This window comes from Ruditapes philippinarum, unplaced genomic scaffold (genome assembly GCF_026571515.1).
Source record: "Ruditapes philippinarum isolate M1 unplaced genomic scaffold, ASM2657151v2 ctg4283_1_1_1_1, whole genome shotgun sequence".
Lineage (NCBI taxonomy): Eukaryota > Metazoa > Mollusca > Bivalvia > Venerida > Veneridae > Ruditapes > Ruditapes philippinarum.
In genome coordinates, this window is record NW_026858032.1 from 6,231 (window position 1) to 78,319 (window position 72,089).

The window sequence follows — 72,089 nt, forward strand, 5'->3', positions numbered from 1 at the left end:
AAGGTCGTGCCATGGCCCGCCAAGCGGTGGCTCTTGTTTTAAATGTTTAACATTTATGATCGCCAGCTTGTCTTCCCAAGTGCACCAAGACAGACATCTTTTGTGTTAAATGTAAGATGTTTTGAAGTGCAAAATTAGACTAAGATAAGGCTGAAAATACTTATCTATAATATCAATTTTGAAGGGTCCATCTAATTTTTGGACGGCTATTAATCAATTACATACATTAAGATACTATTCCATGCGTAATGCCAATAATTGTTTTGTTATTTTTCAGACATAGAACTGATGAAGAAGCAAATTTCAGAGCTACAAGAAACTTTCAAAAATCAGGGAATGTCGACAAAAGTAGTAAACAGTAAGTTGTAGCAATAGTTATAACATTATCAAATGAAACCAATTAACTTCAAAGGGTCAGATCATGTGGTATCAAAAACTATATCATAAGTGGTTCAACTTATATCAATGTAGCCTCGTTTACACCTATTAAGCCAAAAATATCTGTATAAATTGAATATTATATTTGCATTCAATCTAGCTTCGTAATCTTTTCTCAAATCCAAAACAATTTAGATTAGGCTACTATTTATTCAATTTAGTCTCGTTTTCATTTTCAGAGTAAAAAATTCATATCACATCCTTATACTAGGAATAACATAATTTTGTTAAAAAATTGGCTGTGTGATAAAAAAAAGAGCTCTAACTTGTTACATTGTTGACTATAATACTGATTTTATAGATTTTATAATTACTTACCCCGGAATTAAAAATAATTTGTGTTTTCCAAGCTAATCCGGGGGTACATACAAACTGTTACAGTTTAAACTTCGGAAATAAGCGCAGCTTATCCACTGTTATTGGTCATGCAACTAATTTTTTGTGAAAGATAGCGCATTGTGAAACTTTATCGGTAAAATTATATATTTGTTACTCCCGAAAATAAACCTTTAATGATTACTATTAGGCTAAAACAAAGCAATAAACACGACTCGTGCTTCGTTAACTATTGGTTTGATAGTTGTGTATTCGTCCAATGTTGTGCTGACATCATGATATTAGCATTGTGACTATCATTTTGTTTCAATTTACACTTGTATAGAGGCAATCGATATTCCAAAAATTCATTACTGTCCAACAATTGTTTTGGTTGAAAAGGACCTGTTTTTTATGACGGGACTGGATTTTTTTCCCAAGAATTGTGTACTTTTTAATGTAGGTCTGAATCAAAAACATATGTGCATTAATTAAAGTCACGCAAGGTTAATATTTTAAGCGACCGAGAAAATGATAATTGAGTATAAAAAACGATAAAGCTACGTCAACTGCAAACATCAAATTAGTATAAGATAAAGTTTTAACAATTTGCCATACATATTTAACACAATATGCATAGCATTTACAACCCACGTTTATTACAAAAAGAGGCCAAAATATGCACAAAAAACTTCCTTTATGTGTTAGTTACGCAGTAGAAATACAGTTACACATAATGAAAAATTCCCAATTAATCGTTCATATCATGTTAATTATTACTTGAATCTTGAATATTTCTTCTTTGCCTTAAATCTTCTTCACAAGTTTGATGTATTGAAATATGTTCGTTCATCTGGAGGCATTAGAGTTCATTAGATTAACCTTATTTAATAATGACCAGGCTTTGTTTCTACACAATTAAATCACAATACTAATGGTTACAGCTGTATTTGGATCCTTACGATTGAGTGCCTTAGAACAAAGAACAGTTGATCAAGCAGAAAAAGTACTTTTGTCGGTGTCAAAAGAATCGCTAAGTCATTTAGAATCATCACAATCTCACAAGAGTGTTCGGGAGGCGGTAGACAATCTGGTTCAAGATATGAACGATAAAGGTTTGAAGGTTGAAGACGTCAGCGAAGGGTCAATAGTTTTTACGATCAAATGTCAATCATTTGAAGACTTGATTTATTTGATAGACTATTTTGATAGTCCTATGATAAACAACCATTTAGATGCAATATCTCGTGCTCTATCAGAAGAAACTGGAACAAAGGTTGAGATTCATGCAATGATTTTAACTGAACGATTATTGGAGGACTTGAAAAGGCACGAAAGTAAGTATAAACCATTAATCAAATAGATAACTTGTTAGCCCTGTTATTGTGAGGAGGTCGTCTGAAATTATCTCGGACTTTCTGCTCGACAAAAAAAAGGGCAAAGAGTTTGATTCCTTGTGAAAATCTATTTTGCCGTAAAAAAAGATAAAGAAGAATATTTAAAAAAAAACTTGTCTGGTGGACCACTACCAATATTGTTCAAATTATAATACTGCGGTCAAAATTGGTATGTGTTTTCCTTATATGAATATAGTAAAAATATTATTTTTTTTCTCTAAACTTTCCGTGCTACTGGTTTCCTAGACATTTCCAGTCCCTGGCAGTTTTCTGGTCCTTTATCTTTTTTTGTTCAACTGCAGTTTATTGTACTAATATGTTATTTATGTTACTTCATCAAATCAAAGACACTTCTGTTTTCTATGCAACATGGCAGTAAAAATATATAGTAATTTATTCTATTTGAAGTTTTACTTGTTGTTTAAAGATACTTTAGAGGACTTGTGTCATTTAAAAGTAAGCAACATCCGGGTAATTCTAATTTGAATGTCCATGCACAATAATTGAGACCCCTTCCAGGTAAATCAATACTATTGACACGCAAATGGTTGGAAAGTTCAATGTCTTTGATAAAATCATATATACATTGCTTACTGGTACTGAATAATATTCAAAATAATGAAGGTCTGAAAAACTGCTATGAATATTTTGAATTTATGTAAGGAAATGTGTTCAGGCCTATATCTCCATTAAAGTAAGTTAAAAGAGCAAACATGGTAATGCTGGACAGGTGCCAAACTTTGTTCTTTGAACATATTGTACTCATTTGAAAACATGGTTTAGTTCATTTCATTTGTTAAAAAGGGCAATTAGGGGCCGGAAACTGATAGGAAACCAATACAGCTTAGATATTAAGCATGAAACATTGCTAAGGATGCCTATTTAAAAAAATGTTTAAGCTATAGGCGTAGGTTCAAAATTGTCCCACCTCTAGGGCCATTTGTTATCTTTGTATGCATATAATAATTGCCTTAAAATTTCTCCTTTGAAAACTACAATGGTTAGAGCTTAAGCATACGGAATTGTCTAGCAAACTTCTACAAAATTGTACAAACTATCGTCCTGGGGTCAAATTAGGGTTTGGCCTTGGGATTATTTGGTTTCCTTACATACTTTTAGTAAATAATAATAAAAAAAAACTTTTTTCTTTAAATTTTTAAGGTCAAAGTTAAGATTTTTGTCCTGAAAAGAAATGGACAATTACCAAGTTTTTTTTTTCATATAAGGTTGTGCCGTCAAAATTGACATCACCTCAATGGTGTCGGTTATTTATATACGAGGGTTGATCAATATATTCATGGACGCTATTAATAACTTAATAATTAATCAAGATATTATAAAGAATTTTCGCTATTTAGGAGAAGAATTTAATACAATTACAAATATGTCGTGATTTTAAAAAAAATCTCATTTTGTTGATTATATGTATCGCCATAGCAACCCTATGCCGTACGAACGCCGCAGCTTAAAAAAAGTTATACTTACCATTTTAAAATACTTAAAAATCGTCCTTAATTAGGTGCCCTTCTTTATTATACGATAATGACGTCAACGTTCGTTCATAACGTTTAAAGAACATTTGAAAAAAACAAGCGTCGCTTTGATTTTGTTTGTTTGTTGGAGATGTCAATGGAGACAGGGGTGTGTCACCAGAGAGGAGCGCGACGTTGTTGGAGCAGAGGGCAGTAATTAGGTTCTGTGTAAATCTTGGTATGACGGTACAGGAGACTAAAGAAAACATGGAAATTGCATCTGGAACGAAAACGTGTCATATTTGCTAGTTTATAAGTGGCACAAACGCTTCCATGAGGGTAGAGAAGAACTTCAAGATGATAAGAGATGCGGTAGACCAACCAAAACTTGTTGCTATGCGAACGTTATGCAAGTAAAATTGAAGGCAGAGTTAAAGGGACACAAGTTTACCGGGCCCCATGGTTTACAGTCAAGTGCATTGTCTGTGTTGCGTTTATTTGATTTTATATGAACATTTTAAGTCAGTGGGTACACAGGCATGAACGATATGTAGAAGTTGAGGCTGCGTTTTTTTGGAAGATGAACGCCAACATCACGACGTAACGTAAGTTGCCAATGAGCTGCGGCGATCAGCTATACATGTGTTTCTGAAAATTGTCATTTCGGATAAAATATACGGATTATTTATCTGAAACTTACACATCAAATTGATAAATCATTGAATAAATGTCAAATATATTTATATTAACTTTCCTTCCCCGAAAAAATAATTTATGGAGTGTGTCCACGAATATATTGATCAACCCTCGTACATATTGAAAATATATAAAAAATTGTCTAGTGGATTTCTTGAAATTTAGAATTTAAATTTTAATAATAGGGTTGAAATGGCTTCACACCGGAGTAAGGGTTTTCCCTATATACATATATGTATAATATTTTTTTAACTGAACAATGAAAGGCAAGAGCTAAGATATTTTGCAAGAAATATTGTCAAGTAGACAGCAACAAAGTTTGATCAAATTAAAGCACTGCAATCAAAACTTACCTTTCCCTTGGATACGATGGGGAGGGGCTGCCCTCTGTTAGTGTTTCTTAGTAAAAACTTGTTTGCTATTTGACATAAAGTTGTACAATTTGAACCGTAGGCATACATTGAACTCAGTTAATATATATTTTGACATATGGACCTACATTTTTCGTAGATACAGCTACGAAATTTTGACCATTTGCACAGTTTATGATAAACACTCGATCGCTTATAAAAGTCGACCTATAATTTGACATAATGACCTACCGTCGAAATCACTAAATTATATTGCATTAATCACACAGTTTTATTGTTAAGAGAAAAAAGAATTATTTCTACACTAACTACTAGTGCTGTATTTTGACACACTCGACTTCAGAGCTGCATACATGATACAGTCAAGGCCCACCTTTGTGTCCAAATTGTCTCAGGGTAAAAGAATGTGCCTGATATGTACTCGAATTAAGGACCTTTGGAATACCATTTAGCAGCTCTACTGACCAAGTTAATATTCATAAGTTACTGTTTCATATTATGACACTGTCAACATACGTTTTGCACATCATCATAATCATCATCTTTTATAACAACCTAAGAAATTTAACAATTAGTCATCCATCATCTTTGAAGCGAGCGACAACATTCTAGCATTCTACCATCAGTAAATCAATCATCATCATCACAATCAAAGCACTTCTGCTATTCATCGCATACAACAACATAATGATCATCATTGCAATCAACATTCTAGTGGTTCATCATCACCACCATCAGCATAATCATCAACATTATCATCATCAGCAACACAATCAAGATATTTCTGCTGATCATCATAATCATCAGCATAATCATCTATATCAAAATATGTCTGCTCATGATTTCCTTCATCAACATAATCATAAGATACTTCTGCTAATCGATATAATCATCATCATCACAAAACATATCTGCTTATCATCAACTTATTCATTGCATCAAAATTAAAATACTGCTGCCCATCATGACCATAATCAACATAATCACCATCATCATTGTAAAACAACATACTTCTGCACATCATCACCATCATCGGCAAATTATTTAGTTCAATATTTAAGACATTTATTTTCACTATTGTAAGAAAAAGGCAAAACAAATTTTGTTTTACCATCATCATCCTCGTCATCATCATCATCATCATCATCATTGCAATCCTGCAATCTTATTATCATCGCAATCAACATACTCCCGTTAATAAAAATCATAAATTTCATCCTGATCAACAAACTTATGAAAAAGCTCGTTTTACCCCTCAAAACTAGCAAATTGTTACAACCTTCCCTCCCCACTTGATGGTTATCACTTATACAACCTATGAAAGCACTTATCTAAAAAGCAAAACCCACCACCCAGGAATCTTTTTAAAACACCCCATCCCTGGATGGAAACTCTGAACAGATATCCTTTGGATAACCTATTTAAGTACTTTTCCAGACAATTTTCTTTCTCGACAATCATTTTAAACCCCTTAAAGACGGGTACCTATTGGATAAACTATAGAAGGCAATTGTTTATGATATTTTTCTTAAAAGATTGAACATGCTTATATTAAAAAAAATTGTTATTATTCTTTGTCATAGCATCACTTAACAAAAAGACGTACGTGTATTTCAATACGAATATGCATAAAAGCTGTAAGAATAACTGACATTTGTAAGGAGAAATGATAAATTTTCCGAACTTAAACCTATCTAACGAATTTTTGCATAAAATAATAGTTTATATTTCATGCATTTAAATTATTTATATGTCATAATGCATGATCGAGAAGACATGTGCGTAGGTGCTTTATTTTAGATTTTTAACTATCTAAAGCACGTAGTTAGTTAAATTCAATAAATCAAATACCATTAACTTTTGGGTTCTATTGTTGTAAAATACCAAACAATATTTAAAAAAATAAAAATAAAAACAGATTATATGTTTTCATAAAGGAAGAACGCCTGTTTTCATATTAAAAATCCAGTAACATTTGCTTTTTAAGACATTCCCGTGATATGGAAAAACACAGTATTTGCGCAGAAGTGATACCATTAGATGCGGAAATCATTTTTAAAATGGTATATAATTCAAGTTATTTGGAGTGCATAAAAGACAGTTCGTGAAATTATCACGACACTAGCGACAAGTGCGTGATTATTACTCGGCCGCAATACTTCAAACCCTGTCTACTGCATATGAAAAATGTTGGAGCTAATGATAGACCAAATTTTTAAACCAAATCCGCTTAAAAGGTTATATCTTGAAAAAAAGTAAATAAAAATGATAATAATTATTTTGAGATTTTATAATTACTTGTATCATAGTTTGGGGACCTTTCTGTTGAAAATGTGTCAGAGTTAAATCGTATACATATACATGCACCGTGCGTTAACTGGAGTGCAGGTATTAGTTACCCGCACTCCAGAGCACGCCCATTGATTGGCTCATTTTTGCTGAGGTTTACATAGTGTGACGACAGAGAAAGGGAAAGCGACAGAAATATCATATTCTGATGCTCGTTCATTGATTACTTTTTCCCCGAGATTTCATATTGTAACAACAGGGAAAGTGTTTTTATGTTTGACTCAGATACAAAAGAGAAAGAACATCAAAACACTCGGCAATCTGATTAATACTCGGGGGCTACGCCCCCTCGTACAAATCAGATAGCCTCGTGTTTCGATGCTCTTTCTATTACTAACTCTTTTTATGGTACCGTACAAAGTAATTTTTTTGTTCGCTTATGTAGGATTCGATTCCTGCAGTAGTTAAACCTACTTGGGCCACGTAATCATCACAGCCAACCTTGTTAATTGTTGTTGGTAATTATTTTAGGATGTAGCAAAACTGTAAAAGTTACTGTCAGATGTTCCGGGCTAGATAGTTTGAAGGGAGCTTTAGATGTGTTTGGAAGAGACGTCGCAGCAAGAAATTCTTTTTCTGGATTACAAGACGCATTATCGGTAGAAGTTGGCAAGCCACTGAATGTTCAGACAGCCATTGATTTAGATACAATGCAGGCAGCTATTGACAATGCGAAAAAGGAACTTGGTAATACTTGTGTATATTTTAAATAAAAATATCTTCACTTGAGCATTTAACGCTCATGTGACCTTTTTGGATAGTTTGATGTCCGGTGTCTGCCAAAACGTCAGTTTGTCGTCCACAATTTGCTTTTCTGCACAGAAAAGGGTCAATATTTACTCCCCTTTTACGGTTTAACCGGAGGGGACTTTTTAGTTTTATCCTCCGTCAGTCTGTCCGTCATTTGTCCGTCCGCCCGTCAGTTTACAAAACTGGATCCTGTGATAACGTAAAATATTTTTATGAAGTTTGACATATAGTTAGATGGCACTCTAGAGATAATGTATGTTTTATTCTTCCTTTGTTGAAAATATTTGGTTGCTTTGGCAAAAAATATACTTGAAATATTGCAAATTCAATACAAAACTTATCCGATGATAACGCAAAAAGTACTGAAAATATTTTTATGAAACTTGTAATAGGAGTAGGTGACAGTCTGGAAATTCTGCACGTCTGTTTCCTTCTACCTTTGTGAAATATTGGCTTGATACGCCAACAAAGTGATATACAATATGGCAAATTTATGAAACATGACATATTGATAGATGGCAGTATGGATTATACACATCATTTTAAGCTCGACTACAGGGAGTATATTGACAGCTGTCTTACTCACCCAAATCCAGATTTTTGATTAAAGTTTTTACGCGGTAAAATCATTTTCAGTGAAAGTTCTTTATTTCTTAAGGTATTTACTTCAAACTTCAAATATATGTTTCTAATCATCAACCACATCATATGTGACAATGTTTACAACCGTAGCAACAAAATTATAGGAATTATCCCCTTGAACTTAGAATATTCATGAATAAATATTAGTTTTTATTAATAACTTTTTTATTTTTTAACATTTCTACTTCAAACTTCAAATATATATTTCTTCATATCACACAAATCATGTGTGAGAAGGTTAAGACTCAGTACTCTAGCCTGACTATTTTCAAAAACTTTATCCCCCTTGATTTTACATTTTTTTCTAGGAATTATTATTGTTTACTAAACTTCGTAAATTCTGAAATGATTTACTTCAAAATTCAAAATACTATTATTACAAGATTTTCAAATCTAGTCTGAGTTATCAAGTCAAATTTTTAATTTTCTTTATTTATTCTGTAACTTTCTTATTTCTTCATGGATTTACTTCAAATTTAACATATATGCATTAACACCTACATCATACGTGATAAGATTGTAATTCTTACGATTGCGTGATCATGATTATTTTCATTTGAACTTGAAATTTATTTGAAAATTGTTGTATTCTTTTTTCAATTTCTTCTTGTTACTATAAATGGAGTTTACTTTAAACTTAAGATAACGTCCTTCGTAATCACTTACATGTATGACAATGTTCATAAATCTAACATCTATATTTCAGAAGTTATCTTCTCTTTAATTAAAGAATTTTGCTTTTAAAAATGTTATATTCTGGTAACAACCAAGGATGTTTAAAATTTACCTTCAGAGTGTAGGTATGTCAGTCTGTCTGTCTGTGGATCCTTAAAACTGTTTCCCGAGATCATTTATAAAGAACTTGATTATTTTCCAACAAATGTACTTAAAATTGTGAGAAGTTTAAACATAAAATAGATAAATACAGAATCCCTAAAGAAAGCCCAATACGGCAAAATTGAAATGTTGCAGGCTCGGTTTGATTGAGCCTGTTCATGGACGGTACTGGAAAGTGCAAGTTACCGTCCACGCCCCCTAGCACCGGCTTAAGCAGAATTCAACATTTAAACATGAAATAGTAAAATTTAGAATTTAGAAACATCCGCAGATGTGTTCATACGGCGGTTATCATGGAACCTTCAATGTGACTCTTCCGTGCCATTCCATGAAAAGCGGCGTATGGTCCCCAAGTAATAAAAAGCGTGTGCCCTAAACGAGAAAACATTGGGCAGAACTAAATAAAATGGAATTTTTAAAGGGGATCAGAGGTTATGAAGCCTGCATATCACAGATAAGACGTCAAAAGACTAATTTAAAAAGCAGGCAACATATCCTAAGGGTGATTCAACATTATTCAAGTAGGAATACTGGAACCACCCAACTAGAAAATGCCAAAAAATTGAAACTAAAAATACCACAAGCACAACAATAATGTCGTGCTGATATGTTATACATATTCGTCCTGAGAAAATTGGAGCTTTTTATTATATGTTGTATAACTAGGCCGGAAAACATAATACATTACTATGATGCAGACAAATAAGAACTCAAAAGAGTTTTACACAAAGGCCAATAAGAATGTTGCTGAGGTTCTAACCGGTAGGGGGCATTTGTATTGATTGCAATACTATGATAAATAAGTTTGATACCTTCATGTTTGATAAAATTCTGGCCACTTTAATGGTCAAAGTAGACATATTTGGCCTTGTCCGCACGATGACAGCTTCAGTTTAAGTTCACTTTAGTACAAACTTTACCCTGCCACAGGGTCAAAGATTTCCGTTACATGTATATAGTAAAAACTCTTAAGCAATTCTTTAAAACAATAAGATTAATTAATTAATTAATTCAAGTTATTAAATTTAACATGATTTAGTGGACCTTTACCCAATTTGTTCAAATTATATCCGTGAAATCTTAATTGGCCGTGTTCTGAGGGTTATGGACTTTCCTAATACATGTATGTACATAGTAAATAAACTATTAACCGTCATAGCAAGCAGTGATTTCCATAGCAACCTTTGCCTTTACCTAGCATTCTGTGATTTGCACAAGTATTGATTTTCCTAAGCGACCAGTTATTTCAAAGCAACTATTGACCTTCCTTAGTGACCAGTAAATTAATAGTAACCGTTGCTTCTCAAAATAAAAATTAACGTTACATTGCAACCATTGACTTCTTCTCAAGCAAGTGTTTACTTTCCATAGCTATCAGGGACCTTTCAAAGCAACCAATGACCCACCTTTATCTATCTTTCAAATAGATAGTTTAAACATTTTGGCAGAAATACGACGTATAATAAGACAGTATGCCTAACACATATTCAGGCTTCTTAAGATCAACATTGGCACCGCCTCTGGAGTAATTTGATTTATTTAGACTTATATAGGAGTTTTCGAATCAGGTCTCTTTCTTTTCATCTTGTGGAAGATTTGGAAATTGAAACTACTTGGCAGTAATGATTGTCGTATCTAGATGATGTACAGCGCGCAGGTTGACGTTCTCCAGGTGTCAATGTCAAAGTTACAGTTAGTTACACTAAGTCATAATGCACTATTTTAAAAACTATTTGTCCTCACCGAAAGTAGGAACTTAATATATACGTATGTAACTTTCCTTGATTCCCCAAAATCTATTATTTATTAATATTTTTGTATCAAATTTTATCTTAATATTTTCTGTTAAGATTATAATTATGCAGGAGAAATATGGAACATTTAAAAAATCGTCAACATCATCCTTATGAAAAATGTTTTCCCATTAATTTTTCGTAAGAAACAATAAGTTTCATTTAGTTAACAATCCTCATAACCAAAATGATTAATTGTTTATACTAAAGATTTATGAAATTTATGAAATATGTTTAGAAATGTTACCCTACCACACCCATTTTTAACAATTGACCATTGTCCTAGTTAGAAAGCCTAATTAAATAAAAATCCTTAAAAATTTAGCAAAATAATTGCCAGTTTCCCTAAATTTTCTCAAAAGTATATTGTTTCATCTTGTAAAATATTAAATACTTTACCGTCGAGTTTTGATTTTTATTACACCTTGAAAATATCAGGTACAATATTTGTTATCGGATTTAGCATTATTTAGATAATCAATATGTATATTAATAAAATAATTAAAATTTAACACTTTTTTTTCATTCCAAAAGGAATATGAGAGACACATAAATAATGTTAAAAGAATGGAAATAAATAAAAGATGACCCTTCTGGGGTTTGAACCCACAGCCTCTTGTTTCAATGTATTTAACAGTAATTCTATCATATTTGAATACTATTCAAAGCGGAGGTAATGCATTAAGATGGTGATACCTTAATTATTTTTCAAAATAATATAAACTTATTAATTAAAACTTAATACTAAGTATGCTAATTAAAATACTTTAAAACTCTATATAACAACAACTTGTAAATGATACATATAAAATATCAATTTTAAGTTAATATATATATATATATATATTAACTTAAAATTGATATTTTATATGTATCATTTATATATATCTTTTATTAAGTAGTAAGCCATTCATGGCCTATGTACGAGCAGCAATATAACATTCAATGTTGAAAAAAATATAATTAGGTGTTAACAATATTGTACTGGATATAGGTAATCATATATCAATGACATATTTATACCAATCACTTCTATACTAACATACATGTAGGGATAGACAAAGCATCTATTTATATCAAACATGTAAACAAAGTTGTAAAAATAATATAACCACATGTGTGCATTTCTTCATTAACATTCAAACATATATCTAAATTGTTGACAACAGCAATGTTCTTTTTTCAAAAACATAGTAAATATAAGCTGCTAACTTCTTTATGTCGACTACATTGTGGTATTAATCAACTCTACAAATTTAATATAATTTGGACGGACCCAGTAATTTCTATTTATATACTGACGCCTGAGATCAGCGTAAAGTGTACACTCAATAATGAAATGAAATTCATCCTCTAGTACATTGCAAAATTTACATTTTCTTTGTTCAATTGGTGTGCATATAGATTTTATCCATCTACCTGTTTTAATTTCTAACCTATGGGATGACATTCTCAATCTAGACATTGACTTTCTATGTTTTTCTACAATTTAAAACATTAAAGTAATTCTTAAAATTAAAACTGAGAGTGGGTATAGTAATGTCACCACTCATATTACATTTAATGTTTTTGTGTCGCCTCTACGGAGTAGTGGCGACATATAGGGATCACTTCTCCGTCGTCTGTCTGTCCGTCTGTCTGTCTGTCCGCACTAACAGGAGAGTAATTATGTGGCTAGAGGGACAATAGGTAACTGTTCTTTCTCTTTGATGTCATTCATTCCGTAATGCTTTTATGTGGCTATTTTCTTTTATGTGGCTAAAAAGAACAATAGAGAGAACAATAGAGTAGCCACATAATTACTCTCCTGTTAAAACGTCCGTCTGTCCGTCCGTCACAAAACTTGTCCGGACTACTCCTCATAAACTACAGGTGCAATTTCATTCAAACTTCACAGGAATGATCAGTGCCAAGTGTAGTTGTGCATATTGTCAGCATTTTCCGGTTCAATGATTTTTGTCAGAGTTATGGCCCTTTGATAATTTTTATTTTTAAAGTTTGTCAGGACTACTTCTCTTATACCACTAATGCAATTTCAATGAAACTTTACAGGATTGATCTGTAGCTCAAGTCCTTGCGCATATTGCACGGGTTTCGGGTTGAATGATTTTTGGCCGAGTTATGGCCCTTTGATAAAAAGGTGTTTTTTTATGTGTGTTGCCAGATACACAAAAGCTTGTCCGGACTATTCCTCATAAACTACTGGTGCAACTTTATCCAAACTTTACAGGAATGATCAGTACCAAGTCTAGTTGTGTACTGTCCGTCTGTCTGTCTATCTGTCACAAAACTTGTCCCAACATGAAATTGGCCATCATAAGGCGACACATGTGATCACTGATCGCTCTTGTTTTATCTACAATTAATTCATATTTTAAACCTCAATTTTTCTACAATTTATTCAACATAGACACATTAATTAATATATGATAAACTAATTTCCCTAATTCAGAAAACTTTTGCACGGGAAACAAGTACATGTCTTGCATGCAATTCTAACAAAGCTTTTTTACTAACTGTATTGTAAAACATGATACAATGTGGACCCGTAATAAAGTTTGTAGAGCACTTCGTTTTCTCTTAGACAACATTAATGTCAGGAATTCCTATGTGTACTAATTGTGCATCCCTGGTCGCCGATTATTTTTGTACTGCTATGAAAGAGAATTATTGTTGAGTCTCTCTGAAGATACACAACAAGTTGTTATAGTGGCATTTAATAATACTTCCAGATACCTTGATGATATTTTTTCATTTAGATAATCCTTATTATGATCAAATGGTATTAATCATCTTGAACTACAACTTAAAGAAACAAACTACACAAATTTTAGTTCATCATTTTTGGATCATCATATTACTGTCAACAACAATAATTTTATTAACACGAAAATCTATAATTAAAGAGATGACATTGATATCTTTATATTTAATTATCCACATTTAGATGTAAACGTAACCGATGCAACATCTTACAGGGTATATGTTTCTCATTTAATTAGATTTGCAAGAATTTGTAGCAACTTAAAGGATTTCAACAAGAGGTATTTTCATTATTATGAAGCTTCAAGTAGGGTTACCGCTATCATAATTTATTTAATTTTGCAATCGTAATTTTTATTTAATTTGAAAATTCAATAGTGATTTAAAAAACTTCTGCGACAAGGGATTAGCCAGCCTGATTTTTATAGCCATGTGATTTACAAACTTTGTAAGATTTTGGATCATGGTAATCTTTCTGCTGTTTTTACAAAAATCATTTAACGTTTTTTCAAAAAGAGATTATGATCCTACTATTTGAAGACTTACTGCATGCTTAGTGTTCTATTCTTTAACAATTGGACACTAAGCTTTCCTCTTATAATTACCTCTGACTAAGCAAGTGGGAGACTTACGATGGACAGTTATTTAAGCCCTTTGGGACTGAGTTGTCTTAATGTTCGTCTTGTGTCTTGCTTCGTCGGGCTCTGTAGGTGATTTTCATGTTGCTCTGTCTTCTTTTAAATCATTGAATACCTTTGATATGGCCATTTTGTTTACTATATGTTTCTACATGATCATTGTGGTGTTTTATTAACTTCGCCTTTTGTAACCATAACAACTGTTAGAATTTCGCTTGGCGGGGATTCATTTTATTTACAATGTCTCGTTTTAAAGGAACATGGACGGGACTAAGAGTGAGGTTTGGTGCACAATTATCCGGTGTTTAAACTCCCATGGGGTACATATGCCCCTCTGTGTTCCTCAGATGTATATCCTTGTTGTTTCATTATGTTTTGATGACATTTTTTTGTGTCTCTTGTTGTTTTCTCCTCTACGGTATGTATCTTCCCTTGTGCCCCTAGTATTTTTTATTTAATTTTTATTATTTATTATTATTTTTGTCCCTACCTTCTCCACATCTCGAGTCCCCTTCCCCTGCGCATTTGTACTTTGTGGGCCTATTAATCAATCAATCAATTATTCTTTAATTCCTTTTCCGGTTACTATAATTTCTTTTTAAGCGTCATTTAAGTGATTGTCCTGTCCGTGCTCTGCCTTGAGGCCTTTTTGTAAGGGGTCCTCCTTGGCTCCTTGCCGCTGGTTCTTATATTACTTGGTCGTGTGAGGGTTACGTTCATTGAACGCCGCTTTTCCTTGTTGATCTTGTTTATCATATATTTTGTTGAAAAAATACAACTAAAACTCTATTTTAGCAACTTCAAACTATGGTAATGAATCAAAAACAATGTTGAAACTAAAAGTTTATATACAATTTAAGGACCGTGAAATGAATAATGAAACAACAAGGATATACATCTGAGGAACACAGAGGGGCATAAGTATTTAATGATTTAAAAGAAGACAGCAACAAGAAAATCACCTACAGAGCCCGAAAAAGCAAGACACAAGACGAACATTAAGACAACTCAGTCCCAAAGGGCTTAAATATCTGTCCATCATAAGTCTCCCACTTGCTTAGTCAGAGGTAATTATAAGAGGAAAGCTTAGTGTCCAATTTTAAAAGGATTGAACACTAAGCATGCAGTAAGTCTTAAAATAGTAGGATCATAACCTATTTTTGAAAAAAAAACGTCAAATGATTTTAGTAAAAACAGCAGAAAGATTACAATGACCCAAAATCTTACAAAGTTTGTAAATCACATGGCTATAAAAATCAGGCTGGCTAATCCCTTGTCGCAGAAGTTTTTTAAATCACTATTGAATTTTCAAATTAAATAAAAATTACGATTGCAAAATCAAATAATTTATGATAGCGGTAACCCTACTTGAAGCTTCAAGTTTGATAATAATGAAAATACCTCTTGTTGAAATCCTTTAAGTTGCTACAAATTCTTGCAAATCTAATTAAATGAGAAACAAACACCCTGTAAGATGTTGCATCGGTTACGTTTACATCTAAATGTGGATAATTAAATATAAAGATATCAATGTCATCTCTTTAATCATAGATTTTCGTGTTAATAAAATTGTTGTTGACAGTAATATGATGATCCAAAAATGATGTACTAAAATTTCTGTAGTTCGTTTCTTTAAGTTGTAGTTCAAGGGGATTAATATAAGATACCATTATCAAAATAAGGATTATCTAAATGAAAAATATCATCAAGGTATCTGGAAGTATTATTAAATGCCACTATAACATCTTGTTGAGTATCTTCAGAGAGACTCAACAATAATTCTCTTTCATAGCAGTACAAAAATAATCGGCGACCAGGGATACATAATTATTACACATAGGAATTCCTGACATTAACGTTGTCTAAGAGAAAACGAAGTGCTCTACACACTTTATTACGGGTCCACATTGTATCATGTTTTACAATACAGTTAGTAAAAAAACTTTGTTAGAATTGCATGCAAGACATGTACTTGGTTCCCGTGCAAAAGTTTTCTGAATTAGGGAAATTAGTTTATCATATATATTTATTTATGTGGCTATGTTGTATAAAGTGTAGAAAAATTGAGGTTAAAAATATGAATTTATTCTAGATAAAAAAAAACATTAAATGTAAAATGACTGGTGACATTACCATACCCACTCTCGATTAAAGTACGTTTTTCTGAATGAACAGCCGACGAACTAAAGTAATACATACACTAGCTTAACAAATTTATCTCATAAAATAAGCATGTGCTGCAACTTATACTTTTATGAGTAGCAATAAAACTATAACAATATGTAGTTTTTCAACAAAATAACGTAAAATAAATAATGATTTCAATCGAGAAACATCAAAAACAGTATTATAGATACAAATTTATTCTGCAGCCTTAATCTATCTTTAAACAAGAGCGCCAAGATTGCCCTAGATCGCTCCCCTGACCCATCAACCGCATCCAAGCAATGTCTGCATCCTGACCAAGTTTGATTACAATGGAGTCAAAAATGTGAACTCTTGTGTGTTAACAAGGTTTTTCTATATTTGGGCAGTGTGACCTAGCTTTTGACCACAGGTGACCAATATTCAAACTTGACCTAGAAATCATCAAAACAATCTACCTTGCAAATTTCCAGAATATTTTGATCAAAACCGCAGCCACTAGAGGGTTAACAATATTTTTCTAATTATAGCTCCTGTGGCCTAGTTTTTGACCGGAGATGACCCATATTCAAAGTTGACCTAAAAATCACCAAAACATTCTTTCTGGCCGATTTTCAGGAAATCTGGATCAAAACTGCAGCCACTAGTGTGTTAACAAGCTTTTTTGCTATTTCTATCTCCTGTGACCTAGTTTTTGACTGTAGATGACCCATATTCGAATTTGACCTAGAAATAATCAAACCAACCTTCATGACCAATATCCAGAATATTTGGATCAAAACTGCAGCCACAATTGTTAACGATATTTTTCTATTTTTAGCTCCTGTGACCTATTTTATGACCGGAAATGAACCATATTCGAACTTGATTTAGATATCATCAAAAAAAAAACTTCCTGACAAATATCCAGTATATTTAGATCAAAACTACAGCCACTAAAGTGTTAAAAAGATTTTGTCTATTTTTAGCTCCTGTGACCTAGTTTTGGAAGGGAAATCACCTATATTCGAACTTGAACTAGAAATCATCAAAACAACCTTCCTGACAAATATCCAGGAAATTTGGAATAAAACTGCAGACATTAGAGTGTTAAAAAGTTTTTTTCTATTTTTAGCCCCTGTGACCTAGTTTTTGACCCAAGATGACCCATCTTCGATTTCGTACTTCACCAAGAAATCATCAAAACAACCTTCCTGACAAATATCCAGAACATTTGAATCAAAACTGCAGCTACTAGAGTGCTAACAAGATTTTTTCTATTTTTAGCTCATGTGACCTAGTTTTTGACCGAAAATGACCCATTTTCTAACTTGAACAAAAATCACCAAAGCAACCTTCCTGACAAATTTCCAGAATATTTGGATCAAAACTGTAGCAACTAGAGTGTTAACAATTTTTTTCTTTTTTAGCACATGTGACCTAGTTTTTTTACCCGATATGACCCATATTCAAACTTGACCTAGAAATCATCAAAATTTCCTTCCTGGCAAATTTCCAGAATATTTGGATCAAAATTGCAGCCACAAGTGTGAACGAGATTGTTCTATTTTTAGCTCATGTAACCTTGTTTTTGACCGGAAATGACACATATTCGAACTTAATCTAGAAATCATCAAAACAGCATGCCTGACAAATATCCAGGAAATTTGGATCAAAACTGCAGCCATTACAGTGTTAACAAGCTTTTTCTACTTTTAGCCCCTGTGACCTTGTTTTTGATCCGAGATGACCCATCTTCCTACTTGACCTAGAAATCATCAAAACAACCTTCCTGACAAATATCCAGAATATTTGGATCAAAACTGCAGCAACTAGAGTCTAAACAAGATTTTTCTATTTTTAGCTACTGTGACCTAGTTTTTGACCGGAGATGACCAATATTCAAACTTGACATAGAAATCATTAAAACAACCTACCTGACCAATATTCAGGATATTTGTATCAAAACTGCAGCCACTAGAGTGTTAACAAGATTTTTCTATTTTTTTAGCTACTGTGACCTAGTTTTTGACCGGAGATATCCCATATTTTACCTTGAACAAAAGATCATCAAAACATCCTTCCTGACATATATCCAGAATATTTGGATCAAAACTGCAGCCACTAGTGTTAACAATATTTTTCTTATTTAAGCTCATGTGACCTAGTTTTTGACCCGAGTTGACAAATATTTTAACTTGACCTAGAAAACATTTAAATAACCTTTCTAACAAATTCCCAGGAAATTTGGATCAAAACTGCAGCCACTAGAGTTTTAACAAGCTTTTTTTACTTTTAGCCCATGTGACTTTTTTGACCCGAGATGACCTTTCTTCGAACTTGATCTAGAAATCACCAAAAACAACCTTCCTGGCTGATTTCAAGGAAATTGTATCAAAATGGATCAAACTGCAGCCACTAGAGTGTAAACAAGCTTTTCTATTTTTAGCTCCTGTGACCTAGTTTTTGACCCGAGATGACCCATCTTCGAACTAGTTCTGTATCTGTATCAGGACATAGCCCCATCAACATACCTCACCTAGTGACATGCATTATTATTAACAAATTATTAACAAATTTATTCCATTAAGATATATATAATTTCTTACATACACACAAATACGTGAACTGCTGCTGCATGATTAAAACTGCACATGTGTACATAGTGCTTTCACAGAATAAAAACATACAATGTTTGTATATTACAAAATTTATATACGTCTTTACATAATAACTATGTGGTAAGTAAATCGAACAACGAGCACTATCTCAATATCGTTATCATCAATGGATAGTGGATTTGAACAACTGTAACCATGGCATGCACCGCATCCTGAATTCTTATCCGTGTTAACGGCATGTACACCTTTTTGTATCGCAATTTTGTTTGTAGTTGCACTCAATAATCTTCAGCAATGTTTCAGGTCATGGTGGTAGATCAGTTTTGATTTGTTCATTCTTAAGTTTCCATCCCAACTGCAATGGCGAAATTGTTTTGTTTCGAAGCCAAATTTCTGTTTGTATGTACACCCGCAAATATGATACATTTACATCGCAGCAGCGGAGTATGTACTTGAAGGTAATTGAAAGTATTTAAAACCTTATTCGAAATTTTTTTCTAAACCTCAACACATCAAGTCCTTCATTTACTGTTTTACAATGCCTCCATATAATAAAACAATATCATTTTCTCCACTCAACTTCCTCTCGCGAATATTCCCGCAAAGTCTCGAATATTGTTATCATTTTGGAACAAACCAATACCGGTAGATTTACTGATACCATACATGTCGGATGTCGAATCGCAACCTGTGATGGTATGGATAAGTGGGAGAGTCAACAAACTTCTTGTCCCAACAGCTGTTTTGTCTTCTGCATATACCATATTTTGGTATATGAGATAAATGTCTTACATCTGATCTAACAAATATATCGTGGTAATCTAGACAAGCAGGACAAAAAATGTGTCCCCAGATTGCTCTAACTACTGACTTTCCAGACACCATGTGTATTACTGCATTGGGGACATATACCGTTTCAAGCAGCTCTTGTTAAATTGTCCCTTTCATTAAATACCCTTTGATCCCAAAGAAACTCATCTCGGTATGAAATCCCCCAAGGCAAAAAAACAATTATTTTCAAAGGAATGCTGTCAACTTCACTGTTAATTACAGCTGTTAATTTTAAGAATCATGTTTGATCAAATGTCATAACAGGTGTAAAACTGTACCTCTCACTTTGCTTGCAAATGAACTAAAGTTGAACTGATACCACTTAGATGACTGATAAATGTCAATCATCGGTAGGAAAGTGACACTGGACTGCCAAGGATAATTGCCATTCTGGATAGTTAAAACATAAAACAGGAACATGCAGGTATGCAGGGTCCTACTGCCCAGACTATCTATGAAGTCTCTATTTGAATGTTTTTCAGTGTTGTAATCTTCGAATTACATAAAGGTGTCTGATCTGATTTCTTCCACTAACAGTTTAAAGTATCTGATGTCAATCTTGCCTATGTCAGCAATATCACTTGTTTTTATATCACAGCGAGGAATGACACAATTAACATAAGACCCTGACGATTATACATGCAGTTATTTCCATGTCATGAAAAGTATCGAGGCCGTTAAAGTTCTAATGTTGTGGTCGAAAAACTGAACGAATTCAAGGCATGTAGTCTAGAAATGTGGAGTTGTTTAGTGCTTCAGCATTTGATTCGTAATTCTGTACTTCATTGTAAGATTCACCGAAACCATCTTTCATCAGGTATGCAGAAGAAACCTAGAACCGAAATTGTGATGCATTTGTATCCAAGGCCCAACCGAAGTTTAGGTTAACATGCTTGCATAATAGCTTAACATATCGATGTAATTTTATCATCAGCTTTTTTCTCGCTAAATAACAACAATGAACTATCCAGTAAGATATGAAGGTTTCCTTTTAGCAACTTACTGTTTCAAGACTTTTTTTTTACATTTCAACAGACTAAATATCATTTTTTATAAGTTTGGTTGCAGTTGAAATATATTTATTCTTTCCAACATCCAGGAAATTTTCCTTTTGGTTTTTATTGAAAGTTTATGTATTATTTGATGATTGCAGTTTATTTTTTTAAGCTGACTATATTTCTTACCTAATTAAATCCCTTATAACAATTATTGATTCAAAAAATCTAAATGCTTTTTTTTTCATATGTTAATAACTATTTGTTTAATTTTCCCACAAGTGTTTGGGCATCGTTTAACAAGGTCAGAAATAGACACAACAGTACAATCTTATTGTTCAATATATGTTACTATTTCATTAAAGGCAGAATTTTGTATGTCATTTATTTGTCTCTCATGAATTTTAATACTCAAGAAAGTCTTCTTTATGTCGTCTGACTAAAAAGGTTTGAAATTGACATGTCTGTTCTAACATTTACATTACAAGATTCATGGTACACCGCATGTGTAGCTGGTAAGTCTAATGTTTTCAATTCGACCTAGCACAGTCATCGATCAATTTCTTTCTTTACATTTTTCACTATTACCTTTTGGAATTTTAGAGTTCTTATATGACAGACATCTGTTTGTATTTTTCCATCAGATGAACAAAATAAGCATTTGTTTCTATAATCAAAAGAAATAGTTGAGTACAAACTTCTTGAAGAGTTGAAGCCACGAGGTATTGTGAGAACAGTGTGACGCTTGTTAACGTAATCCCTGCGGCAAACTTTATGCATGGCCTGGCCAGGCTGTGTTATAATATGATATCCTTCAAGATACTTGTATGATTTATTCTATTGCTCACTTTCTAACCGAAGAATCAAACGTTTTGGCCGTCCTCAATACTACTTTTACAAATGGCACATGCTATATCCATTAAAAACACAAGAAACAAAGTATATAAAGGCATACTTATGCGTTCCTGTTATTCACGAGAGAGAAGAGATATTTTGCTCACCAATTTGACTTTCTTTTGTGTATCATTGTCCTATTTTAGTAAACGCTGGTGAGTCCTCGTATATCTTGTTCCCGGTGTAGAAACATTATGGCTGAATGGTTATTATCTCAAGCTTTAAAAAATATTTTGATATTAAAGTGTCGCGTATTTGTAGTATTTTTTTTTTAATTTAAGAACAACGTAAGACAACTCATAAGTAAAGTAAAGTTTAAATGCTGGTCATTCGTCTACATTGTCTAAATATTTATATCCATGTTTATCATTTTAAATATGAATTGATTTTGCCAAAGATTGCTTAAATCGTACCTATCTAAATCTGCAAATCAGTGTAATGTGACCATAAGGCCCGTACATTTATACAGTAGATCGAACCACACACCTTCAAGACAGTTTGGATTTACTACACGAAAACAGTCTAGATGTACCGCCATGAAAAAATCTTTTACGTTTAACATTTAAAATATTAAGCATACAATTGTTTTAAATTTTTAAGTGACAATCCTCAATATAAATTGTTTGGATATCAGACTTCATGAGACAAGAGCACAAATATTTAGCATGTATCAATATACATGTAGATCTCACTTTCTATTATAGTGTAATGAATGGGTCTCATCTCTATTTAAAAAAAATATTCTTGATATCTTTCAATTTTGATAAATTAAAAGTATTGCATTTGGGCGTATTGTGCCCAACCTCGGGGCTCTTGTTTGAATCATACCAAACTTGCATTATAATAGTAGACCACAATATAAAACTTCAAAAGTCTTCTTCTCTTTAACCGCAAAGGCTAGAGCTATGATATTTTGCATGGAATATTGGTTAGAAGTTATCCACTAAAATTGTTCAAATTATTACCCTGGTGTTAAGCATGGCCCACCACAGTAGTCAGGGGTTTCCCTTAAAGGTTTTTACTAGAAATTTAAATCCTTTCTCTGAAACCGTATAGGCTAACGCTTAGGTATTTTGCAGTATACATCGTTTTGTGGACTTCTACCAAGATTCAGCAAATAATTGCTTTGGATGAACCTGTAGGTGACTTGAATACATAGACTTGTAGAGTATACATTTCTGTCTTAAAAACTTTTTCTCTGAAAATACAAGTTGAGATATGTTCTACAGTTTATACAGACTTGTATAGGATAGTACATTTAAGAGGTCTATTTTACAACAATGCAGAGGGCTTTGCTATTAGGCATGTAGCATTGCCTAGTGGACATCTGCAAAATTAAATAAGTCATTCCCCTCGGTCAAAAAAGACAAAACCCTGTGGGTCACTTAGTTTATATTGATTTATATAGAAAAACGTCTCAAAATGTTCAGTTGTGAAAATACAATGTCCTGAGTTTAGATATTTGGCATGTATCATATCTTGTAGGCCTCTTTAAAATTGTTGTTAATCATGCCCCTTATGTCAAAATTTGCTAGCCCGGGTACTTTTAGTTTATATAGACTAATAAAGAAAATACTTTTTGAGTCTTCTTTTGTGTAACTCCAATGCCCATATCTTATATATTTTGCATATAGTTTTGCCTAGTGGAATCTACAGTAGTTATATAAGTCAATTCCTGGGTCCAAAAATGCTTCCGGCCTAGGGGTCACTTAGGTAAATTAGAATTATATAGAAGGCCTGCATATTGTATATGTCATAAAAAGATTTCTTTAAAAAACCATCATTTCCAGGGCTTAAATATTTTGCATTTAGAATCAAGTCCTCTACAAATGTTCTGTTAAGCATGCCCCATGGGCCAAATATTTCTATGCGAAAAGCTGAAACATTCGGATGAAAATGAAGTTTGTGTAGAAAAAATCACAAACCGAATGTGCTCAGATAACTGACTTTCTTTTTGAAATATTTCTATGCGAAAAGCTGAAACATTCGGATGTAAATGAAGTTTGTGTAGAAAAAATCACAAACCGAATGTGCTCAGATAACTGACTTTAACATTTAGAAATAAAAAAATGACCTTTTCTAGCAATGTATATCAGTTGAGCGATACAGGGCTATCATGGCCTCTTGTTTAGATTATGATTTCGTTTTTAGGAACAAATATAAATACATTTATTAAATATTATCGCTTAAAAAGTAAAAAGCTATATCTGATAAAATATTTTATAAATATAAAAGCGTAAACATTATACGCTTTATATCTATATGGTCGTTTATTGTAATATTCATAACAAAGGACGGCTGTTCGTAAGTTACTATAAATAAATATTGTACTTAGAGTAAAAGGTTCTGGAACAAAATATTTATTTTATAATATTGCCATTTATAGTAGGTTTGGGGATGATTTCATGTTAAAAACCTAACACAAATGTGTAGCATAATTGGAGGGTGTGTCATACGTTAGACCAAGACCCTGTGAGTCACTAGACCTAGACCCGTAGCTCCAGAGTCTTGGGGGCACATTTTGAGGTCGAAAGTCATCTGAAAATCTTTATAACTTTTGCGGTCTATATCTCTAGTATATATTAAGGAATTTAAAACAATATGGCACAAATATTTTCCGCAAAAAGTGTTGTCCAGCCAATTAGTATGTCCTTCTTAAAAGAATATTGGAAAAACATTGGCACAAATGTTCACCATGAATTCAGAATCCGCAGATGTATTCATACGGCGGTTTCCATGAAATCTTCAATGTGACACGTTAGTGACATTCCATTAAAAGCGACGTATGGACCTTTCCGGTTTTTCGTAGCGGAACATTTAGCCACACCTTTTCCATTCATTGCTAGGTCAACTGCTCACAAACAGTATCACAAACATAAGCACGTGCTCTTTTGTGCAAACCAGGTCAACCAGTGACTATGTATTATCTCGGTGTAGCGATTGGATAACAAGTTAGCCAATTTACATAAAACTGTAAACACCGGAAAGGTCCATTGTCCCCATTTCATAATATGTTATGCGCTAAACGAAAAATCAATGGATGGAACTAGATAAAATCAAATTTTGAAAGGGAATCTAAGGTAATTTAGCCTGCATATCACAGATAAGACGTCAAAAGACAAATTTAAAAGTCAAGCAACATATCATGAGGGTGATTATACAGTATTCAAGTCGTAATACTTGAACTACCCAAATTGAAAAGGTCAAATAGAAGGAACAAAAACACCAAATCTTGTACACAACAATAATGTCGTGATTAAAGCTACATTAAATAAATATGTAAAAATATTTTGCCGTCGGCCTAAAAATCAAACATTCTACAGTTTCATTAACCTGTTTAATAGTATTGTTGTAAATCTCATCAAATGTTGTTCATAAATAAAGATTTTAAACGGGAAACCCCACGGTAACACTTAAGTTCGTATACGAATTTTAACATGCAAATGAAGACTATAATCAGCTCGTGTATGCGATACGTCACAGTTTTATAGTTGCTATCCGGAACACAGCAAATGTGATATTTTCTTGTGCAAACACACTTTAACCGTTTTAGCTTGACGGTGCACTAAACCTGGGGTTCAGTTAAAGTAATCATCTCGTAAAAAGATTAAATTTGTATGAAAACATCCGTTACAATGCGGAAATATACCGTAAAATTAAGACTTCCACTTATAGTCATGTTTGTTGATTAATTATTGATGTACGGATGATCCGAAGGCGGAGTTTCTCATGCAAACAGAAATTGTACTTCCCATTTCGCCACAATGAGGTTACCCATTTTTATGCTAATAAAACTCATTTTGGTTGTCTGGACACCAAAATAAGACCTGGAGTCGATATAAAACCCAATTTATCAATGATATGTCGCAATTTTTTTATGAAATTTATTAAATGTAACTTAAACGATCTTCAAGGATATAAATTATAATCTTTGATTATATGTACGGTGCGATTTTCTACGGCCTTAACACGGCACAAATTACACTGATGAGGTAATAAAATAGAGGAAAACTGAATCCCTAAAGAACGCCCAAATCGACAAAATTAAAGATGTTGCAGGCTCGGTTTGATCCGGCTAATACCTCTCTGACATCCAAGGACTAATAGATTAATATAGAATAACTAGAATAATAGTTAGAGCATGTAACACATAGATCTAAGTTCGAAGACAGACGAAGAGGTCAAATGTCAGCTCTTAGAAAATCTTGTCTTGTTTATATGCATCCAAAATTTTGATATAACTTGGATCAAATGTAAGCATGATGAGACGGTGTGTTAAGACCTAGACTGATAGCTCCAAGGTCACACTTAGAGGTCAAAGGTCAGCCGTAAAATCTACAACTCTGTCGATGTTTTTTTGCATGATGAGTCCTTGTTATCCTGTCAATGATCAAGTGATAATCAGCTTTACTTTGACAATTAAAATAATTGTGACTTATGTTAAAACTATCGAACTTTTGTTTTTCCAGTTTAATGCTCCAATATAGACTAAACTTTGTCACTCTAAAACCAATACCTTGTGAATATTTAAAAGCTGTTATCAACAGCCATTTGTTCTTTTACTATATTAAACTAACTAACAATGCTGTCCAATCAAAACATTGTTTTGGTGTCCTAACATATATAGCATCCGTATTTAAGACACTTTAGTTGTTAATGTTTTATGTCATATTATTTAAGAAAAAGGATATAATGAAACCGATGAAGATGACGAAATCTTTCATGATGCAGTAGAGAAACTAGCACTGCCAAGCAAAATGAGTAATAATTCCACGCGGACGTAAGTATCTATAGTTTAAATATTATTAGATCAAATAACCACGTACACTTATAGCATTAATTAGGACACAATAATAAAATTGGGTAATAACGTAATTTCATCAAGAGTTTGTTTTATTATGTGAACACATTGACATGAAGCCTCAGACAAATTTTGGCCGGAGATTGTCTAATGTCAGCTTGACTGCCTGTGAAATACACATAGTTGTACTAAGTAAAAGTAGGGTTTTAATAAAGGCATTATAAGTCCCTAACAAACGAAATAAGTCTGCCAACTTTAAGGGGGTATACTGGAGTCGGCTGGTGGTCGATCGGTCTGTCCTTTGCCGATTTCTTGTCCGGGACATAACTCAATATGTACGAGTTAAGAGAAATCAGGTTAAAATTTTGTAGGTAGATCAATCTCATAAAGTAGAAGTACAATGCAAAAGAACCGTAACTCTGCCTTGCCGTATTTTGGCCGCTGGTCCTTGTTGCTGGGACGTGTAGGGGTTGCATTCAATCAACGCCACCTTTCCTTGTTGATCTTGTTTACCATATTTTGTAGGTATAGATCTCATGTAGTAGAAGTTCAGAAAAAAAGAACCATTTCTCTGCCTTACCTTATTTTGGAAAAAATGCCCTTTGTTTAGTTTTCTTTTTGAATTTTGTCTTGGACATAACTCTCAAACGACAAGGAGTATCAACAAGAAACTTCGTAGGTAAATAGATCTTGTTGTGTAAAAGAACCTTATTTCTGCCTTGTCTTATTTTGGAGTGACTGTCTTGTTTACTTTTCACGTAGACCTTTGTCCAGGACATAACTCTTAAACTACAAAGGGTATTTCAAAGAAACTTTGTAGGTTCATTTGTCTTATTGAGTAAAATTGCAGTGTATAAGAACCGTAATTCTGCCTTTTCTAATTTTGGAGTTATTGCCCTTTGTTCATTTTTATACTTTGAACTTTGTCCGGGACAGAATTTAAAATAGAGAAAAACAGAATCCCTAAAGAAAGCCCAACACGGCAAAATTGAAAATGTTGCAGGTTCGGTTTGATTGGATGTTCATGGACGGTACTGGAAAGTGCAAGTTACCGTCCATGCCCCCTAGTACCATTTAATATGAACTGGTACAATTTTGAATTTTGAAACATCCGCAGATGTGTTCATATGGCTAAAAAACAAAGAGTATTAACAAGAAACTTATCAACTTAAAACTTTGTAGGTAAATAGATCTCTCTGAATTGATGTGCAATGCAAAAGAACCGTAATTCTGCTTTGTCATATTTTTGAGTTCTTGGTCCCTTTTTTACACTTTGAACTTTGTCCAGGACATATCTTTAGAACTATGAACGGTACCTTGCCCGGGACATAACTTTAAAATAGAGAAAGCAAGAATCCCTAAAGAAAGTCCAACACAATATAATTGAAAATGTTGCAGGCTCGGTTTGATTGAGCCTGTTTATGGACGGTACTGTAAAGTGCAAACTACCGTCCATGCCCCCTAGCACCGGCTTAAGCAGAATTCAACATTTAAAATGAATTGGTAAAATTTTGAATTTTGAAACATAATCCTGAAACTACAAGAGATATCAACAAGAAACTTTGTAGGTAGATTGATTTCATTGGTTTTAAGTACAGTGCAAAGGAGCCATGATTCTGACTTGCCTTATTTTGGAGTTATTACCCTTTGTTATTTTTACACTTTGAACGTTTTCCGGGACATAACATGAGAACTTTAAAAGGTAACAACTTAATATTTTGTAGGTATATAAACTCATTAAGTATAAGTGGATTAAATAAGACCCGTAACCATCTCATCCCAAATGTTTGAGTTATTGCCCTTTGTTTATTTTTACACTTTGAACTTTGTATAGGACATATTGTTAGAATTATGAACGGTATCAACATAAAACTATGTAGGTAGACAGATATCACTAAGTAGAAGTGCAGGAATTTCGAGATGAAAGAACGTATTGCCCTTAAAAGAAGCCATGCGAACTTCAAATCCAAACTTATTGATGTAGTAGGACAAATGATTCAAAAACATTTGAAAATAAATTATTTACTAATGCATTCTCCACATGTACAAAATTATTAACTAAAAGCACGTTTTCTGACAAGCATGTGTCGGGGGTATTCGAACACTTGTAACAATTTTCTACAAATTATTCTTATAAAACGCGCGTGCCTTTTTCAGCCTATAATTAGAGTCTATATAACAAAACTTGATTTAAAATTGGACAAATACAAGCTCACAGTGCGTGATCGGTAAAATACAAGTATTCAAATGATCTATGATGAATTTCAAAGTCATTAGCGGAATGTTACCTTTCAAAACAAAAGTTCACAGGTCATAGTTGTACATTTATCATTGCGAAAGTGGTAACGCTCTTCTAAATAAAATTGTGATTTGATTCAACACAAAAATGATAAATGACAGGTCAGTCGGCAGCATTGAATCGCCTGTCACCAGCGACATGCCGAAAATTGATAAAATTTAATGCCCCTTGAACTACGTACCATATTAAAAATATGGGAAAAATGAAAGAATGCACGCGAACAATATTTTCATAAAAAAAAATGTGGGTTCTGAAATGTTTTTTAATAGACTCCGGTCAAAAGTGATCACTTATTCTTAATTCGTAAAAGTAAATTTGATAATTTTTTTTATGTTCAAATTTTTAATTTTTATTGGTCTTTTTCTAAAAATAATGATTTTTTCCGAATTAAGAACTAACGCAAAATTACTTGTAAAGACGCCGAAATATTTTAAACTAACTTTTACCACAGGCTGAATATCTTTTTATGGCCCGGGTTCGTCGCAGATGTCTTACCTGCCTGTCTGCCAGCCGTACGAGGTTAACATAAACAGGCAAGTCAGATTTATCTAAGGTTCTATTTGTACCATTAGCTACATAATTCACACATTAACTAATCAATACAGACTTGTTATATAACTATGAATTCCATTTATTCCCAGTCATTGCCCCTTTTATCACTTAATATAGACAACGTAGTTCGGCAAGTTGAATTTATATTATAGTTCACCTGATAACTTTATTTATTCAATGATATCTTCCATATTTGGTAGGTAGATATCAGATGGTTTTCTTTCATTTCGCAGAAATGTCACTTTGGTCACACTCAAGGTCACTGATGTAAAAAAAAAAATTTTTGCTCATTAAGCCTTTAATTTTAAATTGATATCCTCATGTTTAATACTGAAATGCCTAGGGAGGTCTTCTTTCTTTGGTTTTACTTAGGGGTCATTTGGATCAGGATCATCAATGCCAAAAATATTTTACACTTTTACAGGAATGGTGTCTATTGACAAATGACTTTCATATTCGGTAGGAAAATAAATTAACAAGTCTTCTAGCTTTTTATGGCGTTAGAGGTCAGTTGTGTCAGTGGTACTGGTGCTAAAAATGGTTAAACATTTTTGATCAAACAGCTTTTATTTATATAATATCTTCTATATTTGATAGGAAGATATCTTGCATATCTTCTTTTTTTGGATTGAGTTGCGGCGCACTTTAGGTCAAGGGTGCTTATTATAGAATTTTACATATTTGTTTATTATACAGAGTTATTTTATGTCGTATGATGTTTTAAGCTCACCTGAGCTAGCTCAGTGTGAGCTTTTCGGGCGTCGTCTGTCGTCCGTCCACATTTTTTTCGTTAACACTCTAGTGGTCACATTTTTGCCTCAATCTAGGTCACAGGAGCTAAAAAATAGAAAAAATCTTGTTAATACTCTAGTGGCTACTTTTTTATCCAAATATTCTGAAAATTATTCTGAAAGTTTATTTTTTAAGATTTTTTGGTTTAAATTTTAATACGGGGAAAAACTTTGGTTTAACCCCCCAAAAATGGGAAAAAAACCCTTTTAAAAATTTTTCCCCTGGGAAATTTTTGGAAATCAATTACATCCCCAAATTTAAACAATATTTTTTCCCCAGGGAATTGTCGTAGTTTCGAACTAAGGGCCTTTAAATGATGAAGAAAACCCGGGGGGACAGGGGCTAAAAAATAGAAAAAAATCTTGGGTTAAAAATTTAGTTCTAGTTTTTGGGTTTCCCAAAAACCCAGAAATTAAATCTGAATGTTTGTTTTTATAATTTTTAGGTCAAGTTTGAATATGGGCGACATAGGGTCAAAAATAAGGTCACATCGCCCAAATATGGAAAAACCTTGTTAACACTCTAGCGGTTACAGTTTTGCCTCACTTGTCATCGAGCTTGGTAAGGTTACTTGTCTAGTTCATTGCTCGGATGAGTTTGAACATGGGTCATCTCGGATAAAATATATAGGTCACAGGAGATAAAAATAGAAGCAAATCTTGTGAACATCCTAATGGCTACTGATTTTATCCAAATATCCTGAAAATTGGCCTGAAAGTTTGTTTTGATGATTTCTTGATCAATTTCGAATATGGTTGACCTGGCGTCAAAAACTAGGTCACACTGCCCAAATATGGAAAAAAATCTTGTTAACGCTCTTTTGGTCACATGTTTGACTCAATTGTTATCAAACTTGGTCAGGATGCCTGTTTAAGTAATTACTCGGATAAGTTCAATGGGTCAGGTAAGCAATATAGGGCCATGATGGCCTATTTGTTCATATTTGGTTTGATTAAAACTTTCAATGATTTCTTCTTTTTGATACTCTGGTTATTTTTGTGGTTACAGAAATGAAATATGGCATTGACAAATCAATCTGGTGAACTGATTTAAGCCAGAGTCCTTACTTTATAACTACCAATGATTTTAAATAGCATATGTTTCAATATACAAAAATGTACATTTATACAAAAGCCATGTTGCTGGATAATCAAACTTTTTTCAGCACCTACTTTCTTTTCTCCATAATCTTTTATGAAAATGAGTAAATGGGTCAACCTTTTTGAGAGATAGGGAGAGTGTGGTTCACCAAATTAAGGTGTGAATTTATTTCATTGATTGTCCTTTTACAGAACTTTAATTACAGGAAAACACCAAACATATTTAAATATTATGAATATCATAAATTATTCTGTAATTTTTACAGACACCAAACCGAATGGAGTAGCGAACATGAAATGTCTTATATACGATCAACGACCGATACTTTTTCTGGCAATAATCAAATCATTAAAACAAACGAGAATAATGATGAAATTAATACGCATTTAGTAAGTATAACCCGAAGCAGTTTTTAATAAGATATTATCATAAGAATGTTTCTTTTATAGGATATTTTATATATAGTGATAGAAAAGTGGAATAAGTATGTTTCTAATTATATCAACAACTATACAAGTTAAATGTTGATGCTGCACATCAAAGACACCGCAAAATAATCCATTGTGGTTAAAACAATTACCAAGATCCACCTAGTCTACAGTGTCAAGAAATACTCCCCGACTGGCCGATGCATAATTAAATGTTTGTACACTAGATTTAAAGCTTTCAATTCAACACCTTTTATTAATTTTAAAATGCATGTTTACACTTAACCGTGTTTGTTGTAAAACATGTTCTATATATCGTCGATACAATGACTCCTAAATATATGGAGGCATGACTCGATTGAAAATGCATTACGGAAAGTAAACGAATTTACCCTAATTTCCTCAGCCGCAACTTTTCGGCCCTTTCTGTTGATACTGATAATAGCCGAAGATATTTCACTCGATAATTTCCTGCTTTAGAATATAGACTGGCTCATTGGCACGTTATTTTATTGGTAAATAATAAAAAAAGATAAAAAAGAATGTTATATTTAAACATAGAAGTATCACTTTTGTTAAACATTTATTTAATTCTATGACGCTCGGAGACTTGTTGATCATCAAACAAGCTATTTTTATCCGAAAATCTGAAAACTGTGTTGTTTTTTTTCCGAACAAAAAAATTAAACCAAAACAAGACTAAAATTTTCCCCATTGCTGGCTGAACGAATATATATTTACTAGACGCCGCGTGCAATAATCTTTTATGAGTAAACATTATACATGTATTAAATATCGTTTTAAAAATTTATGAATTTTAGACCGATCATTGTTTCATGATTGTTGCACCAAAAGACACACAATGTGTAACTTTAGAAGTAAAAGACTTACAGAACAAGAACAAACAAACCTTTGCACTTGAGGTTCACAGACACAATTTATATGTGGTAAGTGCAAAGTTGCTTTCCAATCATAAATATAAAATCATGTACAACATCCGTCGCCGGAAAAAGTCATTTAAAACATACACATTTCAACTTTCTAATGACATAATGCGAAGAGAGATTATTACTGAAGATGGTGTGCTCACACATATGATTGATATAATATCATGCGACAAATGCCACAAAAAATACAAAGACCATGAATTGATCGAACAAATCAAATGTGTTGTGCAAAGTTTCAGTAACGGAAAATCCAAAACTGCTGGCAATTTACTAGACACACTTTACAACAACAGTTCAAATGACAGAAGCACTTATCTTTTTCTTATTGTACTAGCGTTGTTCTGTTCATATGGTTATCACCAAGAAGTACGAAATGTAGTGAATAAATTGAGCAAACAAAGTGCAGAAATGTTGGCAAAATCCCTTTCAGAAAAACTATTAAATAGCCTTCCGGAAAATATTCGAAAGGATATGATCTCTATATGCCGTTTATTAAGCAACATTATTTTTGATAAACGGTGTCCGTTTGAATATGTGAACTATTTCCTGCATTTTTTCGGCCACGAAACAGGATTTCAAGAATTGCAGGAACTGTCAACAGTAATTTCGGAAGGCAATTATCACAATGAATGTTGTTCTCAATTATGTGTGAAATGGTATGACGCTTTTTTCGAGCAAGAAGAAGAAAGCGAATCTAAAGTAGAGGGGATTTTCTTCATCTTAGAATCCATTAAACCTGAATCCGTTGTCTTTGTTTATGACAAACTAAAAATGCCTGCGAATGCATCCTGTACAATAGATGAGAAAGACATTGATTTAAAGCTAAAAGAAAAGGTGAAATATGTCATAAATCGCTCAATAAAGAAATGTAAAAGGGATTTAGAGGCAATTATTGAACTGTCGCTGGTTTTCTTCAGGGAAAGGTTTGCCGAAAAATCAGAATTCTGCGAAATGTTTGAAAATGCAATTATCGAAAGATTTGGGTATGTTCATTTGTATGTGCCGCAGGATATTTCCAGAAACTTTGAATCTCTCATTGAAAAAACTAATTGTTTTTCAACGTTTAAGCAACAAGATGCACTTTTAAACATGGTCATTGACTCTGACAATAAACTCATTTTCAATTTGTTCATAGAATTATTTCGATGTGAACGCATTCGTGAATGCTACTCCAAACTGAATTTGAGTAAATATAAAGATTGGCTAGAACGCTATCCAAAACAGGGACAACCTGATTTGGCACATATTCTTCAACGTTTCATTGACATAACAGAACTTACACATTATATCGAAAGAAATGATGTTGAATCGTTAGTTGTGGATATAAGTATGGAGGATCTTCAAAGACTGCCTCTGGAAGTCATTTTCCAAAATCTGCAAACAGTTTGGCACTTTTGTGAGGGAAATGGTGAAGTTTCAAACCTTTTGATAAGAAGTATTGAAAAGAATATCAATCGTATTGATGTCAGTTCCTTTGAACTATTGGCGAAGATGATCGGTACAGAAAGGAAGCTCATTGCAGATTACAGGTTCGTTCCCTTTCTATTTTCTGTTTAGAAATACTACACACGTGGGTTGTTCCAATAGGTCATTTGCCTTAGCGTTTGAACAAAATATTCAACAGACTTTAATAGTTTTACTATTATTCCAGAAAGATATCATATTTGCAGTTTATACAGATAAATGTATAAGACTAACTTAAAACGCAGTGCGGACCATATTCCAATGTTATATAGAGGATATGTGTTTGTTTGTGTGTAAGATGAAATTTTATTTCATCGAGTGGGCTTTAAAAACAGTATTCTCACGAGTGGCGTAGCAACAAACAAACAAATTTTCTTTTTATTTTATGCTTAAAAACAAGTTAAAACGAAATTTCCTTAATATTTACGTTAATATTAAAATCTGTTTTCCCCATTTAGAGCCTCAAAAAAGTCGAATTTCTCACTAAATACAAGAAGTCATGGGCTGAAAAACAAGTTCCACAATCAACTTTAAATGGTGGCGATAGTATTCATTTTATTAAAAAAATGTGTCTGCTGGCTTGTTTAAATAATAAAAACAAACAATTCTAGTAGGAGAAAAAGTCCAACCATCCATCCATATTTCTGTTACTGACTGCGAATTTATATTAGACCTGGCTATGTTAAATGTAAGCGGTCGCCATTTTTAAAGTTGTGTATTTCACTGGATGAAAATAATTGTGTTTGATTCAGAGGGATATCATTTGGATTTGTTAGTCATACACCTTTTTAAAAGAAAGAAACTTTATTTGTGGATTGTAACAGACAATAAATAAGTGTTGACAGATGTGTAAACATTCAAAAAAGTGGATAGGAAATTGGAGAACTCGGAAGCCTTACGAACGCTGGGTTGTTTACATATTCTTCGACTGAAAGCTGCTAATGCTTTTCAAGTTTTCATAAAGCATACGGCAGTTATTGCTCGTAGGATACTTAAATATTCCCAAATGTCATCAAGAGCAGTTTTGCATGTGGAAGGAATGTATTTTTCAGACTGTAAAAATGAAACAAAAAATTAAAGAGACGATATTTTGGGATTGGAAATTTGAATGAATAGAAGTTACTTACTGTAAGTTTTCTTCTTTTTATTACTTGTGACATATAAGTTATTTGTCAATTTCAGCTTTGCTTTTCTTTAAACAGCCTGACATTATCGGAATAGTCAGCAAAAATAAAATTGAGGTGCCACATGGGGAAAATCTTAAAAAAGTAGTTTCGTCATTGAAAAGTGTGAAATTATATTTTGATAATTTTCACTGTGAAATTATCAAATATAATTTTCACGGATAAATCAGTAATCCACTGAAAAGCAAAAAAATAAAATGTCATATTTCCCTTTTCAGTGGATCAACTTTGTGACCTGTTTATGATACAATCTTTATGCCAAGCTACCTGCTTATAACGGTCAACAGGAATTGTCTTTTAAAGTTCTCAGTCATTTTTTTCTATACTGATATTTTTAGAAATGTTTAAAGCTTGTCCTCAATAACGGTGTTTTCAATTTTCTTCACTGTTCCTGACCTCTTGGCTTTGGCCATCAAAATATAGCTCTTTAATCTTTGGTCAACTGAAAATCTTTTTTATGACTCTTGTATACTTATTATAGAAAAGCATTCTAGAAATTTTCTTCAGTTTATAACTTTTTTAACACAGCCGTGTCATTCAGCACTAAAAGCAGGAAACGATAAAACCATCTGCTAGATCACGTTAACGGCAAACGCCGCCATTTCATTATACTAGCATTGTAAATACATATGTCTTGCGATGTCCTTGAAATTTATGTAAAACAAATGGTAAATGTTAGCGTCAACGTATAAGACATATTTTTAACGACGTCGACTAATTACTCTGTTTTTAATATAATGTGTTAGGTTTGTCAATTTTCATGCATGGGACGCATACGCACACCTCATATCTGAACTAATAATTTAATATAAAGAACATGTATGAACTTGTTCTTCTTCAATTTAATGGAGATTCACTTTAGATGAAAATTTATCATAAGCCTGTGACATTATATTTTTGTTTCACAGCGGCAATTCTGTTGGACAACCCTTGTATATGTATACATGTATTTCAATCTCATAAAAACAATTAACTCGTACGGTTGAAATTATAGGGTATGAAAGTATCAGCAATATATTCAATAGACTTGTGGGTATTAAGGAGTACAATATTTCGCAAAAATAGAACACGAACTTAATATTGTTTCTGTGAATTCAGCCAGTTTCTGTTAGCTTACTTGAAACAAATTTATATCAGCTCGACATAGAAACAATGCCATGGAATTTTATCACCATACTTAAACTATCCAATTATGTTTTCAAATGTCATATATGTTTATAAACTGAAAATTATATGAATCTAGAAATTTTGTTTTAATATCTTAAGGACACCAATCCACTCTAGGGCACCTATCCGTTTAAATCCAGACTATTCAGTCAGTCTATCAGCTAGTTCAACTTTGAATTAAATTGTTTTAAAGCAAACCTGAAAGGTCACTTCAAAGCAAAACATTGGTAAAAATTGGTTTTCCAATTTAAAAAGTTCTTAAGAGTTGTAAAGACAATACACGTGACTTAATGAATAAGCTAATGTTTTTTTCCAATTCTATTTTATAACATTACAAACATTTTCCATAAATTGACATAACTGATAATTTCCATTCAATGATTAGATTTATATTACCATCAAGATACATTCACATTCAAGACATTAAAGATTTAAAGTATTTATTAAAGGAAACCTGACTCATTGAAAAACAGCATTTGTAGCTCATCAGAAAGTACTTAAGTTTGGCAAGTGTGATTTCCCAATATCCGGTGTCCGTCGTACGTTGCTTAAGTTTTCACTTAAACAATATCTCCTACTTAAACGTTTAGTATTAGTAATTAAACTATCTACATGATCCTTTATAAAATTGTTTAAATGGTTACGGTCCGTTAAACAAGATGAGCATCAGAGCTAATATAGATTATAGCATAAAATCGGCTATTTTTCCCTTTTTTGCCCATGTTATAACGGGACCAAAACCATGTGTTAACATAGTCACGCGCTCTTGTTATAGCCCGGTCTTACCTATGCGCAATACATAAAGGGCCCAGTAAACAAACAAAAAAAATGACGATTTGGCCTGTTTGCCAAAGTGTTATATTGAAATTATTGATTCGATGGCGTTGAGCAATCGCATAACGAAGAGCAGCATTCATGTAACTATGACGGAAATACGGTGTATAGACATCGCCATTAATCTTGGTTGTCGCCCTTTCTAAGAAACGGACAGTTGTCAATGTAAACAAATAAATGTCATTCAGTTTAACCTTCAAATTAACTTACAAAACAAGATAACACAAAATGAATATGAGAAAATGTTGTTTTATTGATGTTTATATTGATAAATGCTCTTTATATTTCTTTGAGAGAATAATGTTTAGTGCCTGATATTCTTGTATAAACTTGTGAGCTTGAAAAAACAAAACGATTAGAACTGATGTCAATGATCTTTTTTCTACCGTCAATCTGAAATCATTAGGTCATGTTTTGTCTTGGGCAGAGTAATTGAATGTTTTTTTATTCTTGAGTCTCCAATGTTAAGCTTTGTTAAATCAATTAAAATTCGAATTTTCGAACGGTTCTGAGCATTTGTATTTCCCAAGGAGTTGGCCGGGGAAAAATAAAACGCATACGTAAAACATGTAGAATTGGATAAATACCGTCCAAGCACAAGGATTTAATGTATGTGTTTTGTATTAAATATACATCATGATTTTTTTTTAAAAATTGTTTGCTATAATAGCGTCAACGCACGTTTATTTCGTGTTATAAAGTCTGCAGAGTCCCTCGGAACTGTTGGAGCCCTCGCCCTACCGGGCTCGGGCACCAACCGTTCCTCGGGACTCTGCAGACGTTATAACACGAAAAAACGTGCGTTAACCCTATAAAAAAGTTACAATTCCCCCTCAACCACTCGCAGGTTTCCATTAAACTGGACGGCAATGATAATTATTGTCTTTACAAAATTAAGGTCTGTTGATTAAGGTGGCTACCACAGCTGAAAATATCAATAAGCCTTAAACAAAAAAAAAATGAAAAGAAAAAAGAAGCATCCCTCCAAACCTTCGACTATGTTTTAGTAGGCCATCCTGGCTTATTGTATTTCAAATTGTATAAAAATATATACAAGACGATTGAAGAAATGATTTAAGGTGACAACGGAGTCAATTATCAATACAAATATCTAAAATGAGATTTTTTGCTAAGTAGATTTATTAACCTTTTCTGAATACATTCGTTATTTAATTTTGGAAACAGTTAGTCCAGAAACTATGTTTTTAAACGTTTAAAAACGATACCTATTCCAATTTAATTCGCTGTGCGCGTAACCTGTCAATTATCGATTACGCGCCGCCCCTGTTGAGGCATCAATGAGGGAAATCGGTAGTTTCATATATCCATGAATTACCGGTTTATTTGTTATTAGTCGATATTACTCGTAATACATGTATCATTAAAATACTGTACATCTTTTATGAATATTTCAACATTGTATCGTCTACCATTTAGTAGCCATTTTGTAAATTAAGAAATTTTCGGCCAAGATTTAACAAATAATTTAGCATAGCGGTAAATCGCACGACAATGGGATGGTTAAAACAATGTTACTGCCTTTATCCCCGTAATCTGATATACAATATATTGTGTTTCTGTACGGATTCAAAAGCTTACTTTGCATGCAACTTCGTTTTCTAACAATCTCAAAAAAACAGACAACACTTTTATGTGAACGCCTATATATGACAGGTGGTCAGGTGTCCCTTACAAATTTCTAAAATATTTTTACGATAGTCTTCGGATGATTAATTCTTTATGAATAAATGAAAAAGATATTAAAATGTATTTTCAGTGAACGGTTTGAATATACTGTTCACTAGTAAATCGAAAACAATTTATATGTCCAAGAAGAAACTGAATCTATGTATGCCGTGCATAGATAATTCGGGATAATAAAAGTCAAGAACGTCAGATCATATTGATAGAGAAATACCTAATTTATTTCTATTAAATTATGTCAAGCATTTATATGAACTGATCGGACAAAAATATATAATACCTCGTTCTTATTTGTACAACGTACCATGCATAGACTTTAAAGTCTGTCAGAAGCACAGTTTTTCGTTATAATAATTTTAATTTACATTTTAACGGAATTTCATACACGAATACACAGGCAGAGTGACACTGATATAATATTAAAATAATAATGACGATGATGCTAGATATTAATAATAACATCAAAAGTGAAACAATATGATTACCCGATAGCAACATGAACGTCCATTTTATCCCACTGAGAGCCTCAAATCAATCAGCTGCTTTTTAATTGGTCAGATGTCACTGGGTCATAAAAGTTGTTAGAGTATATGTTACCGTATCGTGTCACCCCCTTTGGTGTGATATTTGCGTGTTATACAATAATATAACGGAAAACGTAGGGGTCTGAGAGAGAACAGCCGATTTATGACACTTCGTTTGATGCGCATCGGACAAACTTTGAATCGGCATAACTTTTTTTTTAAATAAACAAGCAATTTACATGCGGTTTAAAGCACTTGAAAGGGAATTCAATTGCGGAGGGATCCGTGTCAGGGTTTTCTGTTTGCTCAATCAGAGACTTAATAATCTTTAATTACGTAATATGTATGGTGAAAAAAGTCGCATAAATTAATTGACGTTACTTAATATTTTTTTTAGAAAAGATAGAAAAAATCTGAGACAGGGTCCCCCAGATATTATAATTATGTTTATATTCCAAGAGTTTGATGACAAAATATGAAAAATGACTTTGAAATGACGATTTAAAATTGTAGAATTTTTATCAAAATCAAATATTTACAAAGGCATTTTTTTCAAATATGATATTTTTATGAAGATCAAAGACATTTAATGCACAAAAATTAAATAAATGACAATTATTACTAAAATAACTTGGTTCAAATGACATTTATGGTAGTACCACTGAAAGCGTCTGTTGTCGCCTTAATATAGAGTTTAAATAACATAATTACAATATACCATTTATTTTTCTCGTTTGTGGTCGGAATTATATTTTTTCTAATCCTTTTTTCAAATTATGTGGTACAGCTAGTAAATTTGCAACAACATGTCATTTAATACTATCCTGCTTTTTTATTTTCTAATTATTTCCCTTAATTATTTTTAAAGTTGAATTTTTGTCTAGAACATAACACGAAAAGTGTTTTAAATAACTATCTAACTTTTTATGAGTGGATTGATCACACTGGAGTGCAGTGTACTAATCACGTCATTCATTTTAGTTAAGCTATTTCCATTTGTTTCATTTCTTGCATGATGTTTGTTTATAAACTCATAAAGCTTTAGAGGTATTACATATTTTCCGACACTTCTTTAGCTAAAAGATCACAGTAAGAAGGAATGAAAATAATTTAGAATCTCCGCGTCATAATTTTGGAGTTATTGCTGTCATGCTTAATTTATATTTCTTTATTTGCCCCGGCTATGGTGCAAAAGGTTCAAATTATATCATTTTTAAACTTCATTGGGGAATAGCTCCCATATACCAACTTTATACTGTTTGGGTGCTCTTGATATGTATTTAAATGGCAGTTTCCACAATAGGATCTTGTATCCTGCTCGGTGGAGAGTAGCAGAGTTTGTGCCTACTTGTTACAGATAATAATACTGTAGACCACGTAAGCAGGAATATAAGCTCTTGATACATCTCAAATAACATATGATTCAACAGTGAAACTTTGTCAACGGTGAAACTTTGTTAACTTGCCATTTACCACTGCGTTACAACTACCTACGGTATTTTGTAAACCATGCACGTTTTTATTATTACTATATTACTTTTGGGCCAGGTTCCTGCCCTTCGAACAAAACCAGAACTGGTATCATAGGAAACATGAAAGAAACGCTGAGGTACAGATAATCTTTTGTGGTAACCGTTGTCTTTAATGCTGATAAAAATAAATTGACCTTCACGCGGTTTACTAAACGTGTAAAGCTGTCCAGTATTACCATTTTTCCATTGCATATCTAATTTAAAGTGTTTATTTTGATACTTAGGATTGCTGCTGATATAATTTGCGCCATGATGAAACACTTTCTGGTAAAACAATCTGACCAAACTGATGAGGACTACTTCATTGCCTTGGAAAAACAAGTTGAATTTCTAAAAGCCATTAAAGGTGTAACGGGTAAATATCAACATCACGTGAAAGATGATACAACATATAAGGAGTCAATGGCCTGCATAACAGGACATGTTAAAAAACTGTTTGAGTTAAAAGTTAATAAGATATTGCTAAAGCATTTTAAGCAAAGTGAAAATTCTATTAAATTACTGCAGTTAAATGGGAACTGTGAACATGCCATTAAACATCAAATTAACTCTGCAATGAAAATTTTCGATAATGCAATAAAAGAAATGAGCAGTCTCAGCGACGTCGTTGATGTATTATTGGAACGAAAAATGCTAATATTACAAACAACTCGACTGAAGGAAAAATCTGACGACATATTGAGAAGAATATCGCAAGGGGAGTTGACCTCTGATGAATGTAACGAGGACGAAATTGCTGTAATGCTTGGTTGCAATAAGAATACACTCGGTCTATGTAAGGAGATCGATGAATGTATCAAATCAGAAACGTTTTGGAACCTTGGCAAACATATTATCGATGAATTTTTTGCAGCTCTTGAAATAGACGAAAACGGACAAACTCTAAAAGTTGAGATGCTTTTACAGTTTTTAAAAGAAGAAGGAATGCAAATATTTCAGTCCGGATGGCTTAGACTTGATGATGAAGATACTGATCTGAGGATCTGGGAAGTAAATTTGATGTTTAAAGGGTCAAAAGAAATACGTTTGTATGAACAAGGCTTGAACGTAAAGATTTCATCTTCAACAAAAAGATGTTTGAAAAATCTATATAAATTAGATGATATAAATAAAAAAGTTGATGCTATGAAGTCCGTTTACAGTGTGTTTAACCGTAACAAAGACAATGATGACGATTTTATTAGAAACATAAAACAATTTAAAGAATTGTTTAAAGACGATAATTTACTTCACTGCACCTTTCACGAGTTCCAGTCCCTCCTCGAATCAATATCTAACCGGGCAGATAAATTAAATGAAGTTACAGTTAGCGTTATGACCGTTCTTGGAGAATCATTTAACTTGCTACAATTCCTTGCTGACATTGCTGATGCGGATATAAGAACTTTGATAGATGCAGTGGAATATATTTCGGAGCAACATATACAAGGTCGAACTGTTTCTGCTTTAAATGAAGTAAAACGTTTTGTGCACCCATTACTCGTTTATCTTGGGAATGAAAAGCTGAATATCGATAAGCTTTTTGAAACAATAGAAACACAAATAATGAATTTAGGAACTTATGCAAAAGAATTGCATTTAAAAATAGATGACTGTAATCGTAATTTCCATAATTTAAAATCTTTATATAACAGAGTATGTAATCGCGGTGAGCAAACGAAGGAAGTAGTGTCAAACTTTATTAGGAAAAGCAAAGTAAAATTTGTCATATTCAAAGAAGAGAGACAAGTTTGTTTCTATTCTATTTATGAAGATGAAACTGCAAAAAGTGGTGTTAAAATCATCAAAAAAAAAGATGAATCAACATTAATAGATTATAGAAGTCGTGCATTGTTACTAAAGAACGCAGAATGGAACACACAAACATACAGTTTCAATCGAGAGGATCGAGCGGAACTTGAATTATTTATCAATTCCATTAATCTTTGTATGGACATAAAGGACATTCTGTCACAGCTTTTAGTTTTAGGCCATATACTGTATACGGGTAATGAATTAGATGAAAATGTTTCAGAGCTTCAACAATTAAAATGCAACCTTGAAACAAAATTAAGCGAATGGTCCAATGAACTAGAAAATGAGCGGAACAGATTTTATCTTTTAAATTTTGTTCAGGGTTTTGAGATTCACGCTTTATATGATTTCTTAAGGAATGGTAAAGGTGGATATACTGCAGAAACTATTCTAAAATCTATTCATCCTCTCATTAAAGCAGACAAAAAGATTCGTAATATATACGATAAAGTGGAAATTGAAAACAGATTGGTTATAAGAAATATAGGCCATGTCTTACATACTGCGCATCAGGGAATTAAAAGATTTACAAGATCATTTCCAATTGAAGCATCAACATCAAGGATGTCCGACATAGTTCACAAAGGTCATGTAAGAATCATAAATGTAGGAGACCAGGCAAGATCCGTTTTTCAGACAGTTCTTGCTTTGTATAGAAATACGACTCAGACGCTTCCAGAAACTCACCAACTGTTGATATGCCGGCGCAGTACAAGATGGGAAGAGGTTCATTTACTACTTGCGCGATGTTTTGGGGCATATACATTTTATGACGAAACGCCTTTGTTCTGTCTTGTTAGCGTTGAAAATTTAGAGCGAAGTATTCAAGACAAACTTGCTCAAGCTATCAATAATGTCTCTGCAGAAGATAATTTTCTACTTTCCATTATTTGCAAGAGGTCTAAAAATCTTTTCGAAATGAACAAAAGAGACGAAATGGAAACAGTTAGACCACTCACAGATGAGGAAACAAGAGTGATTCTCAGGAAAATAGAACCAAATGTATGCACATACAGCTCTGAATTAGCAGGACTTGGTAAAACATCAACTATATATCAAACATCATTATCAAACAGTTTAACTACGAGAACGTTACATATAAGCGGACCGTTCAGCAGAAGAAAGGGAATTGAAATGCTACAAAATATGAGAATGAAATCAAACCAAGTTCTCCACCTTGATATTAGCCTAGTTAGCAAACCAGATGAGCTTGATCTTTTTTTGTCAGAGTTAATACTTCTCCAGTATATTTCCGATGATAAAGGATCATTCTTTCTCAACACAAAACATATTGCAATCGAAATCGCAAATTCTATAAATAATGAGTTAATTGACTCTTTAACAATTGCCACTTTGTTTCAAAGAAAACATTTAACATTTGATTCGTATCAAAGTTTTACACCAAGCTTAGAGATAAATAGTCCTCTACAAGTTGTTTGTCATTATCTGAGACGACTAAAACTGAAAGAAACTGACAAGAATGAAATTCATTTTTCTAGACATGCAAACATTCAGCCCATTAGTACTGATGAATGTCGAGGTTTATTAGAAAATGCTTATCCGCTTACTAAGGACACGTCCTTCAATACCATTTACATTTTTTTAAATGTATTATCAGATCAACTTAAAAGACTTTCAGCAAGTCCTTTCTTTAGGAATATTCATATTGCTGATATGATTGGTGACAAAAGAGATAATAACATACGAAGTACTGTAGTAGAAATGATGATGAATACAGCGAAAGAATTTTCAACGCGGTCAGTTGCGACATGTAGATACCTGCAAGTGTCGAGTAAAGAAAAGCTGCAGTCATCTGACTATTCTGTCAAAAGGACGGATGAGATGATACAGTGGCAAAGTAGTAATCACCTCATCTTCTATCTCCATCATGACGCAAGATCGGTAAACGTGCTGTATCGGGACATTTCAAAAGTACGATTCCAGTTGCGAGAGTTTTTTGAAAATCAAATGAATGAAAAACTTAACGATTATATGAAAATGAGTCAGGAAGAACTGCGAGAAGTTGTACAAAAAGTTGGGCACGGAATGTCTCACGAGAGTCAAGAACTGCCTGAGGATTATGTTTTAACTCCCGACAATGTTCTTAAAATGGTGATTACACTAATGAGGATAAATGCACAAGTACCTGTATTATTGATGGGAGAAACTGGATGTGGTAAAACAACTCTAGTGAAATATCTTTCACTTATTTGCAAAATACCATTCAGTGAATTGCGTATCCATGCTGGGTTAGCGTCTGAAGAAATTGAGAAAACAGTCTTTTTTATGCACAAGAAATGTTGTGAAGATCATACGTTACAGCGATGGTTATTTCTTGATGAAGTAAATACAACAGAGCATATAGGAATGATATCCGATATCATATGTCATAAACAGTGCAATGGTACCATACTTGCTCCAAATTTAGTAATTATCGGAGCTTGTAATCCATATAAGATGAAATCGGAATCTCAAATGAAGGCAACTGGACTAAAAGGAAAGTTGAAATTTGATAGTTTATCAAAACTTGTTTATAGAGTTCATCCTTTAACAGAATCAATGCTTGATTATGTTTGGGACTTTGGATATTTATCTGATACTGATGAAAGAATGTATATTCAAAGAATGACGAATGATGTATTTACAAAGGAAAAAAGTAATTTGCTCACTGAACTAATAGCCAGTTCTCAGAAGTTTGTTAGAGAATCTGAAAAGTCTGAATTTGCTGTCAGTTTGAGAGATGTTTATCGTTGCAAGGTGCTTATCAAATGGTTTACTGGCATAATTCCTCAGAAGCAAGTAAGTTTGAAGATGGATAAAGTACAGATTTTAGAAAATGCAACCATTCTTTCTTTGACACATTGTTATCATTGTCGTTTTTCCGGACGAAATCAAAGAACAGATTACCGAAAGATGCTAGCGTCAGTATTTTTACAGTATAATTATCCAAGTTTCACAGAGGAATACATTTATGATGTTATGAAGACTGAGCAAAACGATATTCTTGAAAGAATGAATGTTCCTGCTGGAATTGCAAAAAATACAGCTCTTAGAGAAAATGTATTCATGTTGTTTGTATGTATTTTAAACAAGATTCCTATTTTCCTGGTGGGTAAACCAGGCTGTAGCAAATCCTTAGCTATTCAACTTATTCGAAGTAATTTGAGAGGGGAAGATTCAACTGATCCGTTTTTCAAGACACTACCCCAACTGTATTGTGTCTCTTTCCAAGGTACAGAATCTTCAACATCAGATGGGATAAAAAAGGTATTTGAAAAAGCAGAACAATACCAAAAAACATTTACAGATGATAACATATTGTCTGTTGTGATCCTGGACGAAATTGGCTTAGCAGAAATATCACAGTTTAATCCATTGAAAATTCTTCATAACTTACTTGAACCTGCACGAGGAGGATTGCCCAATGTTGCAGTGGTTGGAATATCTAATTGGGCACTTGATGCATCAAAAATGAATAGGGCGGTACATGTTTCGAGGCCAGATATGGACATAGATGAATTGAAAGAAACAGGCATTTCGATTAGTGAATCTTTAACTAAAGATGTTGAAAAATGTCAAAGTTTACAAGTGCCAATAAATGATGTAAATTTGACCAAAAACATGGAGATATTACTCCACAACATTGCAAAATCTTACAAATCGTACACCAAGACATTGAAATTCAAAAGCTTTTTTGGACTTCGAGACTTTTATGCATTGGTAAAATTCGTAACAAGAGCATTTGCTAAGGGAAGGTTTACACTTTCCTCTAGAGAAGAAGCAGGTGTGATTTTGGAAGGATTACAAAGAAACTTTGGCGGTCTTCCCGCAGAACGTGGAACTTTAATGTTTCATTTTCGAGATTGCTTCAGATGTGAATTACCGAAAATGAAAACAATCAGTGATCTTATCTCTGATAATGTGATCGATATATCTGCAAGACACCTTATGTTAATTACAAAAAGTGACTCAATGATTGCGAGTTTGGAATCTATTTTAAATAAATCAGGTCGCAAAAACACAGAATTGATATTTGGAAGTCATTTTGAAGAAGATTTAACAGACGACTATAATTATAGAATACTTAATAGAATTATCATGTGTATGGAGCAAGGGGTAGTTCTGATTTTAAAGAATTTAGAGAAAATATATGGCAGTTTGTACGATATGCTGAATCAAAACTATACTAGAATTGGTAAGCATAATAGCTATTGTCGAGTTGCTCTTGGGCCCTATAGCAACCCTTTTGCATATGTTTTTGATTCATTCCGATGTATTGTTATTGTTGATGAACGGAAGCTTGATTATGCCGATCCGCCTTTCTTGAATAGATTTGAAAAGCAGTATATAACATATGATAACCTATTGAGTAAGGACGACAAAGATGTTGCCACAGAACTTGATAACTGGTTAGACAACATGTGCACAATAATTGGCAAATCTTTCGAAAAGAAGGATATTCTTCCAATTTACAACAATGCACTTATGAAGACGTTAGTATTGAAACAAAGAAGACTTACTTCCAAGACAAAATACTTCAAAAGTCGATGTAAAGAAGAAATGTTGTGGCTTTTTCGACCAGAAGCGATTGTACGGTTGTCAAAAGCTGTAGATATTGACATACAGCATCAGTCTGATAAAATAAATAAAGAGTACTTTGCTCTACCTATACATGAAGGAATAGCTAAATATGTAGAGTTTGAAAGAGATCAAATATTGGATGAAAATCATTTGAACAGATCAATTGTTTTCACATATAGTAATATCTCTTCAAAAGTAGAACATTATTTTAGCAAATGGGACATCCAATTTGAAAAGCTACAAACATTTAAGTCTGAAAAACAATTGAGGGCGAAAATTCAGTCGTTTTGGGAGAGCTCAAGTTCCGAAATATTGTTTCTGCAGTGCAGTGGTAAAGAAGATGCGAGTAATATAATGTTATGTAAGAATATAATGGAACGTTATAGCTCTGAATGGATTGAGAAGAAATCTTCAAGTATAAAGAAACATATTTATCTTGTTATTCATCTTGTAGGAGAAGACTCAAGTGTTCTCGAGGAAATTAACTTTCTCTCCGGATGGAAAATGGTTATGATGGATTCATTGGAGCCTGACCTGCTATACTTATGCAAAACAAGTTTACTAAAGGTTATAGAAAACAAACAACCTTTATCTCCTATTTTGAAAAAAGAATTATTTTGGGCATTTACTAAGATTCGCTACGGTAGTTCTGGGCGTCAAAATGAAGAGATAGGAAACTTAGTTGACATGCTGAAGAAATCAAATCCCTTTCTTTTTTGTCTTGAAAAGCGGATATTTGCAGACATAAAGAACAGATGTAAAGATGCTATCAATTTTAAGTGGCAAACACAAGTCGCATCTGACGTTACAGCACTAAAAACGTCTACAAATTTTACCGAAGCACTTAACAGGTTTATATTAGATGCCATCAAACATCCGCTGTCAAAATTCATATTTCTACTAGAATCAAAAGGTGCATTACACAGCTACTTCGCGAAAGATGATTATCAGTGTGACAGACAGCGTTTGTGGGAGTATTTGTTCGAAAGTGATAGAATTGTTTCGATAGCAGAACTACAAGATGGGTTTGGACCTTGCTGTTACATATGTGAAAGAGTTCATAGATCGTTGAGTATGCCATTTAGCCAAGTGATCTTTGAAACTATAGAAGCCAAGCGCGATTATTTTATAGAGGATATGTCAAAACTTCGGTCACAGTCTGAAATACATGATGACGATATTCTTCCAGATGATGTCATGAATGAACTAGTATATCAACTTGAACATTACATATTTGGAACTATTCCATATATTCAAAAATTAGAGTACAGAAATATGAAAGAAGATTACATATCAGACTTTTGTACTTTAGTGTCTTTTACTGCAGGTGTTACTGCCAATTCAGATGCCAATCAGATGTCTATGCAATACATGAAATGGGCAATACAGAAAAAAATGAGTTGTAAGTCTGATTATTCAGACGTTTTTGCAAGACTTCACATAACTTTCTGGACAAATCAAAACATGTTCAGAGCTATTCTACAATTTCTTGACGCCTCGTATAGTGAAGCGGATCACATGTTTTTTATGTCTCTTATTGAAGACGACAATTCTTTGCAATCAGAATCGAGTAAATTGTCAACGTCCGAAGAGACCAATTTTTCCGTGGCAACGGGCAGTGATGAATTTGATGGGGATTTAAACTCTCCTGATCCCTTTTATCAATTCTTAGCTGAATCATGTCGCTACTATATCCCATCAACAACGTATCTACTTAAACAAGGAGACCTTTCACTTTGGCATTTCAGATTAAAAACTATTTTTGCAATTGCTCCATATATTTCGCCTGAGCCACATCTACTTTTTGTGCTAAGGTTTTGTGATGACGTGTTTTTACACTTGAATGATAAGATGCCCAAAGATATACTGGGACGCCTCGGTGACATACTAACTACAAATAGATTAGATTCTGAATCAACAAGCGAAACAATAAGCACGTTATTTCAAATCGAGGAAGATTATGTTCGAAGATATCAACTAGAATGCACGTCTACAGAGAAAAGACATGTTATAATTTCACAGTATCTCATTAGGTGTCTTCAGACAAATAGCCAAACTCTGGTTTATTGCTTTCTGTTTGACCTGATACAACAATCCACAATTCCAGACAGCCAAATCGGCCATTTTAGGTGTCCGCTATTCATATTTCTTCAGTTAGAAAATACTGACTATGGCCTTTCAAACTTGGTCGTGCCCGGAGAAAAGTGGAACAGTTATTCAGGTGCGAAAATTAATGAATCTGAAAGAAATTTTTTATCACTACTTGATAAATGTTTAATCCAAGAGCTTAGAAAAAGGGGAGATAGTCCATTTTGCATTTTGATAACAGATCTTTTGAAAAGAATATTCCTTGAAATAGAAGACAAAGAGTACCCACAACTTATTTTAGATTGTGTTTCTACTCTTCAAGTTGAAGTTGGTGGTTTGAAAAGCGTTGCATCTTTCTCGTTTCTTAAAACAGCCATTAGCAAACTTCCAAGCATCTTTGACGAGTACTCAGAGGTTAATCAAGAAATCATTAATTCCTTGGATTTAATGTTCGTAGGACTGGCAGAAAAAGACATTTGCAATACATTGAAGGTATATCTGTTGAAAGAAATATCTTTTAATGTACCTCAATATGAAGTGATTATACGTCTTAAACGTTATGCACAGAAAATTAAAAGTATTGGACATATAAATTTGAATGACAAAAGCATAAATAATACGCTGGATATGAACCCATTAGCAGTTTTTTTTACTGAACACAGTAAAAGGGATATTCAGTTGTTACTCAAAGAAAAACCTCACACTCTGACGTTTGAGTACTTGATTTCAATAATGTCTTCCCTAATACATATATTTTTCTTAAAAACACTGCGAGGGTCCCTTACAGATACTGAAAAGAGAAAGAAAGATGAAACGCTGAAAGAAATTCAGCATATGAAATTTTCAGACAAATATTTTGTTGTAGTGGAAGCCCTTCTGGACCGATCTAGGATGATCACTAAATCGTTTACATTGACGGAAGGCAAACAAATAAGTTCAAAGGAATATTTTCAATTATTAGTTATTGGCTCCTTGTATGCTTTGTCTGTAAGCAATCCTGAAGAAGAAAAGATTTTCATGACCAAATGCTTGACGAATCCATGTTCTTTGGCTTCATGTTATATACCTGGATTTTTAGATAAAATGAGACAAAAACAACGTCAACTCTTTCCTTACCATACAAATATCCCTGACGTCATTTTCTCTGAATGTAGAAGTTGTGAACTGAGACTGGCGTTCAATGAAAAAGCTACTACATATGTATGTCCTGTTTGCAACCAAACTGTGCAATCTGAACTCAAATCTAAAAACCTTCCCGGAGCTTCAAATTTTATTGAAACAAAAGGTTTCGTTCAAGATAACCACGACGATGACGTTTTTACAAGAATTCGTAACATTTCCCCATTATCGAAACATATTTTGCAATTTCTTATAAAATGTAATATACTTGGGTCATTTACACTAAGATTTTGTGCTAAAGATAACTTTATTTCAGCTTGTAAGCTAGAAAAAACGGATTGTTCAAACCTGCATGAACAAATAAAAGCACACTGGAAGCATATTTCAACAATGATCAATTGCGACGATTTTTATGTCAGCTCTTTCCTGTTACATATCATGCACCGTTCTCAAAATTTACTTTTTTTTCCTCATTCAAATTTAGAAACGCCAAATGAAAGAAAAATCTTTGAAAGTAAATTTGAAAAAATTGTTCAAGATATCATCAAAAATGGCAGTAAAGGAATGCTTGATTTTATTCGTTCATATAAAGAACTTCCCGAGATTTCAACCGACTGTATTGAATTTCAAATCAGGGAAGCTGATGATATATCAACGATGGACACGAGAAAACGTATTGAAACATTACCGGGCCTTTTCAGGAAAGAGATTCCACCAGACACTTCTCATTTGCTGTACAAATTAAAGCAGGAAAACTCGCATCATTTTCTTCAGTTAGTAATCACAGACAATTTTTTGCTGACATTGCCAAAACACATATATAACCTTATCCAGTGGCATATGATAACTGTAGCAAATACTTGCTACATGATGAAAAGCTACGAATGTTCTTCCGTCAAAGTTATAAATTTCCTGGATTCATTCAAAGAAATGAGAAACCAACAAGTTGTTAAAAAACGTTTTGAAGCATTCAGAGATTCTTGGAATGAGCTTTCAGACATTTCAAAGCATACCGATATTTTACCAAAAATAAGTCATATCAATTCCCAAAGCATACTCTCAGAATGTCTTGTCATTGATGAGCATTCGTTATTATTTGAAATTTTATCAAGCCTAGTCAATATACAAAATAACGTCTTGGATTATGCTCTTGCTTTGAAATTTAACAGTTCTAATTTAGATATGCTTTGGAGAGGAAACAACGTTGCAGCTGTTCATACTATATCTGTTACTGATACTAGACAATGTCATTTTATTGATATGACAACCGAATTAGCAGACGCGATGGATAATTGGGCATACAGTGAATTAGGATATGGGACAGTTGGTAATGTCATTTACGATTTTGATCATATTGAGCAAGAAGTTGTAGCGAAAATTCTTGTTGGAAAACTGCATTTAAACATAGACACTTTACCTAAAATTATATTTATTGACCATATGTACAGACAGTTTTCTGCGTTAGTTGAAGATATCCGTCTGTCTACAAAGCAAGAACCACTTCCGCTTGATACAGAAACATTGATTATTGAGAGCATACAAAAGAGTAATACGTCTGCACTGAACTTAATACACTATTTAGATATGCTTATGACACTCCTCAGAAAAACAAAATTAACTACCGAGGGAATGACATTGGTTGATTTTGCTGAGAAGAAAAGCAGTATAATATGTCGTCCGTTTCCAAAAGAGTGTCTCCCAAACCCAGAGAGTTGTGTCAAAATAAGTCATATTATATCATTACATGAACTTTTGGAAGAAAAATGTGCTTTTCCACTCCTTGATGGCCTTGCTGAAAGATTTTGTATCCCATTAGAGCCTGATATGAAACAACATTTTGAGAAAATGCCATGTAATGATATAGCACAAGCTGAAATAACTGTTAAGGCAATTAAGTTGTTCGTATACAGATGCATGTCAATGAATAGATTAGAGCCAGACCAACAGCTTTTAACATACCTTTCTGATGCCTCATTTTGGCCACCTTCTATGTATATATTGGAGGACAAAAGGAAGATCGAATTATTGATTCCACAAAATGTGATGGTTAGCCATGTGCGTGATATAGTCTTCATCCTAACTGATGAAATAAGGGTAAGAGATTAACCTTATTAATTTGCTTGATTAAAGATGATGTTAGTAGTAAGTAGTAGTCATGATGAATCATCTACAGTTTGTATTGATTTAGAGAATTATTAAACAAATTATATGGGCGTAAAATGGTGTTTAAAGATTTTAAGCTGTATATATGCTGATTGCTGTTCAAACATAAGGATTGTTTTAATTAAAAAAGAATATTTCAATATGAAAGAAATTTACAAAAAGCGAATGGCGCATGATTAAATCATGACTTAGATGCATTATATTTTGAAATTTATAAATTTTATCGAAATTTTCATTAGATAAAGCTTGATACCATTTTAATTTATATATTAAATTACATGATGATTTAATGAACTTTTTTGTATTTCGAATTTTCAGAATATTAAGGCGACAACTTAGTCAATTATCACTAAAATTACCTAAAATGAGATTTTTGCTCAGCAGTTGTATTAACCTTTTCTGAACACATTCGTGATTTAATTTTGAAAGCAGTTAGTTTTTAAACGTTTGTTTTAAAACGGTACCTATTCAATTTTTAACTGCTTTGCGCGAAATGTGTCAATTATCAATTACACTTCGCCCCCCCCCCCAGTTGAGTCTCAAAGGGGGAATCGGTAGTTCCATATATTCGTGAATAACTCTGAAAACCGGACCTTGTGCGGACTTGACCAAAAGTCCGGTTTTCAGAGGATTCCGGTTTTCAGAGGTTTTATACATTCATTGATAATTATGATGTGTTTGAGCAATGACTTTCTTCATTTTGTATTTACATTTTAACCCTTTTGCCTAAGTCATATTTTAAGTTCTTTATGCAATAAATGTCTTAAGTTATTTTATTATGCAAATCCATGAATATAATTAAGAAAATCAGAAATTAAAACACGAGTAAGACACAAATATGATGAAAGAGCTATAATTTAATTGACAATAAGAAATTAACATACACTGACAAGTGTTTTCACACCTGCATAGATAAAAGGAAATTACCATTACCTGGTATTTGAACATGTCACCTGTTGAGATTATGTTTAAATCTACATTAAAGTACACAGAAAGTTGACATTTTAAATTGCTGTCCGGTTTTTAGAGGATTTTTTATGCATGTTTAGCATTAGAAACCATAGAAAATCGTCCGGTTTTCGGAATTCAGAGGTTCCGGTATTCAGAGGATTTTTTTCAATGAACATATAGGGAGAAAATACGTGAGTTTTAAAATGTTCCGGTTTTAAGAGGATTCCGGTTTTCAGAGGGTCCGGTTTTCAGAGTTTTTACTGTATTCCAAACTTTTGGTGACAAAGAAGTAAAAGTGACTTTGATATGACGATTTAAAATTATAGAATTTTTGTTAAAAATTAATTATTTACAAAAGCATTTTTTAATATGTTTTTTTTATGAAGATAAAAGATATTTAAAGCACCAAATTGAAATAGATAACAATTATTTCTTAAATAAGTTGGTTTAAATGAAATTTATGGTAGTACCACGGAAAGTGTCTGTTGTCGCCTCAAAATTTAAGAGCGTATTGCAGGGAAAGATTTGCATATTCTAAGCTTTTCTAAATTAATCAAAGTACAATAAACAATCTAGATATGTTGCTAAAAATCGGAAAATCCTATTTCACATGTTTTCAAAAACTGTTTATATTTCCATAACTATATATGTGTAGCTTGATAAGAAAAAACATGGGTTTGTAATAGGTTATTAGATATTTATGCAAACATTTTGTACCATAATTTAATAATTTAATAAAGTGTTATATTAAAATATTAGAACAAAAGGCAAAGTGACCAGAGGATGAGCAGATTAATTCGAGAACAGAAAGATAAAAATGTTGCAAGCAGCACTAAAGACAAAAGGAAGAGAATCGTTTCTAAACTGAAAAAAATATTAGTGTAAATGACAAAAGTAAAATGTAAGTACAACTTTTAATCATAAATATATTCATATGGTGTTTTTCATTTACAGATGGTGTAGTGATAATTTGTTTAGATTTTTTTTATTTACAAGATATGCATAAAGTTGCTATCATAATAAAACTTGCATGCATGTGAATTATTAAAATTACATTATAATTTATTACATCTACCTTGATATTTTACCAATTTATTGTTAATTTATTTTGACCATATAAAAATTTGACTTTAATTACATCAATTCTCATTTAAGATTAGAATAAAATTTGTATAAGATTTAAGTTAGTCACGCATGTATACTCAATCAAGCCTCAAACCTATCCTTTGAAGATACTGTCGTTACTGTAATACACGCTATGCGACCTCTTCTAGCTCTTTATTATGATACTGTTTGTCTACCTTTTAACTTTTTAGCTTTTAAGATTACAGAAGTAAGACACTCAATGTTCACACTCAAAGTGACAAAGCCATAATCTAATAAACAGTACAGTACGTACCATTAATACAACGTATATATAGGATCTCTCATGCGAAGTCGTCATATCATATAAACTTTCATTGGACGAGTAACAGACGAAATTTTCTGTTCTTAATGGCAATGATTACATGATCCAGAATTAAGACCACCCCTCTTATTCATTTTTAAGACCGCAAGATTCAGTCCAAATTCTTTGTTTTCTTCTTTATTTGAGACCACTGATGTTTAAGAGATCACAAATTTGTTGTTATTATCTGATTGAGTGCTTTTCGGCATGACACTTCATTTCACAAGGTGTCTTAAACTGTAATTTTTGGGTTATTGAATGAAATAAGGTAAGAGTCACTGCAATTTAATGTTGCTTTCAGTACATTAATTTTTTTCCTATATGATAGGTGAATTATGTACATGTGAATCAATAGAATCTTTGAGTAAGAAACTAATTTCTACTAGACCTGCGACCTATTCCAATAGCGATTTTATGTCTTTTTTCAGAATCTGCCGGTTACTTTACCTCGGAATTACAATTTCGATTACAAATGTTAATATCAGTTTTATAATGTACGGTTATCATTAAGCTCAAGAAGTGAAACTTTTAATGTATTTCCTGCTGTTCTTTTATTTTGTCTAGGTATCTGGAAGTGATTTTCGAAATGATAAAGAGATCATCATATTGTCCGAAAGCAAGATGTTTGTAACTTTAAACAGTTTTTATTGCCTTGCTTAGAATAACAGCTCTACTGGAAATGAAACCTCAAAGAGGCTCGTCCAAACCGAGTTTATAATGAACTATATGAGCTCTAAATGGGTCTCCCAATTATATTGAGTAAACTAAGACGGGTCGAGTGGCTCGATTTCAATGGCGCTTGTACTAAAGCATGTATATATGTTGTTTTTATGAATTAAGTCAATTTCTTTTTCATGACACATGTTAATCATTATGTAAATAGTGTTGAAATAGTGACATTAAAATGAAATGTATATATTTGTATCATAAGGACTGTTGAAATACTCAAAAAGATATTTATAACGTAGAATGTTTTTGTTCTTAAATTACTTTTTTGTGAATATTTCCTCTCAATAAAACCTTTAGATATGTTGCTCTGTCATAATTGGTATTTCAATATGAGATTAAGTGAAAAGGTCTCACAAAGCATCTTCCTTTGTATGTTATTTGTTATTTTTTACATTGTGTTGGAATCATGAGAAAAAGTCAAGCTGGTATATAACTTTGTACATAATTCAATTTAAGATGTTGACATGACCCTTACATTTATAATACCAATCGTTTGTTAATGAAGAATGGGAGGTTTAATACTTATATTTGTCCTATAAACTTTATAGTTCAGACACCCTTCATATACGTATATTACCATGAGTGTTGTTATATATATTTTTTAGAAACGTTCTTGTATATTTTTTTAATTATTTATGTTGTTGTTATTAGCCACAAATGCCTTTAAACTAGTCAATTACTTTATTTTGATGAAGAAAAATGTTTTCAATCCATTCTGTACATATTTTAGATACCATTTTTTGATAACTTACTTTTTGTTATTAGATATGATTTTTAGTTTAAGGAATATTTTATACACATATAACATATGTATGACTTCTTAAGATTTTGTCGTGGTTATTGTTTGGTCATCTTGTTTTAATTATGCTGTTCTCTTGAAAATCTGGAAAAAAGGTTGATCCCTCGGAAACAATTAAGATAACAAAAGATAACAAAATTACATGAGAATTGCAGACTTGTATGGATTAAGTCTAGATCTGTTTATGAGGGATAATAGGGGCATTGAGACATCCTTCACACCCTTAAAACCGGCTGATTCTGTATCTAATCTTTAACACTAAATGTGGCGATCATGAAGGATCGATCAGAAAAGTATAACAGCACTGAAGTTAAATACGGGACAACTGTTTAGAATATTTGGTTGTACATTGTATATACTTTTCGTTAGCCATTATTTCCATGATTATGAATTGTGTACATATTTTTTGTATAAAAAGCTGGTTATTGCCCTCAAACTTTATAAGAATACCTTCCAGAAAATCTCTGTAATTTACTATCTAGTATTATTTTTTGTAAATATCAAAACATATGTATATAACGTGTGCAGGGCTTGAACATAAACTTTCGCTCTCTACCTTCTTTCAAATGTATATATTAGCTATGCGTGAAGAAATTATGAATTGATATTTGTAAATATTTCGTTATTTCTACATGTGATTTGTTAATGCCCTTATTACTATAAATGATGACGTTTTTTTCAATATGCATATGTATATAATTAACATATTATCCATCATATAACACGTTTAAAAATTGCCTCTATGCAAATTGTTTATTAGTCGAGGACCTGTTTGATCGGAAGCATATTATATTGTTATTTGAATATAAATTTTCCCATTGGGATTCATAAAGTACAGCGCTACTGCTCTTTTTATTATACTCCAACAACTTGCTTTCCTCATCAAAACAAATTACTTGCATTATTTCCTATGAATTTGTTTTAATTTTAGTATAAATATCATATAATGTTCAAAGAATGTTTTGTACTAACACAGCTTCAACATTTTAGGCGAAAATGCTAATGAAGAAATATATGGGTTTTTTTTATAAATTGGGATGCTCATGTGAAACAAGATTTCACTACCTTCTTTCAAATGTATATATTAGCTGTGATCATATTGTATTAGTTACACAGAATGTTGCATTTTCGGTAAATGATAAATGTTCATTCATATTTTGTGTTTTGGACTAATGCAATAACGATTACCATAAGGATTGTAACATCTTTACGTATTTCATCCCGTCATGGAACGTACGTGTGAACGTATGTGTGCGTGTTTATTATCAATTGTAATTGCAGTTAAAGTTATGTATATAAACAAATTGAAATCATAACACATACCATTAATGCCATTAACTTATCTTATTCTAATGTTTCATATTTTTCATAAAATTAGTATACATATGAATGTAGTATAGCTGTACTGAAACTTACGCTTTTACATTTGATCTGCGTGTTTGTAGGTAGGTCTATAGACTCAAATATTCACCAAAATATTTTTAGTTACATTGCATTTTTGTTTCTTAGTACCCATACAAATTTAAAAATATAAATGCTGAACAATGCATTTTGCTTTTGTATTTTCACGCTAACATGTATATAGTTTTGCCCTTATTACTTTTGCGTGTTGTTTGAATTTGCAATATCCATATATGAACGTGATGAAACGATATCAAGAATAAATGTTTTGCCTATATACCAGTTATGTCAGCTGAATTGTTTTCTCAGTTGAATCGTCAACATTGATTTTGTTTTTTATATAATAAGCTTTGTTGTTTTATAGTTTACAAAGTACCATTGACGGGAGTGCAAAAAGTTTAGAGAACATCTGTTTGCAGATGCCAAATAGTAAACACGTTTATCATGTACTTTGTCAGTTTCACAACAATTGCCAAATGTTAATTAAATATCTTCTATACACATTTTGTTTATTAAATTTCAAACGAGTTTTGATAAACGAAACCATCATTTATATCATATGATTTAATCATGTTTATTGAAATTAACTTGCCCGTTTCTGATGATTCGAGATTTCACCAATTGCCAATTTGACGTTGAAAGTATTCAAATGATTTTAACCTCAAATTGACCATTGGTGAAATCTTCAATATTGTTATGAAACTTTTAAGACCCTTTTGACTGTGTATTTTTAGTAATTCAGATTGATGTGCGTAGGTTTGTAGTACGATATTGATAGACATCTAGGGATATTTATCTGTTAAATTTACGTTATTAAGTAATTAAGTTATGTAATGCAAAATGTTAATTGCAATACAAGTTGAAGAAACATAGATTCTGAAAATGCAATAGATATCATGTAATTGGCTATTGCATTTTCAAAAATAACTTATGATATATAAAGTATGAAAATGTCCATAGTAATTGTGAATTATTGTATGTGGTTAAACAATATAACAGTATAAATTGTTTAATTAATATACATATAAATTGTTTGATTAATCTTCATTTTAAAATGTTAGATACATCAACAGAACTTGTAATTTATGTGTATTAATTCAACATCTCTTTTATAGTCTTTTGTGTTTTGCTGTGAAGTAAACTTTAACTATGCTTCGTATCTTACAATGTGCAAGCCTGACCTTGAATATTTAACGGACGATTGCAAAGGGTTTAAAATACTCTTTGCTGATTCCGAATGGTATTCACATTCATCGTTTGCAACAAATGCCAAATAATGTTTATTTAATATCTTTTAGCTTTTATTTATCAAAATTCATATCATGTTATTTTGATAAACTTAAAGTTTTTTATTTACAATTATTTATTGTACATTAATTAAATGCTCATTCATTGTAATTGAAATAAGCGTGCACGTTTCCAATGATCGAATATTTCAACAATGGCAATTTTAAGTTAAAAGTACTTTTAGATGTGAATTTAATATGTATCAGCTACTAAGATTATATTAAGAACGTCTATCAAGAATGTGAAGGTAGATTATTTCGTTAACTTTGTTTAAAACTGGTTGAGAAATACATGTTTCTAAAATTGTCGTTTAGGTTTTGTTTCTTGTAAATGTGGAAACGTGCATCAACTTCCATGCATTCATTGTTTATAAATTTGTTCAAAGCAACCTCAGAATCTTTAAGCACTCCTTACTTTAAAGTTTTGTTTATTAAACTCAAAAAGTACCCGAGTTTATTTTACATAAATATATCTTTTCACATAGACAGTGCTATATTTTATCATCGCAAAAGGTTATTTTGAACTATGATATTTATGAACTGAATGTAAATTGATTACTTACTCTAGATGATTTATGTGCAAATAAAATCGCTCAAAATCATCTATTCATTATATTATACTAACTTTAGATAACTATTCTTAGAATTGATTAAAATGCAATATTACTTTGAATGAGCCTTTTTATAGCATCAATTCTTTATAAGAGGATGTGTTTAGTCTTCAAAATACTAGTTAAACCTAAGGTAAAATTCTTTGTTTTTCATGATTTCTTTTATAAGGGAAATAACGTCAGAGGAAACTCATTAGAAAGTATGTGCTAAAATATACTATAAGGAAGGGTATTAACATGTAAAATAAGACCTTGGAAATGTAATTGCATAACATATATGGTGGAAACGACAGTAGGAATCATGTAGTTCGCAATTGTATTTATCAAATAACTTTTGACATGCATGTACAAGTCCTTATTAATATTGTCGACATACTTTTTGTTTGAATTTGCAATATTTAGATATGCGATTGTGATAAACACTTTGATGGTATAAATTGTTGTTTTTATCTACATATACGACGTAGACTGTTTGATTTTTCTAGATATAAATTACTTGATTTATTTACATATATATTGTTTGATTTATCTACATATCAGATAAATCAACAGAACTTATACTTTATGTTAAACTATTAATACTGATAAACTCACCTGTTTTATGTCCCAGGCATATAGTAATTGATCCTTTTGTCTGTTCAACTAAATTCGTTTAATGGGCTATCTAACGGAAACAGGACACACATGCACACTGGACTTCATTCCGTAACAAGGGAAATATGACCATCTGTTTGAACAAAAGAAAATTACAAAAGAAATATCCCCCAAACTCAATAAAAATGACACCTCTGTCCGACCGTCTGTCCGTATGAGGTTAACCTAAATCGGCAAAGTGGATTTATTTTTAAGTTCAAACTGTGCCAATGGCATCATAATTTACTCACTTACTTATCAATACAAAGTACATGATCTTGGCAAGTTACATACTTATAGCTTCCATTTCATCCAAGTAATTGCTATTTTCAGCACTTTCAAAATGGATATTGTAAACATATACCTGCAAGTTAGATATATCTTAAGTTCTTTCTGTGAAAATGACCTAAAAATTTCCACTTTCAATCAATATAAAGAACACGATATTGATAAGTTATATAACTGTGTCATACATTTAGCCAAGTTACTTCCCTTTTTATCACTTTAAAATAGGACCTAGTATGGTTAACCTTTTTATCGCAAGTTTGATTTATCTTAAATGTATACTAATTCATTTATTTTATGACATCTTCCATATTTTCGTAGGTGGATACCTTCAATGATCTCCTAGCTTTTTATGGGTTAAGGGGTCACTAGGGTCAAGGTAACTGATCTGAATTTTTCTTATTTTTGTTCATAAATTTTTTTTTTCAAGTTTAATGCAGGCATGCCTAGAGACATCATTTCTCTTCCGGTTACCTTAGGGGTTTTTTTAGTCAAGGCCGAAATGTAAAATGCCAAAGATAATTTTTTTACACTTTTACAAATGTGAATTTTACCTTTGACTGATTTCTGTTATATTTAGCAGAAAAAAGGAGACAACTTGCATGGTCTTCTTCCTTTTTTGTGATTGAGAAAGAGGTCAGTGGGTCAAGGTCAAAGATGCTTATAACAGATTACTAAACATTTATTTATTGATTGATATTTGTCATATGTGGTTTGAAAATAATGTGTTTATGGTCCTCTTCCTTCCAATCGAGCAAGGGACAGAAGGGAGTCAAGGTCGAGGGTGATAAAAAATAGATTTCTACATTTACTTATACAGCCTTTATTGACTGATTTGTTTTTCTATTTGGAATGTACATACTTTGGATAGTCGCGTGTTGGGGGTAACAAGGTTTATTTCACTTGTGGTAACAATAAACCTTTTAAACTTTTTCCTTTTTATTTTCTTCTTTTATTTATTTTACCAATGTGTCATATTTTGAAAGGACAAACATCGGGTGGTCCTTTAGGCTTGGTATGAGATTGGAGACAAGGAGTTAAATATCAATGTTTTGCATATAGACACATTTGATAAACATTATTGATAACTTGAACACTTTTAAACTTCATCAAAAAGCAACGGCGTGTAAACTTATATTTTTTCACAATATCAAAAGGTCATGACTATGTCAAGTTATATATGTTTATATTTTCTTTGCGAATTTTTTCCGTCCATAATTGTGTAAAGAGTAATCTTTTCATGAAAAAATGGTACTGACTGGAATTTGGCCGGGGGTACTTGTGTTTACCAAACACGTTCTTGTTTGTTATAAGCTTTGGTGTTTTGTTGTGAAGCAAACTTTTCTTAATTTGCAATGTGCTAATATAATCTTGAATATTAAACGGACGATTGCAAAGGGTTTAAAAACTATTTGCAAATTCCGAATGGTATTCATGTTTCTCGTTTTAAAGTTTGCAACAAACGCCAAATAATGTTGAAGAGCTTTTGTTTATTGTAATTCAGATGATATTATTTTATTTTGATAAACTAATAGCCATTCAAAACCAACATTTATATTATATAATTAAATTTTCATTCATGTTTATTGAAATAAGCATGCACGTTTCCAATGATTGAAGATTTTACAAATAGTCAATTTAAGGTTAAAAGTATCTAAATTGTTATTAAAACTTTTAGATGTTGATCTAATATGTAATTAAATCTATAAGGAATGTGATTGTAGATTATTTCGTTTACCTTGTTTAAAGGTATTTGAAAATACACGTAACTGAAATTGTTATTTGTGTTTTGTTCTTATAAAATGTGGAAACGTGCATGCATTCGTTTTTTATGAATAACATAAAAATTACCAGAGATAGATCATTAAGCACGCCTTCAAATAAAACTTAAAATCTTGTCAAGTTATCAAATTACAGTTATCAGTTTAAAATTGTTATTTAATTATATTTTAACACAAATAAGAACTTATCTGTGATAACTAGGTTGATAATTCATCACAGAATATATATTAATGACAATCTTTCTCAGGCACAATATTATAAACTACAGATTGATAATTAAAACAAAAATAAATATAATAATGTTATGTTTTTGTCCGAACGTGAAACTTCTTGATGTGGCTAACCTCCAAAAACAGTATCAATATACATTTGGATATTGGCGCAACTTGAGTTTTGCAATTGTAATTGTTTTTATAATTACTCTTTATTGCATAAACAATTAAAGTTGTATGACTGTTGTTTAATGATGGCCTGGTGAAGACGTCAATTATAAAGCCATTTTTATTGTGTATTATTTCAGCGATTTAGATTACTGTTTCTTAGTTTGTAATTGGTTATCTTTAGACAGTAATGAATAGTTTATTTATATTGTTGAACGTATAATACAATATGTTTGTTAACTGGAGAAAAAGCGAAACAAATTGCAGAAATATATATTCTGAAAATGACAAATTGTACGGCGTCTTTGTTATTATTCATCCATCTATACTGAACGTAGTTTTCATATACCAACATGCACCATCAGAAAAACGTGTATGACAATATCACAATTCAAGCTGCATGCTTCCAGATGAGCCAAAATATTTCAAGAAAAATCACATTTTGTTAAAAATGTTTTAAAGAAAAGTAAAATGATTCAAGATGCAAGTAATGATTATGAATGATTCATTTTAAAGTATTTATCATCGTAATTAGAGAGGCCATCCCATTTGACTTGTAACATCAAAAATGATATGGAGCTGAATGGCGACCGATACCGATTTATATTATCCAAGCTATTTCTCTTATTCAAAAAGAAAACGAATTGAAGCAGTGCATACCATAGTTTCAATCTCAAAAGACGTATTTTGTTCAATTCGAACCGCGGTTCTGAAGCGCAAATGAAAATGGTGATTTGGTGTAAAGCATTCTCGATTTATGTCATTGATTGCTAAAATCGACACTCTTTTTGGACCGAAAAACGTTCACAAATCTCTGATCGAAACAGAATTTGTTAATGATTTGGTGTGAAGCTTTTTTCACATTTTCGACCTACTATAATTCATGTACAAAAATAAGGTTCTATAAGAATTAGTATTTGTATTCAACAATTAATAATGACACCTTTACATACGTTTACATGTGTGATAAAAAGAATCGCATGAATGATGCCATATAATATCATTTATATATAAAGCGAGCCTTTGGCTATCGTATATATTCCGTACTAACAACATCTTAATGTAATATGTACGGAATACATTGTATATACCGTGGGAAACCGACGACGGCCTTTGGCGAGCTTTGTGCTTTGTTCTACAATTCGTTATGTTACATTTAACAAGGTATAGCAACATATGTGGGATCATGTATATATTAGGATTGTCACAAAATAAAAATGCTAAGATGCACAAAATGTTAACTATAGCATTTTTACAATCAAGGGTCCGTTACACTAGAAATATTTTTCTTGCATCTCGGAAAATCAAACATGGTGTAAATTTTATTATCACAACGTATTTATACAAGTACTTTTAAGCAGGATATGTGAAGGCTTTACAGTGCAAGATTTCATATTAGATGAAATATCGCAGATTAGCCCAGAATAAAAATTGCTTAAAAAAGCTTCACACCAAAATATAAAATTTCGAGACACGCACCAAATCATAAACTATTTCTGTTTCGATCAGAGTATTGTGAAGGCAGCCCGGGGTTCTATGATATCACGATACTTAACGTTTATCGGAAAATATTTAAATATAAATATCATAAATGAATAAGATTTTTTCTTCCATCTTGTAATTGAACCTTTTCCAGAACCGTTTGTCAAAAAATTATTTTAAAAGAACCAATAAAAATGACATTTTTTTAGAATATTTTCAATGTCTGCCATTTTGGGTAATTTCAGAGGAGGTTACTACGGTATCAAGGTAATCCCCAAAAAAGCAAGTATTAAAGGGAAGGATAAATGGGTCAAAACTTTCAAGTTAAGTTGTGAAAAACTTTCAACAGTTAACTTGCTATAAAATTAAAACTATATGAACAGACTATATGTCAGTATATGTGTTTATAACATATTTTAATTGACAGGTGTAAATACCATTAAGGAAAATGGTAGTCGAATATGAAGGTTTTATAATACAGTTCTTTTGCCACAAATACCTTCATTATTCACCAAATTAAGTTTATTTGCAGATGAAAATGAATCTAGTGTGCAAGTTTTACAAATATTAGCATCATCATGTGTTGCTTTTAGTAGCAGTCACAGAAAATATAAATACCTTGATATCATAGAACCCTTGATATCATAGGAACCGAGTATAATTTCAGTTCAAAACATTATATGCAAGTCTTATACAGTTTTATCACAAAACATGTCAAGACAGTGACGAAATAAGCAATAAAATTGAGAATGCTTCACACCTAATCACTATTTTCAGTTGAAATTTTGCATCGCTTAAATTGCAGTTCGAATGTTGGAGCAAAATACATCTTTTTAATATTGAAACCAAGACACCAGAGGAAGGAAAATTGTGCGCTGCGCCTTGCACTGCTTCAATTCGCTTTTAAATTGGTTTTGACAATATGAACTGGGATTTGTTTGTTTTGTTTATGTGTGAAACCTGCTTAAAGATTGTTTTATTTTCATTTTTAAGTAAGAACTCTAATAAAAAGAATAACTTCATAAATTTTTTTTGACATGCCCACCGGTAAGATGCTTTTTTAGGATGTGCGAAGTCTGGGGTTTGAATCCCGGTCAAGGCAAATGAAAAAAAAATCTATAAAAAGCTTTTTTTTTAATGACCTGTTACAGTTTTCAAAAAGATACTCCATAACTATGTAGCTTAACCATATCATTTGGTAAAAGTAGTGTCAATTTCGGTGTTCAATTTTGCGTTGTTTCAAACTAATTATTTCAATAATTTTTACTGTTAAGCCTTCTCCGAAACAGCGTCAGTGACTTTCGTTTCTGGGAAAGAATCGCCCGCTTTACTTATTTACATAAAGAACGCGGACCGGTAAATAAGAGATATCGAGGATTTTTTTATTGTTTATGTGTTTTAATGACAACAAATTTCATTTTCAATATTAATTCTTTTGATTCGACAATTATTTGAAACGATTTATCTAAAAAATATCATATTTAACCATTATAAAAGCTGAAGGCCGCTTTAAGAAGGGGAGTTTATTTTTCGCGCATGGTTACATTTTACATGGTTATTTGAATAAACTTTATTGCATAGGTGTAAAATGATAATAAAAACTTTAAAAAGTAGCTAAAAATTTAAACAAGAAACATTAGTTAATAGGCAAAATCAATTCCTCTAAACATGTAGCGATGGTTGAAAGCTCAGTTAGAACGCAAAGGGGCATTTTCATTATAATTAAATAACAATAGCCATGTTACACATGGTAAATACCTTCGGGAAGAAGTAACCTCAAGGTTGTATATTTAACATGGTGCAAGGAATTCTTTAAAAAGCTCATGCTAATTGCAGTTATGGTCATGCCACTGCTTTGTCAGTGTATGAAGTTTGAAGATAATAGCTAAATCAATTTTGTTTTTGCAATTATGGTTCGGACAAAGTTTTTCAAGTAAATTTGAGAAAGGGGAATAACTCTAAAAGTAGGGAAAACAGAGTTATGGTACTTAAACATTACACTTTCTACTAATGTACTCTGTCAGTGTGGTCAAGTACTTTTTAGCTATGTTCCGGACAAAATAAATTTGGACGATCACAGATACAAAGCCGCACAGACGCTTTGACGGAGACTTTGGCGAGAAGATAGAAAAGAATCTGAACAGTGAAATGTTCTCCTGTTTGCAAAAGAAAATCTTATACAATCAAGAAACATTAAAAGTTAGGAAAATATTATGCCTATAGGTGCCCCAAATGTTTGTAATAAATGTTTTGATGCCAGCCTGTATACTTAAAGTGATCAATAACATGCTCGTGTCATGAAGATGACAATTATTTCATTCCGCGCGCAACTTCTACCGTCCCCAACTAAAAATACATTAGTTCTTCCATGTAACTTTAATGTAAACAATGACAGAATTAAATGAGTAACGTTTAAAACGGCACGCCTCCAGATGAGCCCAATATTTCAAGAAATAAATGTATTAAGATCTTAAGAAAAGTTAAAAGATTCAATATTCATTATTTACGTGTTATGTGCGATTAATGACTGATTTTTGCAGTATCAGTCACTATAATTCTCCTGCGTCACTAACACAGTAAGAGCTATTTATGTATATTTGACCTCTTTTTGGTAATTAACGTTGATTGTAAGTGCCGTTTGCAATGTGTAAATTACTTTCTACGTTCACTTTACAATATTTTACTTTTAAATACATGTTCAAGTTTTCATGAAAATAAGCATGAATCTGGAGGCGTGCTGCTTTAAATATTATTTATCTGACATCCATTGAAATATATAGTATATTTCGCTTAAAGTATACAGTAGTTGAAAGGTAGGTCAATCGGAATCAATTAAAGAAACATCAGTTTGCAGGGTTTCTTTTCAGCAAAATCAGGCTAAAAGCCCTAACTCAAGCAAAATGTCCGGATCGATCGGTTTTTGGACTGGCGATCTGTTCTTTTTGTATATCATTTTATTTAATTTATATATAAATTTCCGTAAAAAAACATCATTTTTTCGAGAAAACCGTTTGAACACCATTTGTCAAGTTCCGTTTTGGATTCGTTTTTACATTAGTTGGAGGGTCTTCTTTGCAGCAATATAAAGCCTTACTCATGCAAAATGTCCGGATCGGTTTTTAGACCAGCACTGTTCTGTATATCACTTTATATAATTTTAATATAAATTTTCGTAAACAAAACCCATCATTTTCTCGAGACAACCATTTAAACACCATTTGTCAGCTTCTGTTTCTGATTCATTTTTACATTAGTTTACAGCAATATCAGGCCCAATGCCCTAATGCATTTTAAATGGCCGGAAAATTTCCACGTGGCATGGTCGTTTTTGGACCGGCGATTGGTTATTTCTGTATGTAAAATGTATACATTTTCGTAAAAAGCACTGTTTCCTCTGGCCAATCGTTAAAATACCATTTGTCTTATTTTGTTGCGGATTCGTTTAGAGTTTAGAGGGTCTTCTTTGCAGCAATATGATGCCAAATGCCCTAACCAAAGCAAAATGTACTAGAGATTTCCATGAATCATTGTCTTTTTTGGACTGGCGATTTGTTCTTTCTTAAAAATATATGAATTTTCGTAAAAAGCACTATTTTCTCGAGCCAATCGTTATAACACCATTTGTCTGATTTTGTTGCAGATTTGTTTTTACATTAGTTTGGACAATATAAGGCCCAGTTCCCCTACCCATTCAAAATGTCCCGGAACCTTTCTTCGTTGTATTGCCGTTTTACGAACCGGCGATTTGTACTTTCTGCAGTGTAAAAATTGCATAAATTTTCGTAAAAAGCACCATTTTCTCCAGTCAACCTTTAATTATCACTTGTTTATTCCTTTGTGATCTGTGATCTGTTCATTAGTTGGGAATGTCTTCTTTACCGTGATATAAGGCCCGATTACGTTTTTTTAATTTTCTCATAATTTTTGCTAAAGTTTGCATGATATTTTCTTATGTTAATGTCACGGTTCAGAACTGTTCTATATTTAGGGGAGGTGTGTTTACAAGCGGCCGGATAGCTCAGTCGGTAGAGCAGCGGAACGGTATTCCGAGGGTCCCGGGTTCGAGTCCCGGTCAGGCTGCACATTTTTCTCATCCTGTGACATTTGGCGCCCAACGGGGGACCGTGATTGAATAAGCTCAGAGTTTAATTCACATTGCTCTGTAACTCTGTGAAATTCGAGGACGAATTTTAATATAGCAGGGGGAGTATGTCACGGTTCAGAACTGTTCACTATTTAGGGGAGATGATGTGTAAGCGGCCGGATAGCTCAGTCGGTAGAGCCGCGGAAGGTATTCCGAGGGTCCCGGGTTCGAGTCCAGGTCATGCTGCACATTTTTCTCACCCTGGGACATTAATACATAATTGGGAAAGTATACTTCACGTATTTAGTACATCTAACTATAAAAAATACACGTTATTGTAACCTTTACGGTATATATACAGCATATTGAACAAAGTGTTTAAGCCATTAAAATTCCAGACATTTATTTTCATTAATAAAATGTATTTAATCAAGTTAAAAGTATATAAATATATTCCTTATATGCAATACGATTTCGTAAAATTTGTGAATTTTATATTGCTGGTTTGTCAAACCTGTTTTCTAAGACCTGAAAATATCTTGGATAAAAAATCTTCATCTTTTAAATCTCAAGTTTTTTTATGCAATCATACCTTGACATACTTTTTATGGAATGGTTCAAACAAGCTTCGAGTTGTTTTCTCGTGTAAGGTACACGCATTGTTTTACTTTGGGACCATTCACTGCTTTTCATGAAATGACATTAACGTGTCACATTGAAGGTTATATGACAACCGCCGTATACACAGTTACACACGTCTGCGTATGTTTCAAAATGCCAAATTTTACCATTTCAAGATAACTGAATAAAGCTTAAGCCGGTGCTAGGGGTCATTATCGAAAACTTGCACTTTCCATTACCGTCCATGAATAGGCTCAATCAAACTGAGCCTGCGATATTTTCAATTTTGGTGTTTTGTGCGTTCTTTAGGAATTCTTTATTTCTCTTTACTTCATCACAATCACAATATCACATTTTGTGTCTCTCTTTTTATATTTTGGTATTATGTAATTGTAGTGTAATGTTATTCTAGGACATTTGAGTAACATAATTTATGTCCGTGTAAATGAACTATTTAGAATTATTAACTCTTAACACGTAATATTATTTCGATTTTAATACACATAAAAATGAAATAAAATTATCTCTGTGTTTCATATAAAACAATTGTTACAAAACGACACATAGCTGTAGTATCTTGTTAAAATTTATAGAAAATCTTTTAAAACCCTTTGTACATATTCGAAGCAGATTCGAGTTATTTTTTATTTTAAAAACATGCCATCAAGTAATAATCAATAATAAATCAAAATCTAATATATTTTAATTTGCCAAACACCAGAGTCAACGTTTATGTTTTTACTTCCGGGAAAAAGATTGGGCAGACGACTAGTTTGCAGACGACCAGCATGCAAAGGGCGGATAATTTTCAATGAAATGTACAGAGTTGTGCCTAGTGAGATACAACAAGTCCTCCCATTTTTACCTGAACCTTTATTGTTTCAACATCTGTAATATATCTATCTGTGTTCTTCTGTACATCTTCTAAACATTGTCTAGTTTTCTTCAGGTCCGCCTTCAATTCATCGGCAGTGGTTGGCCAAGTTTTCTCTTCTGACGAAATAGTGACATCCAAAAGATTTCTAAATATATCTGGCTGCAGACGTATTGCTATCCATGTCGCTTGTACATCAACGCAGTGGTTTATAGCATTAATTAGTTCAACAATATGTTCAACGTTCATTTGAATCGTGCTCGTATCTGTCACAAATGCATGCGGGAGATTGCCGATTGGGATTGAATTGATGACGTCAACTAGGTCATTGGTTGCTGGCAGGATAACCTTTAAGTTATCATAAAGAGCACCAACATGGTCTGCTAATTCGTCAATCAACTTTTCATTTCCGTTACAATTACCCATGCTGAAAATCGATGCAAATGAGAATGTTATATTGGTTTTAAACATGTAAACAGTAACAATGTGAAGCCATGCAAAATAATTCGTCTTTTGTATATTTTAGGACAGTATAAAACACATTTTTCACTATAACGACTTCATTTTACTGTTTAAACTAATTAGGTGATAAGAAAGAAAATAGAAATACATTTAAACAGCTTAAAACAGGAAGAGGAGCAAACTATGATATTGAAAAAAGCGTTATACAAAGTTAAACATATATACAAGAGAGTAAAGAGAATGTGAAACTTTCAAAGATAGCTTTAAGATTAGGTATCCAGTATAGATACAGTCCAGTGTAAGTTTTCAGTCATTCAAACTCGGAATTCTTAAATAACAATCGAATAATGATCAAGTAAACATGTTAATTTCATAACGGTTGATGTTATGTAGTTTAAAATGTTATTATATAAATGCTATTTAAATCGTGATAGGCAATCTGTCTAAAAGACTAGATATAAAGTTTTCTGTCATATTTTGCTTTTTTTTAAAAGATCTATTGTATATTTACAGCATTAAGTTATCTACGAAAGACCGGTAGGGACATTTCAACTTCACGAATTCCCGATTTCATCTGCATTAATTCACGATTTCAACTTCACGATTTCAACTTCACGAATTCACGATTTCAAATTAATGAATTCACGATTTAAACTTCAAGAATTCACGACTTCACCTTTATGAATTCACGAAGAAGAAATCGGGAATTAATGAAGTTGAAAGGTCTTTCGTAGTTATCAACAAGCTTTCGATACAGAATAATGTTTGCATCAAGCAGACGGTTACATATTGGTGAAAGTTCGAAATTATTGTTTTACTTACCTCCCTTGTTATTTTGTTTTATTAAATGACAGCTAAGAGATCCTTGGATGCTGATATCCTGGAGATGTTTGAAACGATTCGGCCAATCACTACACATTAAATACAACGAAAACTCCCCTAGCAGTAGTTATGCACCGAAAGAATTTATCGAAGTAATTTTTTGCGATGAAAACAGTTTGTGATTTATAGCCGGACATGAAACCTACGTGCACAATATTTTAAAGTGGGCGATGTGTCAAAAGATTAATAAGAAATCCGTTTCTACGAAGTCCTTTGAGAACTTAAAAACTGCATGGTTGCATGTTTTGACATCTGCGTGGCCTTGACAGATTATCACCTACCCCATGAAATATTAAAGTGCATGTTTTAACACGGGAATACTTTATCTTTACATTTGATTATTTTTATGGTAAATAGATGATCAGGCTATTCTAATAAAA

General features: G+C 32.4%; 3 protein-coding genes and 1 non-coding gene across 4 annotated transcripts; 3 read left to right on the top strand and 1 right to left on the bottom strand.

The window, feature by feature from the left end:
• Positions 1 to 32,951: 32,951 nt before the first annotated feature.
• Positions 32,952 to 42,363, top strand: LOC132751873 (uncharacterized). The gene is made up of 3 exons (XM_060742080.1): positions 32,952 to 34,375; positions 41,480 to 42,302; positions 42,355 to 42,363. The coding sequence occupies exons 1-3, from the start codon at positions 32,952 to 32,954 to the stop codon at positions 42,361 to 42,363; spliced, it is 2,256 nt and encodes a 751-aa protein (XP_060598063.1).
• LOC132751874 (uncharacterized) lies at positions 42,275 to 53,324 on the top strand. Its single transcript, XM_060742081.1, has one exon. The coding sequence runs from the start codon at positions 42,381 to 42,383 to the stop codon at positions 52,941 to 52,943; it is 10,563 nt and encodes a 3,520-aa protein (XP_060598064.1). The 5' UTR covers positions 42,275 to 42,380; the 3' UTR covers positions 52,944 to 53,324.
• A 15,469-nt stretch (positions 53,325 to 68,793) lies between these two features.
• Trnat-ggu (transfer RNA threonine (anticodon GGU)) lies at positions 68,794 to 68,866 on the top strand. The gene has a single exon. It is a non-coding gene; the product is annotated as a tRNA-Thr (tRNA).
• Positions 68,867 to 70,018: 1,152 nt separating this feature from the next.
• LOC132751875 (uncharacterized) lies at positions 70,019 to 71,855 on the bottom strand. Its single transcript, XM_060742082.1, has 2 exons — positions 71,650 to 71,855; positions 70,019 to 70,792 (listed from the first exon to the last, which is right to left on the bottom strand). The coding sequence occupies exon 2, from the start codon at positions 70,789 to 70,791 to the stop codon at positions 70,324 to 70,326; it is 468 nt and encodes a 155-aa protein (XP_060598065.1). The 5' UTR covers position 70,792; positions 71,650 to 71,855; the 3' UTR covers positions 70,019 to 70,323.
• Between the last annotated feature and the right edge of the window lie 234 nt (positions 71,856 to 72,089).

Bases quoted from the DNA above. Each gene is read 5' to 3' on its own strand.
- LOC132751875 (XM_060742082.1), bottom strand. From the start codon at position 70,791: ATGGGTAATTGTAACGGAAATGAAAAGTTGATTGACGAATTAGCAGAC.
- LOC132751873 (XM_060742080.1), top strand. From the start codon at position 32,952: ATGCGAAGAGAGATTATTACTGAAGATGGTGTGCTCACACATATGATT. The intron at 34,376-41,479 runs GTTCGTTCCCTT...TTTGATACTTAG, and splicing joins AAGCTCATTGCAGATTACAG to GATTGCTGCTGATATAATTT.
- LOC132751874 (XM_060742081.1), top strand. From the start codon at position 42,381: ATGAAGTCCGTTTACAGTGTGTTTAACCGTAACAAAGACAATGATGAC.